This window comes from Pithys albifrons, chromosome 1, assembly GCF_047495875.1.
Source record: "Pithys albifrons albifrons isolate INPA30051 chromosome 1, PitAlb_v1, whole genome shotgun sequence".
Taxonomy (NCBI): domain Eukaryota; kingdom Metazoa; phylum Chordata; class Aves; order Passeriformes; family Thamnophilidae; genus Pithys; species Pithys albifrons.
Window position 1 is genome coordinate 112039252 of NC_092458.1, and position 72089 is coordinate 112111340.

The window sequence follows — 72089 nt, forward strand, 5'->3', positions numbered from 1 at the left end:
CACAACGAATGAGTCAATCAGCCCTATTCCCTCATAGACCACTATTTCTGGGAGCTATTTATAAGTGAGACAAAATTGCTGTGCTTGTATCATCTATTTCTGCTCAAGAGGAAAGTGTATGATAATCCTCTTTCTATTCCCTTTATTAATGCATTCCACAAATATGAATGGCAACAACAAACACAAGAACCGTCTGTAACTGATATTGCAGCAACAGCTAAACTGCAAATTGGTGGATTTGAATAATATTACAAATTTTCTTAGTTGTGATCAAGCACTTAATAATGAAATTTATTAAATGATGCAGCCATCAGAACTTTGAACCAAACAGCCTCTGCCAGAATTCTGTCACCATCATACAAGATACCTGTTACACAGGGACTGTTCCTGAAACCAAAATATCTGTAATTCCCAAGAGTATTTATAATCAGAAACCACTACTGAAAGAAGGGCACATCAAAGATTGCTCTCCCCTGACTTCCCAATCATTTTTCCCAGCCACAGGATCCCCTCCTACTTGGAAGGACTCAGTTCTCCTGGCAGCAGAGTTTCTTTCCTCTCTGCTCCACGGACTAAGATTTCAGCCTATTAGAGTTTGCTGCAGGACACACAAACCACAAAAAAAAAAAAAAAGGGGCAATCACCAAGACTTCCTTCTCAGAGAAACAGCTCTATCTCTGATTCCAAAACAGAGCAAGCCCTAATAAAAGGACTTTTCAGATGAAAGAAGGATCAAGCCCTTGCTTACAGATTCAGAACAACTTTACTGAACTGGGGTATCAGTGGTTTGTGTTCTTCCTCTAGTGCAAGGCCAAGGTCCAGAACTGTCATACACACTTTTTCAGCATTTACAGCCATACCAGGATTATGGTGTAAGTAAACTTAGTCACACTGTTTCTCAAGGAAACAGTTGCTACATGAGTCATTTCACTTGGTCTAGTTAACAAGGTGATGTTAGGTCATAGGTTGGACTCAATGGTCTCTTCCAACCTAGTGGATTCTGTGATTCTGAAAAAGTTGATACAAGTTAAGAAAAATAGAGCCACCATAGAGAGACATATTTTCAGATACAATTTAAAAGTTAATCCAGCCAAGTCCCCTGAACCAGAATCTGATTAGATCCAAAGGCTCAGCTCATGAGAATTGATATTGTATGAGCAGAGGAGAGGCTGCTTATATTGCTTCTCTCAGTGACAGCTGAGTCTCCCAGAAGGCTACTGGAACTTGCATGTGGATCCTGGCTACCTCCTTTACCAAGAGAACATCCCAATTAACTTCTATCGGGATTATCCATACGAATTCTTACTGTGCATTAATGTGCACAAATGTCTTTCCTGGCTTTATAGAATTGAATCCTCATTTACATGTAGCAGAGTGCCTTTCCCCACGCCTCATGGAAATGACATATTTTATCCTAGCTGTATAAAGTGACAATGGTATTACAGGGTTAAAAAAGAAGCTGTTAAGCATGATGTAAAAAACAGAGTTTGAACTAATCTAAAATAAATTAAATGCCTTTTTAAACAGTGAAAACAACCTTTTTTAATACTGATACACACAAAGGCAACAAAGAGAACATAGATTCAACTAAAATCAAATGAGATTCAAAATTGCTTCCAGTGTTGGTGCTGAAAAGAAAGCATGCACAAGGGTCTACTACACTGCTCTCTTGCAAGGCATAAACCAGGCCTGCAATAAACTGCTTGATGCTGCCTTGCTGGTCATAAAACTACACACATGCCAAAAAAAAAGATATGCCATTTTTTATAACACTTTAGGGTCCAATGCAATATAAAATATATCTGACTTTCTGGCACTGTATGCTTTGGGAACAGGTTCTAGTGACTTTCAGTTTTATATACACTTCTGTGGTAGAGGAACTGAACATATTTTCTGTGGGATTGTACCGTAGGTAGCTATAGTTATTCTCAAAGGACAGTGTAAATGACAAGCATTCTGAACCCCAGTGAAAGCATAAATCACTAACAAAAAGACCAAGATAAAAGATCCTTGATTTGACATTTCTAATATTAAGAGGTATATTTCTAGTCCCCTCATACTTAAAAGAAACATTAACTTTCCTAAAAAATATTAAAATTACTGTCTTCACATGGATGCAAGAATACCATCACAACTCCACTCAGTAAATGTTTGCTATTCCTCACAGCTATCAAAAGACTGGATAATAAGTATTTTAAAACATTGCAGAATCATCATAACAACAGCAAAAATAATCTTACCCTCTTAAGGGATGAAGAATATAATGCATTTTATTAAGAACAAAAGAAATATTAAAGTAAGTAATTCCACTTTATCAAAATTTTCCCCCTCCTCCCAAAGTAATCACAAAAATGCTAAAAAATAGTTGCAATACACTTTTCCATTTTCAAAAGACCCTGTCCTTGGTTTTCTTTTTCTGGTTTTTTTCTAAAGCATCTGAGTCATTAATACAAAACTTTCACTGTCCCACTTACCAGAATAACTTACAGCTCTGCTTCCCTACTCCAGATTTCCTTTTTGAAGAATCTTAGTTCAAACGTCAACCTCTTTGTCTGCCATAACTTGTAGATATTCAGCTTTGCAAGGCAGTGCTTCCAGCCTTCTCACTTCCCTAATCAATACAATCACCACCACCTTCACCTCCTTTACTGAGCATGGTCAGCTGAGTGTCATCTCCAGAGCCACATCATTTTTTGCTGTATAAAACCCTGTGAGGTGATAGCCAAACCCTTACTGCTCCCTCCTGTAGAGCAGCTCCACCTAGATCAGCCTTTCTGACTGAGACACAAAGCTGGAGCTTTTACTTGCTATTGTGGTGCAAGATGAGTTTAACCCCAAAAGACCATCTTTTTAGATAATTTCTTTGAACACGTTGCCATTTTCTTTGTCTCGTCTCAGGTAGCTCCTTTGGTTATTCACCACAAACAGTGCAGGTGTACTCAAGGCCCTCCTTAGCCCACTCCAGTCTCCATACCACCTCCCCACATTCACAGACCACACTGACTCCTTCCTTCAGTTCTTATTAACTCTAGATTTTAGCAAACTCTTGTTAATTTTGCCTCTGACAAGCATTTTCTGTCTCCTTACTTACAAAGAGGTTTCTGTCAGATGTTTACCATCTTCTTACCTTGATGCTTAAGCACGGACAGTATGTGAGGCTACACAAGGAAACTTCTGATTTCTTTGCACTGTCCAGTGTGTTGACATCCACATAGTATTTCTTACTATATTAGGACAATGTATTCTCTGGGGGTGGACTGCTATATCTTTCTCCACATTTACAGCATTTCTAACCCAAAAGAGTCATGTTCCTAGATTACAATGTAAACCAAATAACAAACAGCAACAACTTTAAACTCAATTTCCTAGATTTGCAATGCATCATTTTAGAACAACTACTCATAGCTGAAAAAAAATGCACACACATTCTTGAATATGAACCTATCTAACACAGGTCTTGATGTGTTAAATCTTGATGTTCAGTGAACTCCAGCTAAATTAAATATAGCAACTTTACCACTAATGTAGCATTTGTCCTGGGCAACCTACACTATATTTTATCTAAGAGACACATAGGGAGTACAAACAAGAATAACATTGCCAAAAAGGTCTTCTCTTTAGGATCAACAGATCTGGGTTACAGGCAAATTATTTGAAAACAACTTGCTGAAGCAATATTCAATCAAAATGACTACTATCAGCCATAAACATATGGGACCCTCTAACTACCCAGGGTAATAAGTCTTGTATATTATTGCTGGGAATTCCTTCAAAGCCCAAATCATTTTTAGTTTGTAAAGCTCTCTAATTTATTTTCCATGGTTGGGAGGAATCTGCAGCTAAACTAAAAATACAGTTTTACCCCCCATTATCTCTGCACATGAAGAGTCACAGAGCTTTGGGCTAGAATTAACATGAGATAGGCTATTATGACTGTAAGAACATTTAGCAGTCCCTGTTGACTTTGTGGTTTGTAATAATAAATATCCCCCCCCATAATATCTTGCTCTATTTTTTCTAAACTTGATGCCTTGAGGAGGTCTTGAAGCTTGTGATAAAATGCTAACAGTATTTACCTATTTTGTCGCTAGCCTGAGTTTCCTTTTCTCCCTGGGCAAAGTCATTTAAAGATATGATATTTGCAAGCAAAAGCTCTTAAAAGTATAACCCTTGATTTCATAAATGCCCTGCGGAAATATGATGTCCCACTGTACTTGATCACTGAAGCAAAACTAAATCTGCTTGTATAAACTAATGGCACTATTTTATAGAGAAGTGTTTGCTCTTTCAGCAAGGAAAAACCTTGTAATCAGGTGTGAAGGTTATAAAAGATGAAGTCTGCAACCCAAAAGTGTCTGATTATCACCAATCAAGGTAACAATTAAAACCAGATTCCTGTAAGTAAGGGTAGGCATGTAAAGGACTTCACAAAGTACTGAACTTCATGCATATAACAAACAGTGCAAAGTACTTTTATTTTATTAAAATGCTGAAAGTGACTGAAACTAAGGTTTAATCTTGCATACATAAGGATCTCACTTTGTTATGCTGTTTTCATGCAACAGAAAAAACTTACTAGTCTACTCTCAAATATATTAAGGGGGGGAGGGGGCAGGAGGGGTTTGTTTGGGTTTTTTTTTTTATTATTTTTTTCCCCACAGAATTGTTCACAAATGCATTTAGGAGTAAAAACTGGAAATGACAACAACATCCTTTATCTGTTCAAGGTTCCAGTTCACTAAAAGCTCTTCAGCAAGCTACAGTAACTTCTCACATTTAAGACACTACAGTTTTCCTTTAACTCCTTCTTTCTGGTGTTTACTTATTCATAAGTCTGTCAAGGTGAATTCAGTAGATTATCGAGCAAAACATGCACATCACAAATATCCTCTCACATAAAAAGACAACTTCAATCTTCATAAATACCCCCAAGTACTCACAAGAACAAATTAAATCAAACCATGCTTACACACCTAAATATGCATTTGCCTTTCCCTGTGCACCTTGTATGCTGTAAGGCATAGATGACTAGTGGTCTATTGACAATTGATTCTTTTTAGACATAGAAAGCAAGAAACAATTGAGTTATTCAGAAGACCAACAATATACTCTCTGCTTCACCCAGTTCAATTTAAATTGGGAACAGATGGGAAGCAAGACATTCTCTCATATTTCAGATTCATAAAATTAATAAAATTATACTTTTTAAAAATTAAAAATGTTATAAACTATTTTTCAAATAGATAAACCATTGATTGTTCTCTAGCTTGATGACTTGATTCCCTTTACCACCTCATTTATTGTGGCATTATCTTTACTTGACAGCAATTCACTACTGACATTATTTGTAGACCATTTTGTCTTATGAAATCTATTGCATGAATTTTATTTTCTGTGTTTATAAAGATTATTTCATACCTGTGTATTTGCTAACGTGAATCCACCTTTCCCCTATCAATGTGGTATTTTTAAGTTCTCATGAGCTTTACACAAATGTTGCTGAAAAGTTGCCTAATCTGCAATGTTAATATGAGATATGCTGTATAACACACATTCTTACACTTGTACATGTAAGTGATTTCATCTTAAACAAAACATGAAAATGAATTTCAGGATCACAGTACCAGAGGGAACATCCAGCATCTTACTGCCACAGCACTTCCACTGCTGCTCTTCATCTTCTTTATCTTCTTCTCTAGGGCCACCTTCATTAATTCCTATAATTTCTACCTCCTTTTTCTTCTTCACAAATTTACAGATACACCTTTTTTGATGGCCATGGACCCTTCCATGCGCCTTTTTTCTTCACCTTCTTCCCAGCATCTCACATTTTGTGCCTCTGGCATGTGTTGCCATCACATTCCCACCCTGGAGAGTGCTTTCCAATTTCCAAGTGCCATTTCTAATGAATGCAATTAGAAATAATATGATGACACAGGCACAGATTTCAGCAGAGCCATGCATTTAATCACAGCCATAATATTCAGCCTGTGTCACTGCTGATTCAGGTGTTGAGGTGAACTGCAGGCTGAGCTTCTCTGGGGTCTGCTGTTTTCTCCCTGCTTTTTCCTTTCTGTCCCCTCCTAGCTCAGCCTCTCTTCATAAAACTGGGCATAAAGTCATGTAGTCTTTGGAGGACAATCTCACAAATTCTTACATGACTGATTTGATTTCAGTAGAGCTCCTCCAGGATAAAGTCAAGCATTGCAGAATTTGGAAGGTGGCCAATTGCTGAGGCCCCACAGACAATTCTCATAACCTTATTTTACATGTAAAGTGCTGTGCATTTCATATAGCAGTACATTTATACAGTCTTTGATCATTTATTTTTTCAGGTCTCTAATTTTAAGTAATAACATCTTCATTCTTAACTACACGTGGCCTCATTTAATTTTCTTATATCGTCAGAGGAGAAATTAAGACAGGCCTAGAGTACATCAAACAGTAGTGAATTTGGATCATTATCCACAAAGCATCCCAAGACAGTCTGCCAGTTTATAAGGGTCTCTTCGTAGCAGCCACTTCATCTGAACACACCTGAACATGTTTAGATTTAAACAGACCTACTAAACTGGTTTGAACTAACTATATGCTTATATATCCCAGTGAACCAATGCTAGAGCAGCTTATCTATATCTTTAAAAACAAACATTCCCTCCATTCCTCCTTCCTATTTCTAAGTACATCTCCAGAACACTGAACACCAGCTTTGCTCCTGTTACTCTGCTTTTGTTATCTTTCGTTTTTCATACTTTAATTTGAAGGTGCTCCATTTCAAATTAATACAGGATATTGAATAATCCTTCTGAACCAGTTTTTGTGTCCCACTTTTACTCAATATCCAACAAATAGAAAACACAGTCCCTGCTTTTGTTTACTTCTAATATCTGCATATAGTCACTACAAAAGGTTTGGGGTTTTTTTTTTCCATCTGATTGATTTTTAGTTTGTTTATAGGATAAAGGACTAAGGTATTTTTTAGATTTTGATAGATTCTGAAACTGGACAGAAACTGAAAGAAACACTGAACTTTAAACATTACTCATCTAAAAGATAAATTCAAGGGCCTCTCTTGTCCTAGCAGTACTACCAAAAAGATCCAAATCAAGTATACAATAAAATTGCAGCATTGAGGCTCGTAGCACAAAAAAAGTCTTGGCAAGCAATAGCTCAGACATATTTCATTTATTGTAGTCATGAAGCCTATTATAGACATCTTTGTTTACCTCATCACAATTAAACATTCATGAAGAAATATTGTGGAAAAATGCAATTTTGGTCTCATAGCTAATTAGCACAATTTAAGAGTACCTCATAGCTAAGCTGCCCAACCACTCTCAAGGAAAGTAGGGAACTGAATCTAAATTGCAAGTGCTCTCCTCCCCTTCATCTGTGCATTTTCAAAACCAGGATTTCCAGTTTTGTTTACTAACCCATGTCTGACTGATCTGACCTAACAAAGAGTACAGACATACAGGAATATACTTGCAAAGTGTATTTTTTTTTTAATTTGCCTCATAGTGAGTCAGTAAACTTTGATCATACATATGTCATTACACATTGTTTGTATATCAGTCCAGAACAATCAGGGAAAAATAACTAAAGAGACACATGAAAAACAATGAAAACTCGCTATTTACAACAAATATTTTTAGAAAATGAAGGAATACTGTGTTATGGGTTCACCTAGGTGGGCCTAGATTTGGGCCCTGAAGTGTGGACTAGGCCGAAGCTGTCAGCTGACTTGAGCTGGGCTGAGCTAACAGCTGACCTCTTCTAGCCAGTAATTTTGTATTCCATACCACATTATGACATCATCTCCAGGGAAGGAGGAACCAGTGTGGGAGTGGTTAAGTCAGTCGCTTCTCAGCCCTCCTCTGGAGAGGACGCACGATGCTGTCCCAGGGGGGATGGAGAGGACCAGGCCCACCACTGGCTCACAGGGTACCTCAGGAAAGTAAAATGTGTTGTTCTGGGTCTCTCCTTTCTGCTTGGGTTTGTCTCTCTGGGGAATAAGCTTCTTCTTAAGTAATGTGTAGTTAGGACAGTAGAATTTGTGTGTTTGTTAAGAAGTTGACGTGGGGAACTTGTTGTTGTAGACTTGTGTGAGTGTATATTTGTACTCTCTTCTAATTGTCTCTTTCTTTCTGTGAAAAATATATGTAGATTTAGTATAAATGCAGTTTGAAGTGTTTTTTTTTCTTTCCCCTCTCTTTTCCTCCCTTTCCCTGGTGTTAGGAGGGAGGCTTTTCTCTCTGTGCTTGGGGGGGTTGGCAGTTGCTTATCTCAAACCAAGACAGTTAATGGTGCATTGGCCGGGAAACTCGGGAGCGACGGAGGACCTTGGCGGGTGTCCCAGGATCTTGGCAGGCTTCCCGGGAGGATTGTTGTAGAAACATAGACTGATAAGTGCCTTGTTTAAGTACATCCAGAACAGAAAATGTAAACAACTCTCCCTTGCTGTTGAATGCTCGTTTTCACTGTTTCACTGTCTTTGTGAGTTCAAACAGCTCGACTGGTGCCTGCTGTGAATGCAGCCACTGCAGAAAAGAGAGGCCCATGAAAGCTGTTCGTGTGTGGCAAGACACGGCTGTTTGAGTTGAATCCCTGAGGACTCATCATGTGAATGCTGATGTGCCCAGGAGCTGATGAGGAGCATCTCACCTGGACTGGCATGGGGAGGAGTTGTTCCTGGCTCAATGGGCCCATCGTCCCTCAGGCCACCTGCAGGTGGATAAAGTCGAGGGGTGGATTTAACCGTGAACACTGTTCCTAAGGTTATCCACAGTTGTGAAGCGTGTTTGCCATTGTGAGACCCCAGTGAACGAGGAAAAGAGGAGCTGTGAACCCCCTGCAGAGAACCCAACAGATGCGGCGCCCAGAACCAGCGCCCGCAGTGCTGAGCGACCCGCAGGAGCCAGAGCTGTCACTGGCGGGGCTGCCGCCAGGGCTGCGAGCGAGCCAGGGGAGGCTGCGAGCCGTGAGAGGCTGTGAGCCGTGAGAGGCCACGAGCCATGAGAGGCCACGAGCCGTGAGAGGCTGTGAGCCGTGAGAGGCTGCGAGCCGTGAGAGGCCGCGAGCCATGAGAGGCTGCGAGCCGAGCCAGGGCTGCGAGCGAGCCAGGGCTGCGAGCCGCCGGGGCTGCTCCTGCCTCTGCTGCTTGCTTGTGCTGCTGTCGGGGCTGCTTCCGAGGCTGCCAAAGCTGTTAGGACTGCTGCTAAGGGGGATGGGTCACATGGTGAACTGTAGTACTTCTGTGTGACCAAGGAGAAAGACATGAAGAGAAGCCTGTGTAAGCTGTTGATGTGTGGTGGGACACTGCCATTTGAGTTGAATCTTTGAAAACCCATCGTGTGAGTGTTGATGTGCCCAAGAGCCGAGCCAATGAAGAACATCACACCCTGGACTGGCTGGGGGAGGGTTGTTCCTGGCTCAGTGGGCCTATGATGCCTCAGACCACCTGTAGGTGGATGAGGCCAAGGGGTGGATCTGACTGTGAACACTATTTTAACCCCAGTGGGAAACTAGAGACTCCTGAAGAGAGGATGGTAACCCTACTGAAAGACATGAACCATCAGATAAGATAACCTGAGATGACCTGCTTTGTTTCCATCTGAAATATCTACCCCATCCTAATGGACTCTTAGCCACATTATGGAGGGGTGGAAATCAGCCCTGAAAAAAAAGTGTTTAAGCATGAGAACCTAAGATATGAGTGACATAATGTGGTATGGAATAAGGGGTGGAGAATGTTATGGGTTCACCTAGGTGGGCCTAGATTTGGGCCCTGAAGTGTGGACTAGGCCGAAGCTGTCAGCTGACTTGAGCTGGGCTGAGCTAACAGCTGACCTCTTCTAGCCAGTAATTTTGTATTCCATACCACATTATGACATCATCTCCAGGGAAGGAGGAACCAGTGTGGGAGTGGTTAAGTCAGTCGCTTCTCAGCCCTCCTCTGGAGAGGACGCACGATGCTGTCCCAGGGGGGATGGAGAGGACCAGGCCCACCACTGGCTCACAGGGTACCTCAGGAAAGTAAAATGTGTTGTTCTGGGTCTCTCCTTTCTGCTTGGGTTTGTCTCTCTGGGGAATAAGCTTCTTCTTAAGTAATGTGTAGTTAGGACAGTAGAATTTGTGTGTTTGTTAAGAAGTTGACGTGGGGAACTTGTTGTTGTAGACTTGTGTGAGTGTATATTTGTACTCTCTTCTAATTGTCTCTTTCTTTCTGTGAAAAATATATGTAGATTTAGTATAAATGCAGTTTGAAGTGTTTTTTTTTCTTTCCCCTCTCTTTTCCTCCCTTTCCCTGGTGTTAGGAGGGAGGCTTTTCTCTCTGTGCTTGGGGGGGTTGGCAGTTGCTTATCTCAAACCAAGACATACTGACACCAAATACACAATCTGTACCTTCCTATGTCCACATATGTCTTTACGCTGGTATTATAATATTCTAATAGATTGTTTTTCCATGCAAGGTTATAAAATTGTGGTTTATTAGGGTACTGCTACCATAAACTTACAATTGTTCCTTGGGTTGAATTTATATATAGCTATCAAAATGCATTACTATGTTCCACTCACTTCTTTTTTCCTTGCAAATTAACATAGCAACCCCCCCCCCCACATTATAAAGTAGGCAAATGTAGCTCTATATTTTCTACTATAGGTTTTTTTATTATTATTATTTTCTAAGGTCATGATGTGTATGGAGATAATTGCCAATGATGAAACCACAGCTACCTTATTAAAAATTAAGGATTGTAATTAGACATTGAAAGCCAAGAAAATTATTATTATTTCTTCCATACTCTTACATCTCATGCACTGCTGTGGCCGTGACCCTCAGACAAAGGCTTATCTCAGAAAACTGATGCATACTCAGCTCCCCAGACACGGCAGTGGCTCGGGGTGAGGGTGCAGGGCTGGAATGGTCCTGAATAAAAAATCCTGAGCCCTACAGGGAGTGTCCTGGACAGACACTGACCCCGCACATGTTTAATTGAGCTCAAACCCTCCAGTGCCAAAGCTGCAATTCCACAGCATCTCTGCCATCACATACGACCTGAGTTCCAACCCAGAACAAGCCGTGAAGAGTACCCTAAGGTACGCACGAAAAAACAAAACAAAACAAAACAAACAAAAGAAAAAACCAAACCAAAAAAGAAAACAACAAACCACAAACAAAAAACAGCGAAAACTTGCTCTACGAAAGGAAACTGGCGCTTCCAGAACACCAGGCGGCGAACCCTGAGGAGCCCCACACTGCTGAATAGAGCTGATTTTTAGCAATTTTCAGCTTTCATTTTGTAAGAGTCACACGAAGCACGTGGAGAACACCCATCCCATGTAGCGGCCCGGGGATGCGGGGACAGCACCAGCATCCCCCGGGAACGTGGCGGTCCCGGGATGCGGGGGCAGCACCAGCATCCCCCGGGAATGTGGCGGTGCCGGGATGCGGGGGCAGCACCAGCATCCCGCGGGAATGTCGCAGTGCCGGGACGGACCCGCGGGACGGGATGGGGAGAGGGAGAACCCGCGCAGGAGGCGCTGCCGCTGTCCCATCCCGAACAATGACTCTCCAGGGGGGAGAAGCGAAGGAGCCGCGGCAATCCCCGCTCGCAGGGTGTCCCCACCGGGGAGGCGGGGGCAGCGCCCGGCCCGGCCCGGCCCCGGCCCGCCCCTCGGCGCGGGGAGGAGGCGGAGCCGGGCGGGCGTTCGTGGCCGGGCCGCTTCCTGGTCACCGCAGGAGAAGGAGGACGAGGAGGAGGCGGGAGGTGGCTGCGGGGGTCCGGCTGCCACCATGGCCTCGCTCTTCAAGAAGAAGACCGTGGACGGTGAGTGGGCGCCCCGGGGGAGGCCCCGCCGGCCCCCGGCCCTCGCACGGCCCCGGGGCTGGTCCCGGTCCCGGTCCCGGTCCCGGTCTCGGTCTCGGTCTCGGTCTCGGTCTCGTCTCGGGGGCAGCGGGAGCCCCGTGGGGGTCTCGGCCTCGGGTCCCGCGTCCTGGGAACTCGCAGGGAGAGGAGAAGGAGGAAGAAGAGGAGGGGGAGGAGGCCCCGGCCCGCCCTTGGTGACTCACCGGCGGCGCTCGGGGGCAGTCTCCGCGCCGGCCCTGCCGCTGCGGGCAGGGGATTCCCGAGGCGTCGGGAGAGGCCCCGGCGATCCCGGTGTGTGGGTGAAGAGAGGAGAAGGAACTGCATCTCTCGTGGCAGCGAGGGAGCAGAGCAGGCCCGCCAGGAGTTGTTTGGGCCCAGGAGGAAGCGGGACGGGAGCGGTGCGGGCTGCGGGATCCAGATCGGGACCCGCCGCCGCTGGGCCCCTGGCGGCTGGAAACAAGTTGGTCTGGATGTCTTCGTAGCCAACGTATCAGAACGCTGAAGCTCAAGCAGAAGTCACGACATCCAATGTAAAGCCAAAAAAAAGGTCTCTTACCCGGCAGCAGCGCCCTGGGCAATGCTCTGCCAGGTGCGGCTTGGGGCAGAGGCTACCCCAGGGATGGGGAGCCCCGGTCGGGCTGCCTGGCATGTTTGGGTGCCCTGTGCCAAAACTGGTGGTCGGCGTTTGAAAAGGGCTCTCCAAAAATGACGCTGAGAGTCAGCCAATTGTGTGTCACCGAGGGAGGACACGTAGGGGTTCCCACTTGTCTCTTCCCATCTTTGGTGCGACACATGGGAAGGGAGGAACTTCCATGACCAAGGCAGAGATGGCACGAAGCTGCTGTTGACCAAGTGGTAGGAACCAGGTCAAGCCCTTCCTGGATGTCTCCTGTCCAACCTGTTTTAAGGAATGGAGGTGCTTCCTCCTTGCCCTGATGTGTGAAACAGCAGCGTGACACACAGGAGTGGGTGTTGGCAAAGGATTGTCTCAGGAACATCCCATCATCTTCTGTCTGCTCAAGTAAAGTTAGGAATTTGCATCAGTTATCAGAGGGAAACAAGGACCAAGTTCTCATCTTGGCCTTCACTTCTAAAAAGAAATGAAAGGGCCTGTGGCTGCAGATAAGTGATTGTTTTCAATTTGTTCCTATCCATAGTTTTAGCCACTATGTGAGATCAGAAATCAGACATAAGCATCGTGCTCACTCTTATTGTCTCCTCACTTAAGTACATTTCTTGTTTCTTACCATCGTCAAGTTCCTACCCCTCAAGCTTTCTACACTAAGGGATTTTTTTAAATAGTTAGCATAGTTAGAAAAGCCAGTCTGGTATGTAGCTATTAAGCTTTTTCTTTAATTTTTGCAAGTGCAGCTGTGCCAGTAATATACATTTATCTACCTTCAAAATTACTTGCCTGTAGCGTTGTTTTCAGAATGATTTCCACTGCTGCTTTGTCAGTGTGAGGAATAGTGATAACAGTGTTATATTCTATGTCTTCTTTCAGTTCTTCGTTATTATCTATTGAAAAGTCTGCATCTCCCAAAGATGCTTTTTGTGTAGTACTCAAAGCAGTAGGAGCCCTGTAAAAATAGGTGTCTTTTTCACAGCGTTTGTTTGGAAATAGGTATTTATTTGCCCTAGAGCTATTGGTTATAGGACATAGTGTGTATTCTGTCTTTAAAATGCCACTTAAAGTTTGGGGAGTTTTTCTGATTCAAACCTATGAATGTCAAAATAATTTCAGCAATGGATGTTTTACAGTATTTCTGAATGTGGGAATGAAGAACGTGAATACTTCTTTCTGTTTGCAGAAAAATTGCCCCAAGCCTTAAACCATGAAAAAGGTGGCCTGTGCTTCTAGAATTTACCCTTCATGACTTCATTTCTGTTATTAACTCTGCCTGTGTGTATTTGATTTTCACATGCTTCAAACCTTGTAAGTATAATATCAGTGCCCTACCATGATGTTTCTTCTGTGGATTAGAAGAAAGAGCACTAAACAAAGTTTATGTGACAGTCAGCTCCTTTCACACTCTCACCCAAAGTTATCTAGTGTCATGTAGATGCATATACTGAGTAAAGGAATCTCTCTTAAATGCACCCACTTCTTTCCTCTGTAAAGGTCAGAGGATGCTGAGTCAGGTGCAGACCTACCTCTCTGCCTTTGCCCAGGTGAATCACACGTAGGCAGGCTTTGTAAATTCTAACAAAAGTTAATTGCAGCTGGCATGACTGATGCCTGGGTTGTCAATAATTCTTGCTCTAATAAGAGGATGTTACCAGTAAATGATTGTTTAATAGTACAGTGGACAAAACTCCTATGAAGTATGATAGGTTTCACCTGACAGTGTTCAAGTTTCTGCTGGCTGCATCAGTTGTCAGGAGACTTAAATTTGCTATAAAGGCCTGCACTTTCCTATCTTAATATTCTTAAGCATCTTTTAATTGAAAAGATTCAAACACTGTGGCTTTATAGTCTGACTTGAAATTGGGCTGCTCAGTGTGGTACATTTGTGGAGGTAAGTTCTGTCAGATCAGAATAAGGAAGAGAAGAACAGGATGCAGGACTTGTGTCTTGGAGCATCTTCACCTTTTTAGTGGAGCTGAAACTCCTCAACTGCCCTGAGATCTCATACATCAGGTCTCTTCAGCTGCTCTGCCCATTGCAGTTGGGCCTGACTGGTGGAAAAGCAGTGGGATGACAGTGAACATGCTATTGCTCAGTTTGTGTTGAACTTATTTTTACTTATTTTTCTGTAACTGAATTTTTACTGTGGGGTTCTGATTCTTGCTATGGTTATGGTGCACAGAAACATATCAAGTAAAATAGATTCTTCCCCTTCCCCCTCCCCCCTCCTCCCTTCCTTCCACAGTAGATGGCCTATGCTGCTGAAACATCATCATGCTGTATCCATAACATTCTATTTTGACAATATTTCATATATCTGGAATGCTGACAGTTCTTTTCTAGCTGGCAGTTCACTCTGAACAAAGAGAGGCTGTCAAACATCGCTGTATGTCTGCAGGGTGCTTAGCAGATGTTTATGTAGTATTGAAAACTTTTCCCTATAAATATTTTCTTTCCAGATATAATAAAGGAGCAAAATCGAGAGTTAAGAGGTACACAGAGGGCTATAACCAGAGACAGAGCAGCACTTGAAAAACAGGAAAAACAACTGGTAAGTAGAGCAGGGAACTTTTTAAAACAAACACACACACAATGTAACAGAAAACTTGCAAAGTGTTAAAGATACAACTCAATGTATAATAATTGAATGCTGAAAAGAGTTGTCTTCCCCTTTTTGACTTTTCAGTTATTAAAATTTTTTGAGAAAAATTAATTATCTGAAAGTGATTCTCAGTCTCTGACATAGGAGAATTCTGAAACTGTGTTTAGGGAAAATAACTGCATTAGTTTTTCCTGCAACATTCTCTATCCTTCAGAAGGCTTTTTCTAAAAGGCTTGTAAACAAGCTGGTGGCATTGTGGTGGAAAAACTAAGAGAAGAGTCAATGCTATCACATGTTACCCTGACTTTCCAGTGGGAGAGAGTACTTGAAAAACAATAGAATATTGTGAATACCCCATAGGGTTGTTATTTCATTCATACAGAACTTCCCTAAAATTAGCTAATGATAGTAAGACTATTTGCCTAAATTATGATCTATTTAAAACTTACTGTGTGTGAGCTCTCAAGTATCCAGTGAATGAATTCTGCACCTGTGTGGCAGTATAATTGGATAAATGGATGTGACAGATGGTGGGGTTTGATGCATGAAGACGCTCAGACTGTGGGAAAAGCTGTGCAAATCCAGCCAGTTTCAGTAGCTGCTGAGGTGGTGTTTGATGGCAGCAGGCTGGGAAGAGAGTGGGAATAATAAACTAAAAGAGATAAGAGAAATTGTTTCTGGAAACTTTGAACATATAAGATATAGCAGGTTTACTCATAGATTAGGCATTTTTCAGTATGAAATATTCCAAGTCTTGAAATAGCTTGAATTTTCATGAATACTCAGGTTGTAGTTTTGATTACTACAGTAAATTGTTTCAGATGCACAGACAGACTGAGTTGGAAGGGACCCACAAGGACCATCGAGTCCAACTCAAGTCAATGGCCCACACAGGGGATTGAACCCATGACCTTGGCATTATTACGACCAAGTTTTAACCAACTGAGCTGATCTCAGAAATCTTGGATTTCTGAGGAGAAGAGTTAAGAAAAGAGCAGCAAAATATGTCTTTGAAAAAGTTAAAATTTGCTGCTAGAATGAGATTAATGTAAAATAAATACTAATTTTCATTGTCAGATCAGTTGAAGGACCAAGGGCATGACAGTCAATCTTAGGACATTGCATTATGTACTTTCTTAAGAAAGACTTTATTTTGCCTTAACTTTGAGGTTAAGAAAACCCAATTACATTAATTCTAAGTATAAAAATACCTCAAAGTATGCAGACAGTTCTGTTTCAGTTCAGTAATCTGATATGACTACATGAATTTTGATTATTGTTTGTTTTCCAGAAGAACATAACTGACTTGAATAAGCTTGTCCCAAACCTCTAAAAAGCAAATAACGTACCCAAAAATTACCCAAAACTTTTTACTTAAGAATAAAAATCATCTATTTATAGAGTTTGATTTCTGCAGCTGGATTATGTGCAGTGACTTAGCAAAGTTTGAATTTCGCTTTGAAAAATCAAGTTATAAATGCTACGTAGGTCTTTCAACTTAGTGAGAAAATCCCTGTTTTCAAAGGTTTGCTGTTAAAACTAGCGGGTACAAACCAGTGTTTGATAGTGTGAAAACTAATCCCTCTTAACCTTCACAACACTTTAGGTAAAAAAAAAGGAGATAATATTCTGGGCATGTTATAGAAATTCAGTTTTGTGGCCTCTGTGAGCTGCTTTCAGAGAACAGCTTTACTTCTGTTTCAGGCCTCTAATGTTTTTGAGCAGTCTCATGTTTATTTGCCAATCTCTGCCTTCTGGGATTAAAAATAGTATATTTGACACACCCTTTAGAAATTATGAATTTACAGAGAAGATTTTATGCCAGTGTCATCTCTATAGTAAAATTAATGATGATCTTTCCTACTAGCCAGGGTAATGCAGTGGGTCAGTTTACACTTGCCTTTAAATGTGACTGTTTTGCATATCCTGGTGGTTAGTATTTATCTTTTCATATATTCTTATAAATGCAGTTTTCTGCATTACCAGTGCCCATAAAGTGAAGCAACTGCATTCCTGTGGTGGGCATGTTCTCCTGAAGGGTCACAGGAGAAACCTGGTCTTTAAAGGCTGCTTTTACTTAATAGTAAAACTCAACATTTTTGAATGGACGTGTTCAAAAAAACTGAGTTAATATGGCAAGACCTCCTTAAAAAGGCTGTAAAGGAAAAAGTAGTTGCAAAGTTTACATTATCAAGTCACAAATCAGAAGGCATATTTTGAAGAATCCCAGCTGACAACATTATTTGTGCCAGACTCTTTCCTGGTACCTCTGGGCTAAATAGCTTGTTATTTCTCTTTGAACTGACAGATTGGGGTTTGGGGTTTTTTTTGTAAGCCAAAAGTGTCTTTCTTACGTTATAGGCAAATGTTGTTGTAGACAAATTATACCACTTTTATCATGTTTTAATTTAGGTCCATCTGAATTATGAGGGTAAACAGCCTGTAATCATTGCTCATCTGACTTTATTCTTCCCCAGAGAGGTTATAAGATTCTCTGAAGGCTGAAAAAGTGTTGAAAAGAACCTGTGAACTCCCTATTTCTTACCTGAAAGATGTGTTTTGATTCCCTGTGAATGCAAGAAGTAAAAGATGATTAGAGTCATGGCACAGTAGTTGAATGGCCATAAGAGTTTCTTCACTTTTTGGGGCTTTTTTTAAAGTGTTGCTCCTTATCCAGATTTGGAACTGGATGTGCACATATAAGTGGATAGGACATCATGCTGAAGTTGAAGTCTTTTAGGGAACTCTGGGCTACCACACTGTAGTTCAGTTTTGTTGTGTTTTTTTTTTATCTTGTGGTCAAATCATACCAGCATTACATTCATTCTGATAAATAGCCTTGGTAGAAAAGCAAGGAACTATTTATATAACTTTAAATGTCTTAAAAAATTCAAGAGAGAGCTAATTCAGAATTTAATTATTAGTGTTAAGGCTTAATTATAGTCTTTGAGTGAAAATTCTGTAGAATTAATCTCACGCCTTTTTTACAGGAACTGGAAATAAAGAAAATGGCAAAGACTGGTAACAAAGAAGCCTGTAAAGTGCTGGCCAAACAGCTCGTGCAGCTGCGGAAGCAGAAAAATCGGACATACGCTGTCAGCTCTAAGGTCACTTCCATGTCCACTCAAACAAAGGTCATGAACTCTCAGATGAAGATGGCAGGAGCTATGTCAACCACAGCCAAAGTAAGGCATCACAAGACATTCTTTTAGATTAAAATGCAGCATATGGTTGCAAAAATTGTGTTATTTTGTATAAGGTAATTGAAGGGTTAAAATTTCCTGCTTACTGCCCCAAGTGGTCTTGAGGATACAGCAGAGAAATGTAATTTAATGTTGGATTTTTGTTTAGTCAATCCAGCCTCTTAACACCTAACTAAGCATATTTTCATAGGTCAGACATCTGTCAAATGTTTACATGGTAAAAATAAAGTAATGCTTGTGAAAGAACTCTTAGTACATCAAAAAGAAAACCCAAACCATGCTGCCACAGTGTCTTGCCTGTATACATTGTTACAAGCAGGTTTTATTGGGAAAAAGTAGGGCATGCTTCATCTAGAAATCAAGGCAGTGTATCACTATAGCTTTGTGGCTTGGGCAAGAGGAGGGTTATTGCTTTGGATCTTAAGTTCCCAAAGAAATATAATCTTGACTTCTCTGACATTCTCTCCGTGCTCTCTAAGGAAACAGTATTGCATTAAGTTTTCTCACAAATCTCATCTCTTTTATAAAAAGAGTGTGAAAAATCTCAGTTATCTGAGTTAGTTGTGAAGTTTTCCTATTTCCTTGAATTGATAAAGAAGGATTTTGCTTTTGGCAAGGAGGATTGCTCAGCCTGAGGTGTAGGAAACAGAACTGGTGCACATCACTGTAGAACCAAAGCTGTGCTTTTATCCCACCCACTCCAAGTTAAATCCAGCGAAATGCCAGTTAAACAGATCAGTGCCAATACCAGCAGTTCAGTGATACAAACCTGTGGCTCTGTAGCAAACTTACACAGGGGACTTTGACTGATCAGGTTCAGCAGCTTACTCAGTATTTCTACAACTGTGTTCATGTGAACTAGTTGGTCTTTCTTTGTAATTATTACACGGTTGAGTTGTTTTTATCTGATACATCTTGGATTAAATTTTTACAAATTTTTACTAGATTTAGTTATGAAGGTAAGTCAGTATAAAAAAATACACAAAAATATTAAATAAATTACCCAGCATCAAGAAAAATTTTGGTTTTTGAAACATTCTAGGTACTTCTGTGGACTAGTTTGTGTAATGTTGCTGGAGGGGAAAGACTTAAGTTCTTTTACTCTCTTTTAAAGTCAGTATTTTGCCTTATCAATGGGTAAGCTTAAAGAGTTATCTCATCAAACCATCAGTGAAAAATATATGAGATCAGTTGCCTGAACAAGCAAGGCAAATATGAATGCAGAGATTTCAAAATATTTTCAGTATACTTTTCAGATGTATGGGACTAACTTTGGACATAGTACTACATTCAATTCATGTTCAGTTACTTATTTCTTTTAATCATGCATCTGACCCTTATTTTCTGAAGGTATATAAACTGTATCAGTGCAGATACTTTTGTTGTCCATCTGTAACTCTTGCAAAAGAATTCTAAAGAAGCAAGACCCTCCAAGTCCAGAACAACTTTTAAAATTCAAATAATTGTAGTATGAACACAGTCTTTGAAATTCAAGTAACATTAAAAGCATAATACATCATCACTCTGACATGAAGGCAGAAGACAGTCTGGGGAGCCAGTAGTGGCTGTAGTGGCTTGATACCATTTAATTAACCAACTGTTCTCAAAGATGGTTAAATTTTAAATTTCAGTTGCTCATGTCTGTATTTATGTTCTGATATCCTGTGAGAGATACAGTATCTTGCTTCCGAGGAAAGGGGAAAGTGTTACCTACCAGTGCCTGCAAAGGCAACACTGCCTACTTGTAGTAAAATTTTTGGAATCATTACACTGTCACAGCAAGATCTCTCCCCATCACAGAGGTTCATCCTAAGCTAGTATGTACTTCTCAACACTTCAATATTTGCTTTTCAGAGAAGAGTAATTTATCCATTAATGTATAACATAAAGAAACAATATTAGGCCTGTCCTCTAGTGGTGGGTCAAAGAAATGTTCCTTTTGAAATTGGAACCTGCAGCCATTTACTTCTTTAATGTGTGTAGCCTTCAAGTTAGTAAATATTCTCCCATTCTTTTCATTCAGATCAGCTGATTTTTCCTAAAGGCCCGGAGAGGGTCGTGGTGCAAGAAAGATTCAGACATTTAAAACTATATCTATTAGGGTAGTAGATAATGATATTTCTTACTAGGTGCAGACTGTACTATTGATCTGTCATGTATCTGCAGTTCTCCTGGGATGTAAAGAGACAAGGAAAAAGAAATTAGAACTGAAGAGTTTTTATTAGAAAACTCTTATTCCTTCTTAATGAATATATTGGTATTTCATAATGTCTCATTGTATGATTAAGAGCTTTTTCCATATTGATAGACAATGCAAGCAGTTAATAAGAAAATGGATCCACAAAAGACACTACAAACTATGCAGAATTTCCAGAAGGAAAACATGAAGATGGAAATGACTGAAGAAATGAGTAAGTTCTGCACTGTAGGGAACAGCTGGGTGCTCTTGGAAGGGTATAGCCAGTCTGGAATTATTGATGCTTGAAGTTTTATTTCTACAATTAATGAGACTGACAGCAAAATTGAAGAGCAAACATAACAATGTATGTCTGAACAGTGAGACTGAGCTTTAGGATTTTTAGAAGCTCTACGTTTTAAATCCAGGATCTTCCGATCTTCCTGCAAAACACTCATCATACTTGTAGAAAGAACATACTGGAAGGGGAAGAGGCTTTGGAAGCTGGTGGTGATGGGGGCAGATATACAGGAGCTGAACTGTTCTGGTGAAACTAAATATTTTTAAAAATGCAATCATGCTTTACCCTGATACAGTGGTATTATTACTGGCAGTGATACTACTGCTATACAGTGGTTGTACTGTTTTGGGAGAGTAGAAAAATGGTACTAGGTTATGTTAGTTATGTTTTTGCTTAATGTGGATTTTTTTCTTCTTTCTCCTAAGTTAATGATACTCTGGATGATATTTTTGATGCTTCTGATGAAGAGGAAGAAAGCCAAGATATTGTTAATCAAGTGCTTGATGAGATTGGAATTGAAATCTCTGGCAAGGTATGGCCATTTTTACTCAGTTTGTATGGTTTTTAAATAGTTTAATTTAGCAGCCTCATTTTACAGTTTTATTCTAGAAGTCAGCTTATCATAACAGGTATTGTTCTGTCTAAAGAAAGCTTCTGTCTTCTTCTAGATGGCCAAAGCTCCATCAGCTGCCAGAGGTTTACCATCTGCATCAACATCAAAAGCTGCCACCATATCAGATGAAGAGATTGAACGACAGCTCAAAGCTTTGGGAGTTGATTAGCTTGATGGCAATTTAGAGCCTACCTTGTAATTATTCAGCCGTAGACAGATATAAAAAGTGCAAATACTCTTTCAATGCAACTGATTTCTGGGACAAGTCTGAAGCTTCAGAAATGACAACTTGAAGTTGGTACTGCAGGAAGGAGAGAATATTATAAATCAATTTACAGAAGGAAGTACATTTGATATGTTTGTTGCATGGAGTCTTTTTGACTCTGGACCAGCCATGGGTATAGTTCTGATGATAAATTCATTTATACCCAATCCAAATCTGTCCTCTGAATTCAAAGTTTTCTTCTATCTCACTTCCTGGTTTCCCTCTAGAACTGGCTGTTCTGTGGCTGGTCATGCCACCTCCTAGGACAGCAACTGTGTAAGATTTATCATTTTTATAAAACTATTGCTATAGAAACATTCTTAGACTGTCATTTTAGCACAAATGAAACTTCACCTTTGCTCTTAGTTGGAAACTATTTTTGTCATGAGAAATAGCCTTGGAAGTCTAGCAAATTCAAGCAGAAGGAAAAAGCATTTTATATAATTGTTTCAGATTCCTGTAGCGACTTTTGAGTTGATTAAATAATAGCTAGTTATTCTCCTTACCTGAAGGGAAGGATACACTCCTTGTGCAGTTAATTTTTCCAGAAGAGGATTTACATTTGTTAGTGAACTTTATTGCATGAAAGGCACTGATTGAACTCTATTGTACTGTAACAGAGCTGGTTTCAACAGAATTGCTGTGCCTTTATGTATATAAATCTTGTACCTTTGTGATTTTCTTTCAAATGAGTTTTTGAGAGGTGAGTAAACTTGTAATTAAGATTGTTTCACAAAATACTGTGGTGAGACCTCTCTGTACACTCGATGGGACTCAGTGCTGAAGCTGAGAAATGCACTTGCTCAAAAATGCAACCTGTGCATTTGCAAAAAGGACATTTGCCCGAAGCAACATTTGTACATATTTTACAGTATTTCTTTATGGAAGATAACTGTGCATAACTGTATTGTTTGATAAGATGCAATTGATCACATTGATAAGCTAAATCTAAGTTTTAGTTTTGAGAACACTTTTGGATCCTAAATGATAATTACTTGTCTAAAACACTATAATAAAAGTGTTCTGGTTCTCTGAAGGTTTTTCTATGGTCTCTGAGCTGCATCAACATGATTCTAGCTTTAAATGGAATATGCATTGGGCTAATGAAATAAGAACTGTTGATACTTGAAATAGACAAAGCTTGAGCAGCAGTTTCCACTTGTGACTTCTCAGATGGTGTGATATTCCTCAGCCCAAATTCTGCTGGAGATTATTTGCCCCTCCGTTGTGCTGCTTTAGAGGGACTGTTCATTGAACAGAAACAATAATTATCTTTGCTTTAAAAAGAGAAAATACCTCCCAAGAGCAAAACCAGGATAATTGCGGGAGGACAAACTTCATATAGAGACTTCGCTGCTAGAGAAGCTGTATCAGGAAACCTCTATGAACCTGCTGTTGTCACACCATCTGTTGTTTAGGGTGGAAGTCAGCAGAGAAAGAGAATTCATAGGAGAGCCTTCCTCCAGTTTTGGGCATAGAAATGCAGGTGTTCTTTCTCTTTCAAGGAAATAATGGACAAACAATGAATCTGTCAGGTAGTGGGTAGGAATGTGTAAGTTAATATATTTCACACATGCAATACAAGGTGAATTTTTTTTACAAGTTATTTTGTAAAATTCTAATAAAAGGCTGTTTATTCCACAATGACTTTGTCCTCTGTAGGGTTAGTCTTACACATCTATCCCTTAGCAGGCTTTCTTTGTACTCCTGTGAGCTCTGATAATTATTCCTTTAACTTGAGCTACAAAACACCACAAAATTTGTGGCAGTTGCTTTTCTCCCTTCGTCTTAAACTCAGCATTCAGTAAAGGCTTGATAAAGTTCACATTTACTTGTTCTGTAACTGGGTACCCAAGTACTGCTCTTAGGCACTGAAGGAGAAATCACTATGCGAACATAGGGACAAATTGTTGCTTACTGATTGATTTTAGTTTGCAACAGCTAGATGTCTTGAAATGTTGGCTGCTTCCCCCACTTGGCCTTCTGTTCTTCTTTTGCAAGGAAATGTCGCTACATGTCATCTTTCATTTTCTTTTGTTCTATTTCTGCAATTAGCCTTCACTTGTGAGACTTTTTGTAGGACAAAACCCCACTTTATTATGGTAAGGCTTCTTGGATTAACTATTACAGCAGGTTAAAATGCACCTCAGACTAAGACACACAGCTGAAAAGAGGAAAGTGTGACTAAAACAGAACTAGAAACCATTACCTGGAGTGCCAAATGTATAAGAATACTTTATTGGATGGGGAGTTTGGGAAATGCAGTCTTACAGCATTTTTAAGAGGCCTTTTATAATTAAGAAAATAATTTAGAATAAAAGTTTAGATACATCAGATAGTATTTTCAACATGCATTACATGAGATCGCATGAAGGGTATATGAATGCAAGTCACCACCTTTGCTGAGTGCTAATCTTCTCAACTGTATTTATTCTTCAACCTGTTGGGAAGTCCATGTTCTGTTTTTACACATGTAGATAAAGTCTATAACTTGGCCTTCCTCTGCTGTAGGTGAGCTGTGCTAGTGCTGAGAACAGCCTGAAAACAGGAAACAGCACAATTTCTCCCCTTTGAGTTAGTAAACTGAGGTTTTCCTCTAAACTAAGTGGTGCATTCATGCATAAAAATGTCTTTTTTAAAAATCCAGGAGCCTGATTTCCATAGCTGAATATGCCTATGGTCACTGTAATAAGTATCAGAGATAATTTAATGTACACTGGAGAGCAAGCACTTAACTTGTACATGCTGCTTCTAAGTGGTCTTGAACGTTAAGCTCCTTTTGCTTTCTGTGGGCCTATTATCTAGGTGTTTTCTAAATCATCAGGTCTGTTTTATGGAAGAATAAAACGTATCTGGCCAGTACTACTTGCATGTAGTAACTTAATTTTAGTCCTGGGAAAACAGTCAAAAGTACATATATGGTAATGAGCTAATTCCAATAATGATGAGCAGGGCTGATGAGATGGCTGGATAATCTATCCCTGGTGAGTACTAGAGTCATTAATGTAGTTTTCTTAACGCCTGTCTGATAGGTGGAGCTCTGGCACCGGTACTTTTTTCACCAATTATCTCTCTAGGCTAGAGGATGACAAATATGGGATTATTTTCAATTAGTGGGGTGTAAGAGAGCAGGAATGTGCAGTTCAGTAAATGCTTTCTGTGGATACTTATTTCAGAGTGCAAGGGCTGCCTATTTTTTTTAACTAGTTCTAGGTATGTTCACACATGGTTTTAGTCATAAAAAAATATAACACAGAGAAAGCCCAGTGTAATAAAACCCCTGATAATTATTTTTCTCCCTCAAGTCTGAAGGTAAGGTAAATTGTATTCCCATTTTTATAGCTAAGCCCTATCCAAACCAAACTTCAAGGCATATAAAAAATTAGCAAGAATTATCTTTTATAACAAGCATTAAGAAAGTCACTTCTACTTGGCACCCTTTCAAGGCAGTCAAATGTTACAAAGTAAGAACAGTGTTGACACTTCTGTACTGGTAAACTTACTCTACCATAAGTAATGACAGCAATTATGGTTTTAAATATACATTGTAGGATTTAATTTGTTTCCAACATTTTACATTAAAATTGGGTCTTCCACAACACATGACATCTGCAGCTGCCTAGCTTGTAAGAGAAACAAGTAATTTACTGATTTTTCTCTCTTTTTTTTTTTAACAACATAGTATTTACAATATTTATAAAAAGCAAAACAGAAATCCACACCTATTCATGGAAAAGCTTTACCGGCATTCGTGGTGCTCCTTGATAATAGAACTGAAAGTGTTTTGATGTAAACTTGTCTTCACTCTCTTTTCCCTTTGTCTTCTGTTGCAAAACCAAACTCTTACAACTTCTTTCTCAAGATTGAGCCCCTCAGCCATCCTCATAATCTCCTGAGAAGAAGGTTTACTTTGTTCTCCAAAGTGCCTCTCTAGGGCTTCTTTGGCAGCGATACTGGATAAAGGGATAAAATTTCACCTTTAGAAACATTTCAGCACATTTAGACTTTCACCATTAATTCAGGAGAGGAGTCAAGGAACAGCACTGAAAGCAGTGACTTGGTTTTTTTCCTCTTTTTCTGTTTTAGCAATAACCACATTTTCCAAAAGTCTCCCTCAATCTATTTCTCAGAGTCAGCAGTGACCAAAGTTGAGTGGTCCACTAAAGAAAATAATTTAATACTATTATTTTTTCTTATTTTCAGATAGAATTTGTTTCCCATTTCTCTTCCATATTCTCAGAAAACACGGAGCATCTGTGACATGCTTTTGTGCCACTGGGATGCATCCAGAGCTACAGCAGTAGCTGTAATTTCTTTGGACACAAGAGGGCACTTCATGCCCTCTGGAAGTGAGGTGCAGGTAAGGCATCTCTCTTACAGAAATATATTCAGTATTTGTTGGAATGCTGATTATTTCATGTTTTCATCTGTGTTATTCTGTTGGTGTGTCATTTACAGGTCAATTTTACAATATTTGCTAATGTTACCAAAACTACCTAATTAATAGATGGTGTTCTGCATACACAGAGTATAGAAATATCATTATTTTTGACTAACAGCTTCTTAGACTTCAAGCAAAGTATATAATAAAATAATTCCCACAAACTCAAATTAGGTAATTTTTGCTCTGGGTATGACTAATCTAATTTAGTTATTGGAACTTTTGTTTTATTATTAGTTTGCCTTCAAACATCCATTAAGAATGGTTGAGTAAGGCTACAGAATTCAGATAAAGTCCATCTCCCTGATTAGTTTCATGTTTTTAAACTGAAGTCCTGTAGGCTTTCAAAGGAATAATTAATATTTTCTTACTGTGTGGGATTTGATCCTGAAATTCTCAATTATCCATGCCCTTGACAACCTGCCATATTTGATACTTCCACTGCAGTGGGGTTAGATGTAAAAGCAGAAGTGACTGATTCTATCAATAGCTATTAAAAAACACCAGAACTCAATTCTCTGCAAATTTATAAGTTGGTTTTTTTACTGTGTCAAAATTTATATGTTTATTTATTATGCAAAAATAATTCAATTTATTTTGATATAATGTAAAATCTTCCAAAATGAAATCAAGGGTGCTCTGATACCTTACTATATAGATATAATATTTTTTTTTGACAGAACAGGAATAAAATATCTTTTCTTATTTAAGTGTGTTGTTGAAAAAAATAATCTTTTATTGGGAAAAATAATATCTTTGGAATAATTTGGCGTTATGCTGTTATTTTTCACTGGCATGTTTCCAAATACTGAAACTTTTAGAAGCACTAGATGCAGATATTCATTAATAGAAAATAGCACTTCAATTTTGAACAGAAGGAAAAGAAGCATCTTAGCCAAAGTGGTTTCTAACCTGCTAAGCCTTAAATATTTATTACCTTATGGTGGTTCTGCGTTTCCTCTTCCGCTCATTCACTCCAACTTTTTCATTGTATAAAGCTGTATTAAACAAACAAACAAATAAACAAAACCAAACCTGGCAGTTACATTCTACAGGGAATGGGAAACAAGCAGAATCATCTTCAGAAAAACAGTCAATTTCTTGAAGAGATAAAAAAGCATGGCACACAATGCTGCTGAATAAGAGAAGCATCACATATAGGATCTTTTCTTTGTTTGGGATAGTTGGTCATTGTTTTACCTCCAGCTATAAATGGTTATAAGCAAAAACGGTGTGGCACCAGCAAAGCTGTAAACAGCCCTGGCTCTGTGCCTATGCACCTGTGGAGCTACACTTCTTTCCCTTCTTCTGACTTGCCTTCTTCCTCCTGCTCTGCAGGGTACAGTTTGGGAAGATGGAGTCCACTTCTTTACCACTTGGCTATCTCATCAACCTTCAGAAACACAGATTTGGCCCCCAACCCCATTTATTCATCCACCTTGTCCACCCCACCTTCTCTTCTGATGGACAAGTCCCCCCTCTCTTGCAGCATCACAATTTATACAGCTGAAAAGGCTGTTCCATAAGGCAACCATTTCTTTTAAGTCAGCCAACCTGTCCTAAAGTACCCTTTGCCCAGTGAACCCCATGACTCTTCCTGCAACTGGAAATTAAGTGGGCAAAAGGAAGGGCATTTTCTAGCAGCAAAAATGTCACAACTGAAGAATCCATGCCACGCTATTCTTTCAGGGTTTAAAGACCACTGCCACAGCTGAACTCAAATCATTTTCCCCAACGAGGTCAGAAGGAAGACTTTTTCTACTGAAAAGTCCCTGCTGCTAAAAGGATTGTCCTGCAGATCCTAATAATAGCTCTGACCTATGCTACAGGACTGGAGATGGGACTGAAAAAAATTGCTCCCAGCAGTCCAAGTGATGTTTCTTCTATTCTGTACAGTCTATGCATTTCTGTTTGCCCCTCCTTGCTCACCTAAAAAAAAAAGATAACTAAAATACAAGCACACCTTTGCATCTAAAGCTGATAAAACAAAAAAACTTTAGTCAATGGAAGACATGTACTAGTCCTTGAGCATATATATGACATTCAGGTTTAAATGCAAATCAATATTTAGAGGATTTCAATTCCCTACCTCCTACTTGTTCTGCTTCCTCCAGCCACTTGGACAGTATGGATTTCAGTTTGCAGGCATTCTTGAAACTCAGCTGCAAGTTTTCAAACCGGCAAATAGTCGTTTGGCTGAATTCAGAGCCGTGCACAGCAGCCAGTGCTTCTCCAACGTTGGTTTGTGTATAACCTGTAAAAAAAAAAAAACAAAGAGAAAAAAGTAACTTTGAAGCTTTCTTAAAGGCTTAGCCCTTCACTTCTGACTCGTGTGAACCAAGTGTGCCTGCAGTGCCTTCAGGATGGGCTTTTTGCAGAGGTCTCTGTGGCCAGCTGAGCTCACCTCAGAGACATGTTCAGCCTTCTGTTAGTTTCAGTAGAATTTTACACTCCAAGGTTAGAGATTTGAGAACCCTGACACCCAGTTTCTTTTTTTTCTGTAGATGATGCAACAGCAATAAAATAATCCCTAATGGCACCACCAGACTCCTCTTACTTTTTGGAACAACTAAGTTGAAGTGATCAGAGAAATGCTGCAGTTTCCATGCAGACACTGACTGCAGCTCCCTGTTCAGTACTCTGTGTCTCTGCCATGGTCAGGGGGCTGGATCACTATCCTCCCTTTCTGCCTCTATGCCAGATCAGGCAGGATCTCTCTAAATGCTGAATGTCTCACGAGGCAGCTTTTTACCTCCATTATGACTGCACTGACTCCGTGTCTGATAGTCTCAGACCCACAGCCTATATTAATTCTTTCTTTGTGAAGCTCAACCTCAGATTAATTTTCCTGTGCACACTGCGTGTCTCCCATTAGACCACTAATCCCAGGCTCCATGCCATTTGCTTGCAATAAGAGAAGTTTTGTTCCCTCAAAAACTGAGCTTGAAGATGCAGTGATTAACATGTGGCCTAGCAAACAGTTTCTCCTGCTGAGGCTGACATCAAATACATGATATACAGAAAATTGACCAGGTTCCAAATATTTTTAACCCTAATTTATTTCAGTTTAGACTAGCTTTACACTAGCTTTCTAGTGGTTGAGTTAGTGCATAGATACCTCTAAACACCTTATAATTTTTTTAGATTTATAAAATCAAACGGATTTCCTATGATTCCAATGTAATAAGTGATAATGACAAAATTGCAACTCTTCTGAGTACTCAATTCTTCATAAGTGGGCTGGAATCTGCAGTGCTGGGTGTTATTTTTTTCTTTCAGTACAGTTCAAACCAGGGTGAGACAGGCTTTTACATTGCAATGTACCTCTTTTTCCTACAGGTGAGAAAGACAAGGCTCAGTCCACCCTTGTCCTCAGCTAAGATTGGCCAGTGAAAGACAAGCAGCTCACTGGAGACTTTCAAATGCAATCCATCCCTTATAAATCCCAGTAGTTATTAGACAGCAACAAATATATCAGTTACTGCTGTACCTGCGTCTTGGCACAAGAAAATAAATCAGGAAGAGAAGCTTCCTCCTTCTGTGAAAGATTTGCCATGGATGTCACTGAAATGACACTACAACCTCAGATGAAACTCTTCATGGGGAAGGATGGGTATGAGACGTTAGAACATGTGGTGCCATAAGCTGAAAATAATTTGGACCTGTGCAAAATATTGCATTGGCTACTGAATGTAATTTATTGAACAGCAATAATTTTCTCTGCACTTAAGACAAATAATTTAAGGGCAGAAAAATTTAAAGCTTCTTTCTGCATACTAAGTTGCAAAAAACTGAAGTTCATTAATTCCATGCAAATCTTCTAGGAATGGAGACAGTTCAGCAGTGCAAAGCAGGATTAGAGTTATGATCAGGCAACCAAAGAGGTCAGACTATAAAACACTCAGAAATAATTGGACTTTCACTGGAATTTTTCAGCCTTTTGTTCGTGGACATAAAGCACATACCCAGCTTAATTCTCCGCAGCTTGAATTCGTTTGCAAATTTCTCCAGTTCCCTGATTTCAGGGGAGTCCATGTCCACAGGGTCTTCAACAGACTTGGTTTTCCTGCGGAACTCCTGCTTGAAGTCTGTGGTGGTGGGTTCGTCTGTGAGGAGAGACTGGTGCATGGGAGTGAAGCCGTGGCCCAGGGCACAGGAGCTGGCACTCAGGGCGTGCTCCGGAAATTTATACAGGCAAGGGGTCAGACTACCTGAGCAGCATCAAAGAGAAAACTCAGTACAGTTATTCTCTACCACTACACAATAAAAACCTCCTTTCACTGTCTCATAATCTACGCCTGTAATATTCATTATACAGCATATGAAAGTATCCAAGAGTGAGGAACTGCTGAGAGATACAGTCTCTTTCTTGTTCCAACACATAAAAAAAACAATCAACAGCCACTCTCACCGGCCACAGCTATCCTATTACTGAGTAAACAGAAGCTCTTAAATAAGATGGTAAATGGTCTAAACCTAACCAAATAAAATCCAAGGTCTAAGCTGGAATTAAGTGACACATCTAGTTTGATGGATCTAGATCATTTTGAGTCACCTAAAATTGCCAGTCTACATTCTGGTACAAAAAAAGTATTTCCATGTAAATACCATGTGATGCTCATATGGGATACTAACTTAGCTTCAGCATAACATTTCTTTCAGGAAGGTACACAGGTACTAAAGGGAAAATAAAAATAATAAAAAAAGAAAACAAAAAAACCTCCAATACCCAGAACACATTCAGAATGGTCCTTCTGGCTCAAGGACAAAACAGAACTATCTTACATCACCTTTTGTTCACAAAAATGGGACTTAACAAGGAGGTTCAGTTAAGAGTGAAGGCTGACTTAAAGGAGGGGTGGAAGGAATCCCTAGAGAAATATTAACACTCTTGAGTGTATCTGGAGCAGCCAGTAAATTCCAGGTTCTCAGGTCATCCTTCCCAATTTGTAGAAATTTCCCATAGAAATTTGTAGAATAACTCAGAACTTCATTAATCTCCCACTGCTTCCTCCATTTATTAGGGTTAGGGTTATTTTCACCACCCTGAGTGCTCTCATCAGTGCTGGAGGTTCTAACCCCCTAGGATTACTTTATACACTTCACATAGGATAACCACAAAAACAAACAAACACACAACACCCCCCTCCCCCCAGAATTTCTCAAAGGATAAAGAAAATACTTAAAAAGAGGAGCACTTGCTTTGCAAGGTGCTGACACTGTTTACCACATTGGGATGGGGCATGCTGCACGTCTGTAAGATGCGTGTCTGGGAGAGACTTGCCGAAAGCATCTCTGGAGTTGAAGGCTTGATGCCTAAAAGTAAAAAGAAAGGGTAGAAAGGAGGAGAATAAAGATGTATTTATTTTGGAATAAAAGAAAATGAACTTTCAAGCAATACACTTTGTTTATTATTTCCCAGGGATCTAAACAATGCCAGGAATGTTTGCAACAAGCACATAAATACAGGATGTAAAAGGAGCATTTGGACATTTGCACACAATGAAGGAAGTCTACGCTCTGTCCCTATTCAGATATATTATTCTCACCTGACTAACTTTAATATTTCCTTCATTCTTACATGAAATAAAACACTGAGTTTGATTTTGGATTATTTCAAAATCACAGTTATCTCCTGGGAGTTGTGTTAATTTGCTTCAGGTCATTATCTCATTTACTGCTACTTGGACTTACATAGAATAACAATTCCTCTTTCTTACTGAGCCTGGCACATACAAAAATAGGCAGAATGCTAACGTGTATTCATGACTGTAAAACTCCATGATCACTGTCTGATCTGGCTGCTGAATTCAGATATCCTTGCATTATGCCACCATTTTATTGTATACCTTTGGCAAGGGTTTTGTCAGCCCAGGTACTGGTAACACACACATATATTGGGTATGTCATTCCTGGTCCCTCAAAAAGTAATAATCACCAGGAAAAGTAGACATAGATTAGCAAAAGGAGCAGCACTCTCCCAGTCTTATAGAGTGAAATATGATATGGAGCAATTTCATGAGAGATGCAGAGGTTTTGGGAAATTCTGGGTGCTGACCCCTAATTTCCTAACCCGTTTTCTAATGCCTTAATCCAAATCCCATCTTCTTCAAACAGATGGCTCAGATTGGTCCTTCTAAGGGAAAATTGAGTTAAATCAACATGCTAATAGGTCACCCAGTTGAGGGGTGGTCTCTTACCTGCCATCACCCCGTAGGTAGAGGGCTGGTTTCCATAATGACAGGAGGGCACAGAGTAATGAAGACCTGCCAAGGTGTGTCCCAGTGTTGTCATGGCAAAGGGAATACACGGGAATATACGAGTTTGGACGAAAGACAAAACAGATGGGACTGGTAAGAAGACATGCGAGGATTCAAGACACAGCCTAAATTCAGAAGCAGACAGTGCCCTTAGGGGCAGTTTTACTGTGCAATCAGTAAGTGTTTAACTCTGGTCCATAACCATCAGGTAACACTGCTGGAAGTGCATACAGCTGGCCAGGTTACAGAAGGCAAAACTGCCAGGATAAATAGTGAGATACCCTCGGAGCCAAGACTAGAAATTGTCATACTGTGGTCTTGATGCATTGTTTTTAAAATAACCTATGGGTATAACCCAGATTACATACACTGCTTAGCAAGGGAAGCATTGAACTCTCAAGCAGGAGACCAGTTCCTCCTCACACAACTTCCACATGGTGTTTCATTCAATCTTACATAAAAACTAGTTCCATATTCTCTGAAAATTGCCTGCCTTCACTGTCATGCAAACCCCACAGTGAACAAAGGCAGCAAGGAAGGCAATATTTTATGTAAGCCTAACACCTGAGTTTCCAAAGGCAGCAGTTTGGGACATTTGCTTTGAGGCATCCAGAAGCCACAAAAAACACTTCAGAGTGCTTTGGCAAGGGGGTAGAGAAACAGGATGGTAGATTCTGGGCTTCTCTAAAATGTTAGGCCTAAATAAACATTTTCCAGCAACAGCAAACACATCTCTTGTGTTTTCATAGGGTTATTTCAGATCTGTGCTCAGTAATAGCCAGGACCTGAAGAATGAGACCATTTTTTTTCTGAATGGGAAGTAAGAGCTATGGCTATTTCTCATGTACAAGTTGGAATAAAAATGCACATACTGACCCCTCTAATAACTGCTATAAAATGTAGTATGAAAAATTAATGCTCGTGAACATTCAGATATGTAAAACCGCATATTAGAGAACAAATTCCAGTTGTTCAAAACAGCCTAATTAATTAGGGATTAGAATATCTGATTTTTGAAACAGCAATCATAAAAGTAAAATGCCCTGTTTAGATACACTTACACAGATGTAAAATCTACTAAGACAAACATACTTATACTAATATAAATGCACTGAAAATAAAAGATTGTGTTAATGCATCTAGAACAATGGAACTCTTCTGTTAAGATCTGTTTACTGCTTGTTTTTCTTCTATTGCATAATCCACAGACTATTATTTTTATGGATGAAAATATAATTTTCAATTTGTTAATAAAGATTTAAAATTAAATAGCAAGGATGATCCTATTTAAATTAAATAACAACAATTAAAATGTTGAGTATACTGCAAAGCATCGGCTGAATTACATGGCATAGTATTTAAAAATAAGCATATTCACTATTTTGTGATGCAGAATTGCTACACAAGCTTTTTAAAAAATTGACATTTAAAACAAGTTGCCACTCAAAATTCTTGCACTGTTTTATTGTGCAAAATTTCTCCTTGTATGCTTTCACCAGAATAGCATTGTTAATTACAATTTCTGAATCTATGTATGAAATTTGTAAACCTTTAGTCATTATAGTTGTCACCCTCTGTCACTGCTTTCACAGGGTCATTTTTTTCCAGGGTTTGACCCTGTTTTTACAAGGTCATCTGCTAGATGTGATCCTGCAATCAAAATTTCCCTGGACTGCAGGGCATTTGTCCTTGGGAGGCAACTACAAAACAGCAAAACCTAAACCTGCAGCAGGCAAGCAAATGCTTTTGGCTGGCTGTCATCATGTAGTTTTTATTACACGTCAGATGAATCTAGAAAATACAACTGTGATACAGATACATAAATCTGACCTCATACAAAATTTAAATTCTCCTATTCCCTATTACTACTGCTAACCAACAGCCATATTAGGATATTTAGAGCCTTGTGCTTAATGTATAAGATCCTGTTATCTATTACCAATGATCAGTTCTCACTATTTGCATGTTTTTTCTTTTCATTTAAATGTTTTATTACCAATTTATTTCAGGAGAAAGCTAGTTTATTCTTAAGACTCCATATAAAATTCCAACCCTAATGCCATTTGAAGTAAATCAAACTATTTCTTCTTCTTTCCTTGAAACCTTTCCATCAACAATTCCTGTATTCCAGCATCCCACTTCTGCAGTATTAAAGCTGCGACAAAACTCTCTTTTTCTCTCTCTCAAGATAGTTCAGTGATTACATAGGCCTACTATTTCAGTGCATCTAATTGGATTGTATACACAAACATAAAAAATTCAAGGATATTGACAAGCTTCTACTACCAATTTTGAACATCCCACTTAAATCTTAGTCTTCATTCAGTATGCAATACGCCTTGAAAAGCAATGTTTTCCCTTCTTTAAAGCTTCCCCAAGTGATAGTTAGACCTCAGGTCTTCTAAATATATTTCCTATTGAAAGTAATTTAAGGTATTTTAAATTGTGGTTCCATAATAACAAACTTTCAGTTAATTTACATGACACTTCTCATTGAAGACTATATAGTCATAGCAATAGTGACAGTATTTGAACCTGTTCTAAATTAGTGCAGCATATTTGAGCCTAATATTGTAACAAAGAAAACTACATATTAGCTAAAATACAAACACTTGTGATTTTCCTTATTCTCTCCTATGCAAAGTTTTGTGAAAATGCTTCTACTTTAACACTGTCCCGATCACACATAACATTGATACCAAACACTTTAAATATTGCAGATCTTGATGAACACTTATCATCCAAAAGCATCACAAATGAGAGTTACTGAGAGCAAGATTATTTTTAAAAAGTACCTGTAGATACAACATTGGTGGCATGGTTAGAAACATGCAGGCACTCTGCGGCGCTGTGATGCATTATCAGAGGCAGAGAGGGAGAAGAGTCAGAATTCAGGGGCACAAAGGTGTCAGATGAAGTAAATGCTTGGCAACTCATACCCTCCAAGAGGCAAGAGAGCCGCTTGTCCCCTGCTTTCTGACAGAACAGATCCTGCGCAATTAACAGCAGCTCAAACCCTATTCCAGGCTTTTTACCTGCATATGCATATACAGGAGGCTCCAGAGCACAGGGAGGTCGTGTGCAGGTATTTATACCACTAGGAAATCCCTTTATCCATTTTAATGGTTTTTTTCCCAGCAATATTGCCATGCTGCCATAGAGCCTCCTTCCTTCCCACACAAATTCAATACATGTCCAATTAGAGGGGGGTGGGGGAAGAAGAGGGAAACCAGAGACATGATTTGACAGATATTTTTAATTAGGTCTTTTGTAAAGGACAATGACCAGGGAAAAAAAAAGTATCGTAAAAGTCGGTAGCAACAGACAAGCCTAATACTAAGTAAGTTTCCACAGTTAACACCTGCCCCCAAAATCTTATCCAGGCAATTGTCTGGAAGGCAACCTGTCTGAGAGTTCAATCAGAAGTCTACAATAGCCAAGAACCTATAGCAAAATAATCTGAATTAACCTAATTCCCAGCAGTTGCACAGTGATCATTTGTCTTAACCCACGCTAGTATAAATCAGAGATGTGTAATATGGAGCAGCTGTATCCAGGAGGAAATTTTGGAAAAGATAGCTTTACCTAAGCATGATGCTCTAAATGTTTATCTAAAATGAACCCTTGAAAGAGACCACAGTGTCACAAAAATTTCATTTATCATTCTTCTTATTAATTTATACCACTGCAGCATCTACAGTCTTCTCCAGAAGATCCAAAGTAAAACCAAGATCTTTCCTCAAAGAACTTAAATTATTTTCTTTGGCATGAGATTGGAATTACTTTGGAGTATCAAAGAACAGACAGGTTACCCTCAATATTATGAAAATTGCTGCAATACACCATAGTCACGCATTCTGTGTATATGCAATAAAGGTGGAGTGTTCATTGGTTTGAGGTTTTTTGATTTACCTTGTTCTGGTTTGGGTTTTGTGACCAAAGGTGGTTGATCTTATTTTATGTAAAGATGATGACACTTTTTGTGTGTTTGGTATTCTTAACTGGTTCAAATGTCTAAACTAGAATTCTGACAACACAAACTCCAGATACATCCTGCGGGAGCAATTATGCATTTTTTATGTATTATTGCACAAAAGAGTTATTGCATTCAGCCATTCTGCAGAAGCTAGATTTTTATATGTAAATATATTTGGGAGAAGGCTGTGCCTGACATGGGGGAGATATGTCATAAGAATTACTGCATATGGCAAAGTGCACATGTTCTTTAACAGTGGTGAGTTTCTACACTCCTCACTACAATATGTACATGCACTTTCATACAGCAAAATATACAAAAACTTCAAAATATGTATTGTAGTATTATGGAAGATACTGTCATCAAATGAAAAGCCATCACTATTACTTTGTGCTTGGCCCAATGTAATAGTAATATCTGTGAATTAACACTCAAAAATATTTTAATCACTTTCACCTCCAAGGTCCTTGTCTCCCTCAGCAAGGACCAGGATACATCTACCAGGGCTTCAGTCCACGTACCTATTTGGGGTTTTGAAGACATGGGGGAAAAAGAAACACTAAGAATAACTTTACAGCCCTATCCTTGACAATTCTTTTTTCTCAAATCCCAACAGGTAATAAATATATCACTGTAAACCCACATCTAGATGCAAAGAAGTTGTAGCCTGTCCCCAAATACAAGATGGAGCTCATTTCCAATTTCCATTTCTTCCTGAGGTCAGGAGGCTTATGCAGCTCTGCCCAGGTGCTCGGCTTTCCACACCTATACTGTTCATTAGAGAGGTGGTATCAGGCTCATGGAGGTTGCTCACCCACAGAAGCTGGGCCTGAAAGACACTGGGAAAGGACAAGCAGTCCACAGTCATGAGGCATTGAACTTTTCTTCAGAGTACAATAGAAAGCTGTTCTGTGACACCATTCTAGACAACACTTCAAATGAGTTTTTTCATGTCATGGCTATTTAGTGTTGTGTTTTATAGTGCTGAATGACTTGGATTTCTATTTTTGTGTGTTTGTGCTATATCAACTACTTCTCACTAAGGTAATAACTTCATTACTTTTATGCCTTATGACCATATTTCTTCAATTACATTCAATTCAAAATAAAGTTGTTTGGCACAATTTTTGAGGATTCTGAATAGCTAGACTGTTACCCATACCATGTATTTAACAAATTTGGCACACATCAAGTAGAATAATAAAGCTCATTTCTAACAAGAGTAGCACCTCTCTTAAAGCTTTGTTACAACTCTCCATTGATCCTGTGCTAAGTCTGTTACTACATCTGTTCTGCAAAGAATACCTGGGTGGTGAAGTCCTGTTACAGCAGCCACACTCAGCTATTTGGCTGGGCTTCAGATTTCCTCGCCCTAAGTGACCTGATGGCTCCACATACTGTAATTTCATGATCAGTTTTAAGACTCTGCCTCACAGGAGAACACTTCAGCTGAAGGTTTCTGGCAGGAATTTCAGGCCTGTGGCCACTGAGAGAGATCATTCCTTCTCTGCACTTACAAGTGCCCTCAAAGGTTCAGTGGGCTTTTTCTGTCCTGAAACACAGACCTCATTCTCCATATGGATGGTAATACGATGTTGGTAAATGTTGCAATAAACCCACCATGAATCCTACTGAATTCTCAGTTAAACTGGCCTTTTAAGTGGCTATGGCTTCCATAAGGAGGACTGGAGGAAAATGAAGATTATAATGACTGAGCCCTTTTGTACACTGTCCACTATCCACAGTTCATTTAACTCCAATCTTTACTCCATGTTAGTAGACTGATTCTTTTTCCCCTAAATCTTTTCTGATTGAATCCCAAAACAGCGAAGAAAGCCATCAAAAATCCTTTGAATCATAGAATCATAGAATCGATTGGGTTGAAAAGACCTCGGAGATCATCGAGTCCAACCCTTGGTCCAACACTAGTCCATTTACCAGATCATGGCACTCAGTGCCACGTCCAATCTGCGTTTAAAAATCTCTAGGGATGGTGAATCCACCACCTCTCTGGGCAGCCCATTCCAATGCCTGATTACTCTCTCTGCAAAGAATTTTTTTCTGATCTCCAACTTAAATTTCCCCTGGCAGAGCTTAAGCCCGTGCCCCCTTGTCCTATTGCTGAGTGCCTGGGAGAAGAGACCAGCCCCCACCTGGCTAGAACTTCCCTTCAGGTAGTTCTAGACAGTGCTGAGGTCACCTCTGAGCCTCCTCTTCTCCAGGCTAAACAACCCCAGCTCCCTCAGCCTCTCCCCATAGGGCTTGTGCTCCAGTCCCTTCACCAGCCTTGTTGCTCTTCTCTGGCCCTGCTCCAGCTCCTCAAGCTCTTTCCTGAACTGAGGGGCCCAGAACTGAACACAGTACTCAAAGTGTGGCCTCACCAACGCAGAGTCCAGGGCAAGGATCACTTCCCTGGTCCTGCTGGCCATGCTGTTTTTTGATAGAGGACAGGATCCCATTGGCCTTTTTGGCCATCTGGGCACACTGTTGGCTCATGTTGAGCTTCCTGTCAATTAGTACCCCCAGGTCCCTTTCTGCCTGGCTGCTCTCCAGCCACTTTGTGCCCAGCCTGTAGCGCTGCAAGGGGTTGTTGTGGCCAAAGTGCAGGACCCAGCACTTGGCCTTGTTGAACTTCATCCCATTGGAATCAGCCCATCTCTCAAGTCTATCCAGATCCCTCTGCAGAGCCCTCCTGCCTTCCAGCAGGTCGACACTCCCTCCCAACTTGGTGTCATCAGCAAATTTGCTGATGATGGACTCAATCCCCTCATCTAAATCATCAATAAAGATGTTAAACAGGACTGGACCCAACACAGACCCCTGGGGAACACCACTAGTGACCGACCGCCAGCTGGATGCAGCTCCATTCACCAGCACCCTCTGGGCCCGACCCTCCAGCCAGCTCTTAATCCAGGAGAGGGTACACTTGTCCAGGCCATGGGCTACCAGCTTTTCCAGGAGTATATTATGGGAGACAGTGCCAAAGGCCTTGCTGAAGTCCAGATAGACACATCCACAGCCTTCCCCTCATCCACCAGGTGGGTCACCTGGTCATAAAAAGAGATCAGGTTGGTCAGACAGGACCTGCCCCTTTGAGTTTTTCTTTAGAAAGCACTAAGCTATCTTTTTTAATGGCAAAAAGTTCCCTTAACATGGTTTTCTCAGCTTAGAAACAGCATTTCATTGTAGGCTCTCAGGAGTGGCTTCTAGAGCCAGGGAAAACACCATTATTTTGCTCCATGGGATCACAGCATCTCTGTTCCCAAGGGATGATCTCATGCTGATCAATAACATGGATTTTAATCTTTCACCTTTGCCAAGCACTACATAATTGCAAAAAAAATCTGGCACAATGCAGGTCTTCACAATATCATTCATTCATTTCTTTTCCCAAGTCTCCAAATCCTTTTCTAGATAAAGTGAAAAATCCAAGGCTTGTTCAAATAAAGACCTCATAGAGATGGAAGTTTCTACAAGCATAATCACTATGATATTCCTACAGCTGAAATGTATTCCACCAAAACAATCACTCACATACATTTACACACTAGAGAGGAGTCTGTGAATATATATGTGCATAGATATATATACATGTATGTACACATATATATGTGTATTCACACATATATATGTGTAGCCACATATATACAGATACTCATCTATGTATATATCTCTCTCCCAATTTTCATCCTTTCACCTCATTATGTAAATATTTGTCTGACACATTTTATTTTTATTCAGAATACCAAAATTCCCAGTCTTTAAGTCCATAATTTCATGGTTCGTCTTCACTGGGCTGGGTAAAAGCTATAAAACAAATAGAAAAGACAATTACTTTCTGATTTGTTCCTATTTTGCCACTTGTCTTGCAGATATACAATAAAACAATAGGTTGCATATGCTCCAGCTGTATTCCACATTTCCAGAGTCCCAGCTCTACTAGGACTTTCAGTTTTGCCATTCCTCTGTGTAGGATATTTTTTGCTGTTGAGACACTCTGCACTGCTCAGCAATCATGTAAAACTGAGGAGTCTGACCCAACAGTTCTGCATGAAGCACCCAAGCTCTGCCTGCACAATTCTGTGCAACAAGAGAATCTCCAATAGATAGTTAGAGGCCATTTCACCTGCAAACAGGTTCTAAAACATCCTCATTGGAACAGCAAGTGCACAGTTCCTCCTCTCCCCCTTCTCACTACCATAGCACACTCAGGCCTCAGCTCTCAGGCAGAAATACTCCATTCTTGCTGCACAGGCTGCTTTGAAAAGCTGGTCCAGGAAGCCCACAGGAATGGCCAGGGTAGCCCCTTAAATACAGATGCATGGACTGCTCCTCAGTATCACAAGAGCCCTTTATTTTTTAGGGACTTGCCTTCACAGAGTGAGGTCCCAATGTAGGGGTTATCAAAAGGAGCTGGAAACACTGAGTATCACAAAGAGGCAATTCTGAGAGACATTTCAGTATGTCTTAGAGTGTAAGCATCAAACTATTATCACCACACAAAACCAGTGTAACCAGTGCACTAGTAATATAATTGGAGATGATGTGCAATTTTTGCAACATTTTAATATTTTCAGTAGTTTCAAAAATCTGCACATTTACACAATTTTTTCCCTTGCTTTTCCTGTCCAGAAAGATGTTTAAACTGAAATACCTAAATAATTGAAATACCTAAAGGACAGAGGGATATCGCAGATTCATAGTTTATTTCCCACACTGTAAATGAACAAGACATCTCTTAGTACATTACACTCTACACAGAAAAAAAAAACAATCAACAAAACAAAACAAGAAAACACACAACAACTAAAAAATCTTTTTTCTTAGGTAAGACATAAATTGATTAACTGTCAGTGTATGCCACAGATAGTTTCATTCACAACTGACAGAGAGAGTGGATTAAACATTTTCAAGGAAGACACTTTCCCAGGGACCAGCACAATGCAATTTACTTTTAAAAACCTATAGAAAGCTTATCTGGTCTTGCTGCCAAAGTCTGGCTCACTGGAGTCTGAGTAAAAAACATGTGTAATTGCATTAGAGCAAACAATAGCCTTAAGGCCTGACTTAGCCCAAGGGGGATGACTTGATAAAGACCAAAAAGAACGTAAGATTACTTGTTTCTCCAAACCACCTGTCCTTAACTTTAGATCATCTCTGTGGAAAAGAACCCCCTGAACATACAGCACAGACATGATCTGTTGTCTGCAGGGAAAGGTGTGTTCCCACGGTTCTCAAACAACCTGAGCAACTCCTCACACAGGGAGCATCATAAAATATGTTTAAACTTATTTGTAAGATCTATGCTTAAATAACAAATATACAAGTTCTGTTGCTTTGCTACATGCTGCCAGACTGGTGCTGCTCAAAATGATATATTAACAGGGAGAGACCATGACACATAATGGCAGTGGCCCAAGCTTATTCCTGTGTAATTCCAGTGAAAAGCAACATAGGATCTGGCTGCAAACAGTTATGACAGGGGCCAACCAGTGGAGTTATACCAGGCAGGAGTTTAGTCAAGTAGGTGGAAAAACTCACCAAGTTGCAGTTAACTTCTTTGAGGCATTTACAAAACATTACTACAATTGTTAAAGGCCAGATTTAAAACTCACATGTGTTATGATTGACACATTTTCAGTCAATTCAGGAATACAACGACATTTTCAAAAGCAAAAGTCGTTCCCCCCCTCCACCCCCACTCCCACCGCCCTCAAATTTTTTCCTTTGGAAAATGAGAACTTTTCCAAACAGAGAACTTGATTATGAACTCAAATTCACACAAGGCTATTTCTAACCACCTAAATTTTCAGGGATTGCTTTTATTCCTCTCCAAGTGACTTTTTTCCATTTTTCTTACTTCATTTCAAAAAGAGCATCTGTAACCCCAGGAGGTTTTTAATCATACAAGCATAGGCTATTGCTACAGTAGCCAGACTATTAATTCTTTCCTAATTTTCCCTTTTATGTTACAAGGCAAACATTTCTTTTCCAAAGCTTTGGTAAATATTCATGTACACAGAATACAGTGTAAATGATACCAAGAATCTTGCAAATTCAACATTGCCTGACAACTTCAAAGTACTTGACTACATTATGTGGCTGCACCTAAACAGGGTTGCCAATTATGAAATAAACCTCTGCAGTCAGAAGTCATAGTCTTTAAAATTTTCAAATTCAAAAGAGAATCCAACTGAAAAATAACCTTTTCCTTAAGACGAGATTATTCAGCCATTTCATATAGTATATGTTTGCTAAAATTTAGTTAAAAAAATCAGAGTCGTTTTTTAAGGATAAAACACTGAAAAGTGGCATCACCTGCTAAGACACTGATTACATAGTACTTTCTGATAAAGAGAAAAGCTCTCACCAAGGTACTTGGCAAATAAATAACAGTTACATGTTTGGGGGTTTTTGTTGTTGGGGTTTTTGTTTGGTTTTTTTTCCTACTGGATAGTAACATGGAATATTTGGGAAGCTAGCATCTAAAAGTTACTGTAACACAGAAATGAGCTACATTCACCTGCACTTTGAAGGTCCCTTCACACCAACCAAAATGGAGCAAAAAAATACATTCCCTGCTTCTCAGTTTATACTTTCATTAGTAAAACAGTTTTCCCCCAAATGCAGTTAATTAAAAAGTCATGTTTATTTAAAAACTAATTAAAAAAGCAAGAAAAGGAAATAAGGAGAATTGACTGTCTCTAGGCCTGAAATGCTCCTTTACACACAACTTGAAACAACTCAAACATAGAAGGAATTAAAAAATGGGATGTGTATAATCACACCAGGGAAAAAGAGTGCAGCAAATTAATCAGACCTAAGAGAGAGAGTTTCTCAGGGTAAATCTGTTAGCCCAGTTCACTGAGACCATAAAGCTGTCCTAGAAAATGCCTTGGAACCACCCAGATCAGCCAGCTGAATATCTACCTAGTTATACTGAAACTCATCAACATTACACATAACCTAAGATGACATCATCTACCTCTGCAGATCTGCTATGTATTAGTCCATCTAGTATTAAAGTCAACAAAATCTGCCAAATACTAACCAGCAATATAAGCTTTCCCCTATCCAAAGTGCAAAAATCCACTGAACAGAAATTTTTCTTAGAAACTGGTCTTACACAGTCAAGCAATTGAATTAAAAAATTACAATGAACAACCTCCCAAAATGCTTTTCTTGAAAGTATCTCTCACTATTTATGTCTCCAAAATTGAATTTTCTTTTAAATTCTAAAAGAGGCCATTGAATACAAACCTCTCTATGTCTTTTGAAAGGATTTCAGAAATTTCCTTCTAGAGGTCAAAAGTCCTGAAAGGATCAGAGTATATTCAAAGGCTTAAAACATTCTTCCAGAGGCATTTATCACAGCAAGATGTCTTTGGCATTACAGCCTGTGCCAGCCTTGAACAATATACACCTCCTGTGGAAATGGATTTCATAGTCTGGCTTTAGGTTCAGCTCTTGGAGGATCACAGCAAAGTTCTTGCTATAGCAAGACAATCCTCACGAGCACCTTAATGCCAGGTATGTGACCTCATCTCCAAGTCTTTAAGATTAACTTAATTAGAGGGAATCCTAAAGAATTTTGGAAGCCTAGGCACTTACTATAAACTGTCAGCAACTTCACATGATTCAGTGACAGAGGTGAACTTGTGCCTCATGTGCCCAAACCTCTCCTGAGACGTGAGAGAGGGACATAACAAGCAACAGCCAAAATAAATTTCTATGAGACTGATTAATACTTTCACCCATTGTTCAACTGTATGGGAAACTTGGGACAAGGATATGGTAAAACCCACAGGAAATGTACTGAATAATGAGGATTTTTTTTTCTCTCTCTTCTTCTCTCTTTGGTGTAACAATCACCCTGTGATGTGCTCATCTGCTTCCCTCCTCTGCTCCCAGCCTCCTGTCCCTACTCCCCACTCCTCCCTCATTATGTGTCACAGGAAAGAGAAACTAGATTATATGTTCCCAATTATATTTGGATACTTGACCAGCAGAACTGATGAACACTTTTCAGTTCTAGATTTGTTCCAAAACTAAAAGTAAAATCTTCAGGTTCAACAGTTTTTGGCATAAAATAAAGTATTTAAATGGAAAATTTCAGCTCTGAAGGAAGGTCATTCAGAATTTCAATAACTATATCAAACTTCTGTGCTAATGCTCTGGGCATCTTTCACAAGGTTTCATAAATTAAATTAAATACTTTTTTTTGTTGTTTTTGAGCTGAGGTGCCAAATTATAAATGCTGTACAAGGTAGATAGTACGAACAGAATAAACTGTGGGAGAAAAGCTTTCCAGAAAAGCTGCAACTTTCAACATCCACTCTTCTGAAATAAATCCAGATTTGTGATAATTTATAGTATTACAACATTACTTAATAAGGTTTACAGTAGTAAAGGCACAAGATAAAAAGGAAATCTGTGGATTTTTCAAAATTTAATTGAATTTTTCCAAGGTCTGGATTTTCGTTTTTTTTTTTTAAATAACTCCAACATAGTTTATGCAGATCCATTTTGCTCTTTCTTACCAATTTAACTGTAACATCCATAATTCAACCTGAAAATTTACCTATATTGCCGTAGGTTCAGTCTAATGAATATGACAGCAACAACCAAATGAGAAAAAAGAAACCTATGAAACAAACCCAAAACCAGACTCTGAAACACATTGAATACATTAAGGTCACACTGATATCCTCACTGAGTACTGCACTAAGCAGTAAACATTCTCAAAATACTTAGAAAACACTGCTCAGTACAAGTACAGCTGACAAGATGTGGGCTAAATGGGACTTTCTAATTTACTAAAATGATTAGTGATGAGAACTCAATTATTTTTGTATTCATGGATGTAAGTGATAAAGTAATGCCGCTTTCTTTCATTATTGGTGTAAAATAAAGGTCATCAGCTGGCTACAAAGATCAAAACCCAAAAGACACAATTACATGAGCTCCCAGAAAATCCTAGTCATCTATATTCATATCTGAACTTTGCCTGCACACAGTGCATTGATGAATATTACTGTATTAGACAGATAAACATCAGCAGCTCAACATGGTCAGCAGTTTTGTGTTTCATTACCAAACAAAACATCTTGCCAGCAAAGTGATTTCATTAACATATTCAAACCACTGACTGGCTCAGTCTGAAGGTCATTTAAAATTCTTTGAAATACAAGATAAAAATTTAATTCTTAAATCTCACATAACATTTAAAATGCATTATTCTTCAGGAAAGTATCTCATAACTCTCACTGCAAATTTAATCCATACAAATCAATTAATCATTACCAAGCAGTGTTAAAACTGAAAAGTGCACCTTCTTAGGAAAAGAATTATTATCATGGTATAGCACCACTTTGCCCTTTAATGTCTACTTTCATCTAAAGATCTCATTGTTGTCCCCAAAGGTATTGCTTCTGTTTCACAGGTGAAGAAATGATGTGTTAAGCAGCTTGCCCAAGAAAATACAAGAGCAGTGGCCAACACAGGGATAGCAGCCAGATCTATCAATGACATTATGGTCAATGCTTCACTTATAAACCGAAACAGCTTTTAAATATATTCCTGTGCCATGGGGGAAAAGTCTGAAATGTCTCACTAGGTTGACATAAGAACTCACAAATTCCACTTGCACCTTCCAGGGTGCATCCAAGGGCAAAGTACCGTACTTGCCCAGTTCCCAAATGCAGAACCCACTGTTCAAGATCTGAGCTCTCAATGAAAGTTGATAGATGAAGGATCATTCTCTCATTTCAAATGTAAGTGAAAAGGGGAGGTTAGGGAGATGAGGCTTTCTGACTTCTTGTAAGGGTGAGAAGTACACTAATCTCGTTCATATAGACATCTCTCTTAAAATATCACTAGGTAAAAGTTGGAAAGTGGGAACCTTCCCAGAGCAAAGCGCAACTAAAACAATAATGATGGAGCAACTGTCATTAACAATTTGCATGGATCTGTAAGAATTACTTATGGTTTGAAAGAAAATGGATATTTTCATTTCTTCCCAAGGCAAATATTTTGATGCTTCTCTTTCACAACATCCCTGCTCTGCTAACTCTCTTTAAAGTGCCCAGACACACAGAAAGCATATTGAGAGGCAGTCACAACAGGGCTTTTAAATCACAGCACTGAATTTTAGTCTGACAGCATATACATGCAACATATGGCTAAAAGCTTCCTACTATACCAGCAAGTATGCTGTCCTGAAGGAGTAAATATTTAAATAAAACACTGCCATTTTCCAGGTGTTAAAACAAAAAAGTACAACTCAATCATGTACATGAGAGGCAGAAAGCAGAAGAGGGGGAGCTTTTCTGCTTCCTTATAGAGGCTCACTCCAGGCTAATGAAGTCCCAAGTTTAACTCAACAGCATTTAAACCTTTGAAATCTCCCTTTCTTCCCTCACAAGGAAGCCCTACAGGGAGAGCAGCAGGAGGCTGTGGATAAGGAATGTAATTCTTATCATGGCTCAGCTATGGATGGAGCTCCTCTGCTTTGTACTGTCTTTGAAGCTGCCATGCAGTGCGCGGTGGCCTTGCTCCTGCTACACCACCATCAGGAAGAAGCAGAGTTGGGCCAGTTTCCACTTCTCCCAAGGGCTGTTGGCCAGCCCATGAGGCCAGCAGGCAGCCAGGGAGCCTCAGCATGAGACACAGCTACCTAGGAACTCTTATATTTCCCATGCAAGATGCAGCACTCAGATAACCTACTAGGAATTCCCTTTTGGAGGGTTGGGGTTTTTTCCCCTTCTAACATTCTCCAGATTCTTAAGCCTCAGTGCCTGAAAGATCTCTCAAGGAAACCTAAAGGATCCTTCCAGTCAACATCCTCTTCCTTTACCTTCCATGGCCATCTCGGGACTGCAAGGCATTTCAGCAGCTGGGCTTTTAAGGAAGCCTCCACTGGGACACTCAAAAAACATGCATTAATTTAGGGGATTCCCATCGTATGGAGCACAATACACAAAACCTAGGGACTTTAAACATGATTTTTCTGTGTGCACTCCTTCTCTCAGTGAAATCCCACCATTTGCCATTGCAGCCTACCCTGCACAGCAAGAATGGAGAAGGGAAGTAACCGACCACCATTTTCTACAACTTTTACAGCATTTACCACAATCATGCAGTGGATGAGGGGAAATAAGGAAGACGCTGCAAGGAAGACATAAGCCATTCCTTGCAGTAACTTGAGACTTAGCAAGAATAACTTTCTTCATAAGTGACAGGCTTCTTTTACAAAAATAGTATTTATCTATGTGTGATGCTGAATTACAAGTCAGAAATACAGAGGATTCTGTGCAGATTACACACTCCAAAAGGATTATACACAAAGAAATACTAAACTTTCCTAATTGAGATACCTGGACAAAGGCTGTACAGATACAGGAGTAAAAGGAACTCCTTATCCACATAGCATAGCCTAGGAAGAGCACTAAGAGAACTCTCCTCCCCATTCATCTTCTTTCCTTCAGATCAGTACAAATGAGTATTTTCAGAAGCAAAGGGAAAGCAAGCACAGGGAGGTGATTTGTAAACAGCATCTTTGAGTTTGGTACAGTCTCAAGGTCTACACTGATAATTGTGCCATTATCCCCACCACTGCACTATGAAATATATTCACAGTTGTGGACTTCAACAGGCCAAGGGAACAATAGAAAATAACAAATAAAAAATAATTTTAAAAAATAGGAAAAAAGTGCCACCTTTACTAACCTTTCTCTAACATTATCTGCCATCAACCAAAAGAAAAACCTCAAGCCAAGCATCTGTATGAAACATGTTACCCTGTGAAATGTAATCCAGTTGAGTGCATCTTCCCTATGTCCTTTGGCTGATCAACAGACATGGATTTTTTTTCCCTTTTCTGTTATCTTATTACATCTTCTTGTTGTTTCCACGTGTTTTCAGACCCTGCTTCCCCTCTTGCCTGAGTTGGAAGAGGCTATAATTTTCTAAACTCCCTCCAACTACCCAGTTGACTCATGATGCAAAATCACTTGCATTGGAGGACACCATATTTTTCTTGTTGTCCAGTAAAACTAAAAATTACAAGTTGAACAAAAATATACAATATGTTAAAAAAATAGTTGGCCTGTCTGAAGGAAAGCCAATCTCTTTTTTCAGAGATTAGGTGCAATCTAATCTTTTAATACTTAACTAGCAGTTAATTTGGGAGGTGTATTACTGTTTCCTCGAGGAAAACAAGAAAGTAACAAAAACCCCAGAACAACCCTTGTCACAAAACTGTAGTAAGCAAGAAAACCACCACCATTTTCTCTGCTAGTTAGCATTTACTAGAAGCAGATCATAATAATACCATCATATTCCCATTACTTATATTTGACACTAGTTTTATAAACAATACTGATTTTTTTTCCAGAACTTTCCTTTGCATTGTTTCAGACTGATTAAATATCTACTTTTCCCACAGAACAGAGGCTTCCTTAGATCTGAGTGGACATCAGCTTTCAAATTTCAGCCCTGCTGGAGCTATTTAAAATACCCGGTGAGCTACCTGACTGCTCCTTTTCAGAGAGCATGCAGGTGTCTGCCTCCCTCCTTGCACTCTGCACCCCAAAGGAACATGCAATCAGATCACTCATCTCTATTCCAGCACTCTGAGAACATGAGGACTTTTTTAAAAGCCTGGGGGAAAAAAACCCACATATTTGACTTTAACATCCCCATGCTGTTGTGATTCACAGCTATTGTTATTTTTTCTGCTGCATAGTTTTCATACAGATCATAAGCTGAGCACTCTGAATGACAAATTAAGTGCTTGTAACAGAATTCTACCTTTGCTCTCAGTGACTGTTCTATATTAGCCTGAAACAAATTACCTTTCAGTTCTCAAAAGCTTTAACAGTGAAAGAAAAGTAAGAAATATGGAATTAATGAAAATAAAAACATATGTTGCTAGCAATGCCTATGATAACCTGTCATCTCCACAAAAAAAACACGGTACCTGAGCAGAAGATTTCCACAAAGCCATCTCTTAATCTTTTTCTTAATCCAACACTCAGACTCATCTTCATGTTTGCCAAACATAACCACTTGTTCTTTTTTTCCTCAAGCTGTTGAAAGCATGTCCATATCATCTATGAAATAGTCTTCTAAATGAATAGCATGATGTATTCCCAATAGCAAGCAATTTTTCAAGAGGCAACAAACTTTATATAGAGAATAAATAAATTTATAAAATGAATACTTCATATCTAAAGAGAGAACTAATTGATATTACTAAGTGCCTCCACCTGTCAGAGGATTTTATTAATAGCTTAGCTTTAAATAATCATTCTTAGGTAAAGATTGCTTTTTTAATTTTCACCATTTGCTCAATGGTTCAGAATTATATAAACCAGTAAATTACCACACTGGGTCACGTTTGTTTTGAAAACCATCTTTGTAATACTAGAGTGTCCTAAAAGAGAGGGGCAAGACACCATTTTAATGCATCTGGATTTAAACACATAAATAATCCAGAAAGAGTTTCCATGTTCTTACATTAAATTACGTGTTTAAAATAAGGCTACTAATCTAATAGTAGCTTTGGCAGCATGCTTTGCTCTCACTGCAGGCTGCCAGCTCTCATAACTTCTGCAAGATCAGAATTTTTCTATGATCAAGATTCATCTTTTAAGCATAGGAAATGGCAAAAGTCTGTAACATGTGCTTGCTTATATACAATTGCATACACATACTATACAGCTTTGCTTTGCACAGAGAGATAGAGTTGATTGTGTGCTTGTTACACATAAAGCTGAAATACAGAAGTTCGATAGCTGTACATACTCTTCCAAAATTAAGATAGCTTTTATTTCAATGAAAATGCACGCTGAAGAAATAATGTCATAGTTTTCCTGAATACTAACAATTCTGAGTAAAGCTGAGGAAACAAAAATATTAGCAAAAATGGCATAGTGGAAGTTATAAAATGAAAATTCTTTGACATGTTATAATCATATCCTTAAGTACAGAACATGAAAATCATGCCCCAATACCAGGGCATGTTAAGGCAGTATGATAACTGGTACAGATTATAACTATCCATTTGTACTTCACTGTCATGCAAGATTTTTTACTCCTCTTTCACTGATGCAAATTAAATCTGGATTACTATTTGAAATAATTTCCTCCTGAGTTGTCAAAGCCTGACAGCTACAGATAGCAACACACACAACTAAGGCAAGGCAGCCTTAACAACAGGCAACTCAAGCTATAACTCAACACATTTTTTGTCAGGGAAGGGAATAGACTTCTATTTTAATGCCTTGAAAGAAACAAAACTGAAAGCCAAGGAATCACTTGCCCCATCTCCAGTCCCCAGACACCTCATAAGGGATGATGGGAAGAGAAGTAGAAAAACATCCTTTCGTGAACTGGAGGAAGAAAGAAAAAGCAACAAATCAAACAAAAACAAACAAAAAAACCCACCCCCAAAACCCCCAAAAGAGGCAGAGGGAACCCTGTTGTTCCCTGTCTCTACAGCCGTGTAGAAAGGAGGGAAAGCAGGTCCCCTTGCAGAACTGCCCCATGAGGCCATGGGCACAGATCCAGTTGAAAACTAATTGTGTGCCTCTTAGTGGCAAATGACAAGCATGTACAATGGCATGGAGCAGGACCAGAGAGCACAGACTCTGTGGCCTCCAATAAAACCACCCTGCTACAGCGAGTGTCCTTCAAGCATCTGACCTGCAGGTCCTCACACGAGGTGTTTGAAATGTCTCCCTTTCCCTGCAGTTGCCACAAGATGTCTCAGACCTTGCCTATACCCAGCTCCTGCTTCACAAGTTATCAAATCTCTGCTCAAGCAGCAAATGGCACACAATCTACAGAGTTTTAAATTAGTAATTGCCAGGAGATAGCTGGTAGTTATTGTACTGTGCAAAAGTACCTGTTATTCAGAAGACAATGAGATTAATTCCTGAAATAAGCTGGCAGCCCTAAGCCAGGACTTACAAGTAATCACTTAGATAACACTATGATGCTCCAGGCTCCCTCTCCCATTCTCATTCCCTTCCCTGGGGCTAGCAAAGGGCTACCAAACTCCACTCACACCTCCCTTGGGCTCTCAGCTGCCTGTATTGACTCACAGCAGGCAGCACAGGGATGTAGCACACGCACTACACCTTTCAGAGCCAAGAGCTCCTCATCCATCTGGCATGTTTGCTATGCACCTCTGAATTTGAACAGCAGAGATGCAAGCCTCTAATGCCACGTGGTGCATAAGTTCTTCAAGGTAGCAGAGGTCATGTAAGGCAAAGGGAGCCAGTGGAGCAGAGATAGTGACTACAATATTAATATGACAATTTGCAACACAATTTGCATGTTTGAGACAAAAGTAACATGTTCTGTTAAGTGGTCATACTTAATTCCCAGAGGAAATCCAGAGCACCTACCTCTTCCTGTCATCTTAATCATGCTCTGGAGAATGTTACATTGTAGAATTGAAAAATGAACAAGAAAGGCATCCTCCTTAGACAAAATAAAGGCTGTGTATTAGATGATTTCTTTGCATGCTGACTTCAACTCTAGCCACACACACACACACAAAAAAGTGTTCTTTTCATCCTGACCAGCTTTTGAAATGCATTTCAGGTCGAGCTCTCCAAAGCTGCTACAGGCAATTTGAAAGTCTGGAGTTTTAATGCGATTGCTGAATTTGGATCTTTTGGGTCCCTTTGAAAAAATAATTGTTAAAGCAGTTAAAAAGCTTGTAATAAATAAAAACTGAGCCTTGACATTTTACATAATTTAAGCATTGTTCTTTGAATATTTGGCAATTTGCATAATCTGTAAAAAAAAAAAGGCAGCAAACCCACAAAAACTAAATTTGAGAAAAATAATAGCTACAGATACAATCAAAAAAATTTCCAAGGCATAAAAAAAATAATCAGAAGAAGTACCCATGTAGTTTTGCAGCTCATTTGGGCTTTGCTTTCCTTTCCGAAAGGCAGAAAAGCAAGTTATGCCTCGTTCTTGCCAGCAGGGAGCAGCCTCCAACAGCCAGCAGAGCACTGCCCTGATTCCTCAGCGGGAAGGGGTGCTGCGCTTGCATTTTATGCGTGTGCACAACCTGTGCACATCTGTTCGCACATCAGAAGTTCTCTCTCCGTGGTGCATATTCTTCTCGGTTTGACTAAAAAAAACCGGGCAGCTGAGCACAGAGCTCGCCGCGGGGGGAAGGTGAGGTGTGAGCTCTGCCCGTCAGAGCTGACCACTCCCAGAGCTGTGGCTGTTCTTTCAGGTCTCGCCGTCCGGAATGCCAGACACGGATCTGCACCTCAGCATACGCGGTTTCAGCTGTGCCCGGGACTGTTCGATGCTTCCTGGTCCGCAGCCTTCAGGGCAGAGTGAGGGTGAAAAGGCTCTGGGGTTGCCCAGAGTAGCTGTGGGTGCCCCATCCCTGACAGAGTTCAAGGCCAGGCTGGATGAGGTTCTGAGCAACTTGGTCTAGTGCAAAGTGTCCCTGCCCATGGCTAAGGTCATTCCATGATTCTGTGACAGGTCAGGGTCATGCCAATGACCACTGAGGCAGCGTTATCACCTTCACATCCATTTAATTCTTAAAATTTTCCTAAGACTTAAAAGAATAGATTTGTTCAAACAAATAAACCATCCAACAACAACCACCACGATAGGCAAACAAACCAAACAAAAATCCACCCCAAACCCTGCAATGCAAGAAAGTAACAGACTGTAAGGACGATACAAAGCCAGAGGAGCACGGATGTCATTGGAAAGACTGACTGCTATCACAGCTTGCTTGGTTTTAATCCTCTAGGTAGTACTGAGTGGATACCTCATGGTATAAGAAAGTACATAAAACAGCCCAGTTTTTAAAATCAAAGTCAAGAACGGTGTGGGGAGGAAGAATATGTTTGTTGCCAAAGTGACATTCATTTTCCATTTGTTTCCAAAGCCTATTTATTTCACTTAGCTTTAGAAATCTACAGTGAAGATACCAGCAGCTGAGCTTGTCACCTCAGACTCTTTTCATAATCAATAGTAAGAAATAAGTACTTCAGGGCCCAATTAACTAATCCACTTTAGACTACTTTGTTTCCCCACAGATGAGGTGAATTGGAACAAAAAGTGCCTATTTCTCTCCATTGACTATAAAACAGATTCAGGACAACCAGGTCACACATAATAGGCCTATATACACATTTTCTCAGTGAGATGTTCCCTCCCCTGCAGCTCTGAAGAGCCACTAACACTTCTCTGCACAATTAACATCATCAGTTCAGAAACAACCTGGCCACATGCCTATAAAACATTTCTCCATCTCCCCAGAAAAACAAGCATCTTCAGATAAGCTTTTTAAGAGGTCTGTTGTTGAAAAGAGAAGCATATGAAAGCACCATCTGTATTTTTAAAATAAGAAAATATGAACCTAGCTTTAATTTTTGGGATGTGAATACAGTGTTTCAGGAAGCTACTCAAAGGTATACCAGTGTAGTGTTGGCCAGTTGTCTCAGGTTACAACATACCTTACTTGTGGAGATTTCTCTCCTTTCCCCAAATGACCTGACTTGCGTTGAGAGCTTTTCCATGAAATCTCAATAATGCATTAAGAGGTTATTTATATGAATTTACAATGCATATCTCAATAGGCACTGATCCTTTCTTTACCAGCTTCCCTTGTGGTTACTGCATGTACAATTATTCAACACTGTAACTTGCAGGGGAACATGTAATACAACATGATTTTATCTGTAAAATGGAAGCACCATCTCAGCCAAGGGAAAACAAGGGCGAGGTGCCAAGGGAACCAACGTACAGAGTTCAGTGACAGACCGTAGAAGAATTAGGATAGTTCATGCGCAGAGGTCAGATGCTCCAAGGAATATAACTTTTCTCCGACATACTTAAGCTGCTTCCATCACCCTTCCCCTCTGCCCCATGCTTTTACTGCTCTCATACACTGATTTAAATATGAATGATCCCTGGCAAAAAGAAAAACTTCATGCTTTCATTGCAATAAAAATCCAGTTTAATTATGTGACCACCTGTTGAGAGAATAAGTCAACTGGTGAGAACTGCTATCTGTATAAGCCAAGAACAATAAATCAAGCTATCTTAGTAAAGCTGAGAGAATTAGCCTCTAAGTATTTGATTTAATCCTTTGATAGAAGTGACTCATGTACATATCTATAGTAAAATTATGAAAGAACAACAGTTTAAACTCAATTCTCTTGTGGGATAACTAAACATTAGATCATGTTCTGAATACAAAGGGTTCAATACTCGATAGTTTTAAACATCATCAGTGATCTCAAAGCTTTATTTGTTTGGTATCTTGCAGCACTAAATCATAATTACTCTTAGATGAGCATACTGGTCACTGAGAGGAAAAGTTCTCCATTCATGACGTTTAGCTTAGTACATTCATTTCCATCTCATTGAGCATAAACCGATAAACCTGTAGGAATAGCTTAATCCATCTCAGTTGATCACACCACAGTTACAACTCTTTGTCCATCCAGGTTTCAATACAGTATTTATTCTAACCACAGAAGCACCTAGAAACGCCATTTAAAGATGATCTAAGCACTCTGCAAACCTTTGGTCCGAGTCAGTCCCATCTCTAATGTGGCCAGGGACATTCATACCTGATGGTGACATGAAAATGATTAAATTATTAGTTCTTCTTTGATATCTTACCAGCCAGAACTATAAACAGAACTTACACCCAGAGAAAATTAAAAAAAAAAAAGAGAGAAAAAATAAACCTGTGACCACCTTTATTATACTATACTATATTTCTCAGACATTACTGCATTCATATTAATATAATCTGTCTTCCCACCACCGATGATTTATCTGATATTCAATTATTGATTTTGATATTTGTCCTCCTGCAAAAACATCAAAAAAGAGAAACCGCTAGACTTGAAGCAGCTGTTCCTAGTGACCCAGTCAGTTTAATGTTCAGTAAGCCAGAATCTAGTCTAAATATTTTCAGTTTATTCCATCTTGGCTAGATGATGACACTTCCCAATTCGCATCCAGATTATAAAATGCGGTAGCAGCAAGGATTGACTCTATATAATTAGAAGAAATGACATGGTACATGGCTGTATATGACAACTTTCTAAGCTTCTGCTCCCCGGACTACTCATCCAAGCTATCTTTATGATTTTAAAGGGCATCACTAACTGAAGGAGTTGATTTCTTTTCAAGGAAGTCCAGTCAGTTTTCTTTCTTACTCCTCTTAAAATGAACGGTGATTTCTAGTTATGGAGCAGGAAAGCACTGCACAATGCTGGGCACAGAGAAGAATTATAACTACAGTTCAGATGTTGGGAAATCTACAGCTTCCGAGGGTTTTAACAAGAAAGACCTTCTGTCCCTATTTTTACTGTTCTGATCCTCAGGTTTCCCCTTCTGAGGATTTCCTTAGACTTGAAAGCTTCTGATCCTTGGCTATTTTCTCCAATTCTTTCCCTTTGGTACCTGTTTTGCTTTTGTTTTCATTAGCACTGTGATCTGCTCCCAACTACTCAGTGAGAAACCATCACCCCATTTGCACATTGAAAATAGACCTTCATCAGAAATTACTCCCATGGAAATTCACTGATGTGCCTGTAGTTCAAAAAATAGTACCATAAAGGTGCATATTGTAGAAGCAATGACAGAGAATCTCAAACCCTAAAGAAGCTTTGTGAATCTTGGTGATTTAGCCAAGATTCACAGCTCATGAAGAAAATAATGAGAATTCCAGAGGGCTACACCGGTATCTAGAATGCCTTAAAGAAAGAGAATTAGACAATAAATACTCTTCAAAAACAATCAAGTCCATGAATCAGGAATCAATTTTAAAACAATGCTTACTACTAATAGATCAAGTGCTGCATAAATCATAGGTATATGGCCTCAAGGACATACAGAAATGTGTGTACACCTCCCAGTAGGCACCTCAGCCTATGCAGCAAATCCTCTAGTTGTGCAGGAAATGAGCTGGCTATTACCCACTAGCCAAGAAAACAGGATTTGTGGCACACTAGCAGAACTTATCAGTCAAATCTCTCCATTTCTCTCCAGTTTTGAGCATCAGGCCAAAATTTCATCCTACTGCTCTGCATGGTTAAACAGAGAGAGGGCTCCAGCTCAGTGCACTAAATTGTTTTTCAGCCTCTAGTTCATGAACTGCTGGTGGCTCATAAAACAACAGAAGGTGATCTGTGGAATGCCTGCTAATCAGCCCCTGCTCCAAATGCACATTCTCACACACAGAAGGAAAGAATAAAGCAAAAATGGGAACAAATAAAGACAAGAGAATATTCCAAATTCTGCTTAATGTTTTCTTAGTTAAAAGCAAACATTGTAGCAATGTTGCAAACACAGGTGTTTTCAAGAATGTAAGTTTAGGAGATTAAAAAATTTTTAAAAATAAAACCAAACAAACTACAAATCCAAGCATAAAATACAGGACATAATGTTTCCCTTAAAGGTTATCTTATAGACCCTTGGACTTCAGGTCTGTCAAGTCTCTGGAAAATTGCTTTCTCTAGGAAAACAGTAAAGGAAACATTCCAGAAATAGCCTTCTCTTGAATTTTGTGTTACCCTGCACTCACGTTTCCCTGTATGTGATACGTGGAAATAAGGCCTTTGCTCCTGAAAAATTGCCATTGAAACCCATAAATGTTGTTCTTGATGAATTCAAAATCTGGACTTTGGAAAACTAATTCTTGTACAAAGCAAAAAGTATTACTTAGGCACTGATTGAAACTAACAGATTGTTTTTCTCCCTCAGCTCAATCCCTAAAAGACCAAGTTGTTCCAAGTAATTTCCTGGCAGGCAAATATCCAGATCACAAACAAAACTCCATCACAATTAATACTGCCATTCTCACCAGTAATCTCTGCAGAGATGCAGAAGAGTAAAGAAAGTTTGCAAGCTGTCCCAAATACAGACAGATATTCTCCCAAAGTATGGAAGTGGCGTATTTGAGGGGAAAAGAAATATTTACTATCTATGCTTGTGTGTTCCACACTCCTCTAGGTGTTCAGGTTCCTAAGCACCACTCATTGCCTTTAGTAGGGCGGGGGGCACCTGAATTAGCAACTAATGTTTTTTAGAACTTTTCTTGCACTCTGTGGATGGGATTTTAGCCATGTGTTTGACCTTCAGTTAGTCCATCTCTGAAACGAGACATTTATGCTTGACAAGCTCTAAGATCCTTGGATGAAAAACCATTTGAAAACAAAGTGTTATTTTTTTTAATGAAAGAATAAAAGTTTCATTTCTTCATTGATTTCTGGTAGGACACTTACCTATTCCTATAATTTATATTTAATTACTGCTAATAAACAAATAATGTATGGCAAACACAGGGAAAAAACACCTGATGTAACTAATGGATGGGACCTCTCAGTGCTATTGAATTGTGCAGGAACAGGAAAAACTCAAAGTGGATTAATTCTGAAAGTGTTTTTAGGAAACATTGTAGGAAACCCCTCCTCTTCTTCCTCAATACACAGAACTCAAAACGCAAGTCAATAGGAGCATCTCTTTTTTACACTCCAGAAATTGAAACCTGTCACTGGAAAAGGTGAGGGTACTTTAACTGTCAAAATTACAGAAGAGGAGGTATTGAAAATGGAGTTCAAGCTACATCCTGAACTACACAGATCATATAAAACATAAATTTCATGTTATAGATTCAAAAACATCAGAAAGATTGGAATGGTACTTTCAAAAAATGCTGTACTTATTGAAGAAGTGTTTTCATCACAGAACACTGCAAGGCTGGACTTTGAAATGCTGCAAATCCTCTGGGTCTGTACGAAGAAGATGAAGCTACAAGCCCAACAGCAGGACCCCTCTAAGAAGAGACCTTCAAAGTGTTTCTCTGTGGCAGGATAGACCACCCTGATAAGACCTAAAATCCAATCAGAGAACGCATACTATGCAAGCCATCATGAAAGCTATCATGCAAGTTCAAAGCCAGGGTGCTGTCTTGATGTTAAATTATGTCAAAATCATCCTGATTCACCAGACTTTGAATACACGTCCTGCTTTTTTCAGCAGGATTTGACAGATAAACTAGTCTGCTGGCCTGTAGATCTGTGACTCCCAGTCAATCACTTTATACTGTAAGAGTCCAGTCCCCTTTCATACAGTCAGGTTTTCCTAACATAACCCTTCCCAGGATATATGAGGGGAGATTCCTCCCTTGGCTAGGAATGCCTTCCAAGGACACTCCTCGAGGCTGAGAGAAAAAGATCTCCCCACAAACCTTGGTCGGTGTGAGTTGCACCAAAACTTTACTTAATAATTATTTCCTTTTTCCTAGCTTTAATATAATTGCTTTAATATAGTGCACTATCTACTCATACCATACTACAAGTAGTTTTAGCTTTTGTATTGTGTAGTATGCATTTCTTATTAACATCTTTGTCTGATCATTTTTAATAATAAATCATTAATTTTATATAAATATTCTCTTTTTGCCAATCTTTCAAACTTGCAAGGCAAAAGTGGTTCAATCACACCTGTGTTATTCCTTAAATTTCAACTGTTGACATAATCTGAGGCTGAGATTGGATTCAGCTGCACCCAAGCTCCTCTTTGGGAAGGGATTTAGAAAGCAACGAAGTCCCTTCTCAATCTCATGACTCAACAGCAGGGATTCTTTAATAGATTTCATCTAAGCCTTCCACTGCCACCCGTGACACTCTCCATGCACCTCTCCAGAGCTCAGCTCCTGTTCCCCTTTCCTAGACCTCTGCCCATCACCACAGAGAGAAGGCAGCACGTGGAAGAGATTAATACAAGCCACACTCAGCATTGTGTTGGGAAGTTGCTGTAGTCTCACAGCACTGGAATTCAACAGAAATATTTCTTTACAATCTTCCTTCATGGCAAAGCAGCTGACTTTGACACAGCAGTCTGTCTCTGAAAAATCCATCTCCTTCTGCTCAGAGGATCACTGTTACTTTCATTGTATTTACCTTGACTTCTTTGTTCATTATTTTCATGAAAGCACTATTCTAGCACTTCACTTGTCCTTAAGCTCCTTTCAAGGGAGCAGAGCAAATTTCCCATTCTACAAGCCTACGGATCTACCACTCTGTCCACATTTTCTGTTTTCTACAGATAAAATGCTGTTTCCTGTACCTCAGAGCCTGGAAAGCAATGGGGAAACAAAGCAAAGCAGTAAACAGATTTACTACCTTCACTGTTATGCAAATTAATTTATTAAATAGTCAACTTCCATACTGCAATGATTTTCTTTTGAATGAAAAGCTTTCAAATATATATATGTACATATCAGACAAGTTGCATAGAAAATTTTAGGGGAATAATTTTTCTGTTTTGTTTGTTTTTTCTTTTTTCCCCCTACATTGACCTCTTACACTATTTTCTTTATTTTCAAAAATTCATAAATTCAAAAGTATATAAAAAAAATTAAGGGGTGACTGTTCTGGGTTTTGCCTTTATCTTGTGAAAAATGACTATATCAAGGTAAAAGACACTGTAATACTGAGCATGCTTGCAGATTTCTAGGTGCTGGACTCTGAGTATGCTGACTGCTAAGTTTGTTTAGCACTACATGAGTTGCCTTCTTTTTCCAAGCCATGCCCTAGCAGGAAATTCTCTATAAACAGAGATAATCCTGCAGAGAAGCTTGTAACAGTTGATGCTGGAAAATAACTGCAAAATAACTTGTCATTCTCTTTAAATAAAGAAAAAATATACTACACAGCCTTAGAATGAATCCTGATTTAATGTCAGGAACTGAAATTATGACCAGCTTCTGTGACTGGCATCTGCCTGCAATTTTCTTCTGTGTGGGATGGCATAAAAATAATATACATTTTCATTCTCTGAGAGGAATAATGCAGGTTTAGTCTTCCACTGCTCTCTTAGTGAGCAGATTAGCCTTGTCTCCCTATCCTTTGAGGGGTTCTGGCCCACAGGTAACTAAATCCCATTTTGGCAGGGCAGCCTCACCCTTGGCTCACTGTCCTTATTCCCAGCTGCAAGGGAGACAAGAGCTAATCCCAGGGCTTCCCTTCACAAGGGTGATGCCAGCAGCCTAGGATGGTTCTTTGGTTATTTTAAATTAACATTTCCAGAAGAGACCACACATCAAAGCCACAATGGATGGGACTCTGATGACCCAAGCCATTCTGTGATTCTATGACCTACACTGTTTTGGTCATGTTGGTATGATGGAGAGTGGTGGCAGCAGTTTCAAGGACTGGATTTTCATTTAATTCTCCAGTTGCTGGACATTCTAAGTGAATAAATATGAGTTATTTATGTGTAATATTTTGTTTTTACAATGTTAGCTTGTGGTGAAGACATCTTTGAATTTGGATCACCTTTTTTCCTAGAACTGTCCATGGCTGAGTAAAAGTGACACTCTCCAAGAACAGGTGCAATTTCTCAACACGAAAGCTGTTTCCAATGTCTAAGTGTGCCTGCAACTCAAGAGGAAAAGTACCCTCTGTCAAACATAGCCTTTGATTTACAAGTGCAGGCTCCTTCTCTCTAATGGATCACAATTCATACATTAGGATTTCTCCCCCAAAAATAAAAGTCACTCAAAATCCACCACCACCCCAAAAAAATGAACATTTTTATACTTTATAACAATACTGTACTTTATGTTGAAGTCGATTATACTGAATCATGAAGTAATACAGAATTCAAAATTACATGAAGTACAACAAATCAAGCTGTCTATTCTATGAAGAAGAGCTCTTTACTGGAAACATCAGATATCTTGCCAAGAGGCTTAGTTGCTTTTTTCTTCCTCATTGTTAGCCAGCCTTTCAAGAGACTTATTTGTCAAGGCTTTCTTCAGACAATGGTTTCATCCTGAAGGCACCTACTGGCCTCTAATTCCTATTGTACTAATTATTTGGTATCCTGCACATGCATAAGGAGCTTAATTCCAAGCATAAACAGTATGAGCAATAATAAAAAACTATATATCCTCCTAGTAAGGAGAAGTCCCTACATTGCTGATGGACATTGTCTTATGATGGCAATTCACTGCCAGCAAGAAAAGCTATGTAGATGTTCAAATAAAAAAAAAACCACCACCACAGACCAAAACACAACACCCACATCAAATCATATCTGTTTGTCCTGTAGCACTCGACAGTATGAGATGACTACATGCTTTGTCAAAAAGTACTTACCCTTTTGTACTGAAGAGTACTGCCTTTCAAATATGCCTCTCCATGCCATGCAAAAGATAAAAAAAAAAAAGAAAAAGAAAAAATTGAATAACCCTCAAATTTCAACTGCTTCAATCAAGGTCTACTTAACCACTTTCCTTTCTAGTCCAAAAAAACTGTGTATCCTCTCTTTTGCAAATGTACTTGTCAAAGCCTCTGCTTCTCATTTTTATGCAATAGAGAACATATCGAAAAAGGGGACCATTATGCCCTACTGAAATCTGGAGTCCAAACTGCAGCAAATATAATGAAGTGATTGGATTGCATTAGTCAATATATGATGAGTGATACCTACTTTCCAGGCTGTCAATATTCATGTGCTTGGAGAGGAACAACTTTGTCCAGATTGTGGCTATTACTTTTTGAAAACATCTATGCTATTTTACTTGCCTCCTGGAATCAAACACATGGTTGTTTTCTCTTCCCAATGAGCTCTTGATGTCTTGATGAGCTGTGTCTGTGTTCTGTTCCTCACATAGCACACGTGTAAGTGACAAACACTCAGGATGGAAGCAGATTCTCCTTTACCTTCCCTAACTTGCCTTGGTCTCAGGACCTGCACTGAAGCAGGTTTGCTTGAAATGGCAGCACATGTTCTCCTTAACCCACACACTTCCCCTTCATAGCCCTCTCAAGATGCTTCCTGTGAAACTGGACAGAGCATTTCACTTGGGAGCTGTTTGTGACTGTGAAGCTGCAACAGTGATGGGACAGAACAGGTTTATATATCAGAACTCATAAGACAACCAGGCAATAATCACTGGAAACAGTCAGCAAACACTACTAGAAAGTGCTGGTTTTAAATTCCTGACAGGACAAATGGCTGTAAAAAAAAGTCTGATAGGTCAAGTATTATTGATATCATTGTCTCTTTCCATGGTTCTTAAGACACCTACCTACTCTATGGACAAAATGGAAACTGTCAGCAGCTGATTACAACTTTGTGACTGTAGCAAGCAGAAGAACATAATGTTCATTAGCCAACTGATATTTCACCAAACAAATGTTAGGTGTCATGACCAAGGCCAGAATGGGAAGACATCTACAGATTCCCATTTAACTGGTAAAATAAGCTCGTCCTTAAATAACCAGATTGTTTCTTTAGAGCAGACAGGTTAAACTCAAAGAGCTTTTGTCATGGAAATGAGAAATTAAGTGACTGAAAACTTCAAAATCATTTATTCTTAGATAGCAGTGGTTTTGGAGAATAACAAACCAAACGTTGCTTTTATGCCTGGTAAGGCTTTCCTTAACTGCATACCTAGAATGTAGGTCTGTAAAATGAGGCACAAATAACAGCTTCTATCTCTTCTGGTCATTACTGTCAATACCATCAGCAGCAGGCAGGGATAACCTCATAACCCTTCTCTTCATCACATTAGCAAGGTCATCCATGTTATTGCTTCCTGCCCTGCTTCTGTGCTGCAATTGCTTTCAGCTATTCATTAAGCTAAAGGTGGGAATATCAGATGCAATCCTAAATAAAGATGCTAATATCTTCCTCCACAAAGTATTAACAGACTGCTTTAAATTACCCAAATTCTTAGCAATTATTAGCCAGTTAATCCATACTTTGCTGAGTATGTAAATGATGGATAATGCATATCTCTTAAGTGGATCTTCTTCCCACACTTCTTCAAATCATTTCTAGAAACACACTGATTTTGCAATGTGAGTTTTCTTTTACTTCTGAGCAGTAAATATAACGTAGCACAACACAGAAACTTATGCAATTGCTTGTCACTGGTGCAGAACTATTATGTACCATTATTTATCCATTCTGTGTGAAACCAGATGAACACCAAATATATTTTTATTGGATTTTTTTTTTTTTTAGCATAGCACCAAAAGTCAGAATTTTATCCTGTTGGGAGAGGAGGTTTGCCTGAATAGTATGATTCTATGGATCATATGGAATTCCATGTCCTCATACTATGGTTCCCACACAGCATAGGAGATTGGATCAGACCTCCCTATCTACCATTAAGCAGGGATTTTTTTTCTAAGCCAAACTGTCTCTCTTGGAATGTAAGCTCAGATTCTGTATAAAAATGCATATTCAATTAATAGTTGATTGGTGTGGGTCATTTCATGGCATGAGAAGTCAAAGTTCTTACAGAATTTCTGCTTTAAATTGTCAAAAAAATCTCCCTCTTCTCTTAATGTACTTTGATCTACAAAATTATAGCTTACCTAAAACAGCAGCACATAGTCAAAAGGACGCAAATAATTTCTTAGAATATTTCCTGGTTTGCTTCTGTTCATTTACTAGGGAAACATAAAACTTACTAAATTCGTGTTTCTGTAAAGATTTCCATTCCCTGTTTTGTAACAGAAAAAATAAAGCTTACATTTGGTCTCCTTGATAAGTTGTACAACAGTCTGGTTATTGCTATTTTGATTTAATTACTCCTATTTACGCTGCAAACCAGCAACAGTGAAAATTATGAATTACAAAATTGATTATAAAATTCAGAATTGGTATTTGTAGAGGCTATATTCTTTTTTTGGTTTTTTGGCTCAAATTCAAGCTTACCAGCTAACCATTTATTTGTGTATTCAGACTAGGAAAAAAAACACCACAAAAAAATCCCAACCAACCGCTTCTCTGCCTTGAATTCTGAAGTGTTTACAAACAAACTCAGATTCTAGCAATAAATAATTCATGTGCATTGTATTGCTCTCACTATACAGGCAGTAGCTGAAACAGGCAGCACTCAAAGACTTTTCTCAGACTGATAGTATTTTCGAAGCCTGGGTATTCTCTAGAATAAAGGGCAGTATCTACTGAAAGTTTATATTACAATATCATAGAAAGCCCTGCATATTAACCTTGGAGCTCTGGATTTCACATGAGATACACACCACTGTAGACACAATTCAAAGTACTGAAAACAAAACCAAAATGTCTATGTTTCCAGAACAACTCTAATTGAAAAAGGCACTCTTGAAATAGTGCCTTGAAAAAGGTACTCTTGGTCTTGCTAACACAATTTCTGCTAAATTAATTATTCTGAAGGCATCCAATTTTTTTTCACCTTCTCTATCAAACATTCTTCTTTAATACACGACTACTAGTGAGTTCATTACATGCAAATAACAATTAACAATCTCTTCAAAGCTCTGCTGCTGAAATATGCTTCCACCATCACCACTGAAACAAAACTCTAAGCTCTGTACTAATATTTAGTCAAGATCTTAAGTGAGTTTATCAGTTAAAGATCCACCAAATTAGGATTACTTTGAATCAACTAATTTTTAATGTCAAGTCACACATTTTAGCAGAAAAAGATTAAAAAAAAATAAAAGAGTGACATTACTTAAGTATGAAAAAGTGAAAAAGTTAAACTGCTGCTCTGTCAGGCTGCTCTCTGCTCCTTGGCATGTGATTTAGTTCTGTTAGAGGCAATGACAGAGCAAAGGAACCAACAGGCATCAGGAGCCAGGCCTTACACAGTGACCTGCTCAGCTGCACCACCAACAGTCGCATGACTGGTCAAGACCCTTATTCTGTTTATTCTTAGGCAAAACAGGCAGTTTATACTTTCCAGACCATTCCACTTCCATTAGGGGGAGGCAAAAATCAGCCCAATCTCAGTAACAGTCAGACTGTTATGGTCACAAAGTCAGACACATAGGTCACTCAGTGCTAGAATGCAAGAGAACACCATGCAAGGTTAGCTCTGGATTTACTGTACCACATTCCACTGAACACCCTGGTTTTCCACAAGGCCTCTCCTCTAGGCAGGGAACAGGATATGAATTAGTAGTGCACGAAGCACAATGAAAATTTCGGTATTCTCACATTTCTTCCCTTGCAGCATTCACTGCAAAGTCTTCAGAGTGAGAAAATGTTTCCTAGTGTTATATCCTTTGGTTCTTCAGTGTTTTGGGTTCTATTGCATCAGGGTTCCTGTCTCAGTCAGTCTGAGGTTAATAGCGGGCTCTTTATACATAGATTACAAGACTGTTTTTAAATTGTTTGACTAAGGATGTTTTTTGCTTCAAATACCATGGCAAACATCTCAAGCAGGCTGAATGACATCTAAACATCACTCTCTCATACACACATGGTAAAAATTATTCTTACTGATTTATAGTATAGATTATAACAGCTCTGTCGACTTCTCAGTTTCTTTTTTTTTACTTCACAGAGACCTTAATACATACATTTGGAGTAAGATGCTAATTTGGGTGTGTTGCATACTTCTCTGCACTTAAATACTATTCTATTTTAATAAGAATGTTCTAAGGAATTTTTCTCAAGACATAAATAGTCTACATAGAAAAAAATGTGAGATTTTGCTGACTATCTTCTCTCTTGTAAGTGCCAAATACAACATATCATGTACTGGGATGAGGGAAAATAATTATGCTGTGCAGCTTGGAAGGCTGCTACATGCTCTAACTAAGGATTTTCTAGGCTCATAAGAAAAGTTGCTGAGCCTTGTACTCACATATACATTTGTGAGACGTGCTGTACTCCTTTGCCTTTTACTCCTGTAGAGCTGAGACACTGCCCTTCTACCTCCCTGTGAAATATGCTCATAAGCAAGGACAGAGTTGTCTGCAATGAAAAGCCTCTTTCCTTTGTAACTTGGCCTTTATGACACTCCAAAAAGTCAGAAAATAGAAAGGACTACAAACATGCAATGTGTCTGGGGGACTACTGGAGAAAATGAGGAACAGTCAGCAGAAGAAAGGAACACAGAATAGCTAATACTGTGCTGCATCCCTAAAAGATTAAGACATTATAGCCCATTTCAGTGGGTCACACAGGAGAGGCTCCATTCACCTCTACACATACACAGAGGACTCTACACGTGCAACCCTAGTTTTGTGAGAAAAAAAAAAACAACAAATAAAAGACTCTCTTCTCTCTGTTCCTTTCAACATCTTCAAAACCAAATCTTTGAGTCCAGTACTTTTTTTCAGATACTAGAAATGTGACTATGTCACCCTGCATAGCCTGCATATAGTGCATGTCAATGTTGTCTTGATAAGTTTGTCCTCTCTATCACATGTAAAGAGACATATAGAAATCCTATGGCTGGAAATGGTCAAGCTGAGCTATATTTACAAGTCTGCAACCCAATTTTCAAAAGATGCATAAAGGCCAAAAAGCACATATAGACAGTGCAAAGAATCATTATCTGTTTTTAAGAAATGATTGTAACAAGAAGTCAACCTCTCCCACTGATGCCAGTACACAGAAAAATAACATTATCTGTGATGTATGAATAAAGTGAAAGCCCATGAAAGTTGTCCCTCTTTAAGTCTATGGTCCTCCTACATAAAATCAACAGCACTGCACTAATGATTTGTTTTGAATATACAGATAAAAATATACAAATAAAACCTGCCTCCCTTAGTCACACAGAACCTATTTAAAGATTATTAACATCTTGAGTTAAAAAAATTCTCTCTGAAGGATCCCCAAAAGACCAAAAGCTTATAAATATTATGTTACCTTTTGTCACAGATGAAGAGATTGCACATTATAGAATTGCATGTTTTTTCAGGAGAAGAGGGTCATTATTATGTAATTTTGATTTTCACTATTTTGAAAAAAATCACTGGCAGAGTCCTGATGCTCTTTCATGGTCCAAATCCTGATCATCTCCATTCATACCACAAGTCTCAGTAAGTTAGACTGCTTACAAATCTGAGCAAGAAGGAACTTTCTTGGACATAAAATGATATTAAAAAAACAGTAATTCCAAAGAGAATTGGTCTTTAGATGGCCAATTTATCACCCTCATAAGTTAAAAGACAAATAGAACAATATCACTGAATCCCCAGGCTCATATACTACCACAGGAAACAAACATTGATCTCAATGGCACTTCATCTCCAAATATCTAAGAACCAGCCACAAAGGAGATATGTTTGGAAAAGACAGGTAGGTTAGAGATTCCATACAAGGCATGAGTGGGAGGACAGACTCTGCTTTTCCACATTCTGAGAAGGGGGCCATGATGACTTTGCAATCCATCCTGAAGATTTCCTCCCATTCCCATCCTGAGGTACCACAATTCCAGACCTGCTGTAACCACTGTGCTAGCACAGAGACGTGCTTGAGAAAGACTCCTGGAGAGTTCAAGAATTTGTGTTTACACTCAAAGAGCTGCTGCCTCTTGAGGGAAGGCAATCACATACTTTCTTACCTGGCAGTCTTCAGCATAACTTTGGAGTTAGGCAAGAAAAACTGGCATGCACTGGCTGGAGCTAACTAAGCTCAGTTTCCACATATCAAAGGCTACAGATGAGGAAGCTCCAGCATCAAGTATTGTCAAGGCTGCCACCTCAGAAGCTCCTTAAATCTGACCCTCTACAGCAAGTCACTTACGGTTCAGTTGTTCACTGCTACTTTGAGCTAATCATGGGATTTTCTGTCCTTGGCAGCCAGAAAAAGTCTTTTTCAGAGCTGGCCTATTAACAAATGCTTCTGTATTCACTCCATGCTGTCTTTCTCCTGTTCTCTGACAGAATCACCCAGAGATATCTTTGTGTTCCACTCTTACACCATATGTGCCTATAATTCTTCTATCCTGTTATGACATGACAGTTATTTATGCCTAATGCATAAGTTTAAGTTGTTCCTTTTAATCACAAATCCAAGGACACACGTGGCTGTCACTTTCCTGCCAAATTATCAGGATTTTTCCTCATAAAGGAAAGAAAATTGTGCTCAACCAAGAGTTGGTGAGATTGTTAAAAAAAACTTTAACAAAGCCCACAACAAAACCCCACATCTAATAATGCCACATAAAAGCTAAAGCTGCTAACAGCCAGTGGAGCCACTCTCTAAAATATTAAAAAGGAATTAATGATAAGTCTATGTAGCTTTCTGACAAAGTTAGCCTTAAACATGACTAGAAGTGTTTCTTCACACAAGTCCAAACTACTCGCAGCCGACTGTTCCCAGCTTGCTTGCCCTCACACCTACAATTCTGCTTCACATTTTCTTACTGATAGACACTCCAACCAAAATTATTCATCAACAAAAGTAAGTTTCACTTAGCAACTGTTTCCAGGCAAGATTTGACATCCAAACCCACTGCAGAGGCATTTCTTTGACTTAAACAAAGGAACACCAAACCTATTAAGACACTTAATACAAAATCATTTCAAAATACAGGAATCTTTCTCTAACAACTGCCACTCTCTTAGAAAAAATGCTTACTAGTAAGACAAGCAAGAAAGTAAATTTGCATTATGATAGGCAAGAGAGCCTACATTTACTGGACAGCATTTACCAGACAATCTGGGAAAAAATACAGCTGTATGAGGAAGCTGCATCTCAGACAGGAAGATTCCAGCTAAGCCTTGAAAGAGTTGATGTTAAAAAGGTCCCTGAGGATCTTAAACTACTTGAGTGTTTCCCAGCATCCTCATACAAAAAAAGGGCAAATGTTCAAAATGCCAGTTTTGAAGGATGAGAGGGGAAACAAACCCCAAGAACACTGATGGAAACAACTAGAGTGAGAAATGATGAATTCAAGACCAAAGGTCTTCACATAATACTATGAGAGAGGTGTGGGGGAAGAAGGCACCCTGCCAGTCAGCTTTTGCAGGTTTTTTGTCTTCTGTTCAAACCAACCTAAACATCCTGAGAACAATACTACAGAATAGATGACGAAAGATGGAGATATGATAATTGCAAGCAAACATAATCAGGTGAAGCTGACAATACCAAGCAAAGATTTTGTAGTTATTTGTAAAAACAGTTGAGACAATTGAAAAATATCACTGCAATGACTGTAGCAGAGCTTATGCAAGCATAAGAACCTCCTTCCACGACCGCTTATGATTAGAGTAGCATTGAAAGCCAAACTATCAGGTATGATGAGGACCATTAATACTGTTTTATCCAGGGCCAGACATCCAGGACCCTATTTGTTTATACCAGTAACTTTGCAAAGACAAAAAGTGTTTAGGATTACACATAGATCTAGGTAACACTGTTAACATCACCCATTATCAACTACCAAAGATTTGATCAAAAGTGCATAAGTCTAAAGGGCAGGCAGACCATTAAGGATTTACCATAGAAATACAAGCCACAGTTAACACCCATCTTACTCACAAGCACTTCTGCTCCTGCCTCTTCCACACCCATTTCCCAGCTACCCCTCTTTCCAGTCCTACCATCACACTCATCCCTTGTATTCCTCCAAAAAAATGATTTTGATTCAGGAAGAAGAATTCTGTTTCACAACAAACTCTCATGTCAGGCTGAATTAGAGGAAGAAAAGTATGAAGAATCTGAGTGCTACAGATTCTCAAATACATACACCTAGGGACTGAAGAAAATACATTACCTAAAATAGGATTTTACTGCCTGAAAAAAAATGAGGAAAAGGACCTGAGTCTACTAACTGATCCAACAGGCTCCGAGTCTCCCAAGTGAAGGAGCTCTGAAGGAATGTTCTTACAGCCTGAGTGATCCTGCATAACTTGTACTAGTTGACTTTGCTTTGAGCAAAGAGTTGAGTCAGGTGGTCCCCAGAGATGCGTCTCTACTGCAATAATTCTCTGACTAGTTGAAGTGGCTAAGCTCAAAACCAGCAAATGCAACTGATGCCTATGGGGTTTTTTGATTTTTGTTTTTTCATTTTTATAGATTTTAGAAGTACTTGTAACTGTAGTAAAATGTAGATTTACTGTGCTAATATTTCTAGCAGCTTAAGTTCGTTATTTATGTATCCTAACCTCTGCCATATCAGTAGCTTAAATTCTTTTAGTGTTTAGACATCTTTTCAAGGTAGAAGGCTAAAGAATATCAGAAGGCTGGCAGAACAAGACATAAACATAAACCTTGAATCTAAGAACACTGGAAAACCTCCAAGAGCCCTTTGTGTGCTGAAGAACAGAGTGTCCCACTGACCCCAGACCCAAATCATAAGGAGATGTGACCAGAAGCAAGATGGCACTGGACCAAGAGATGTGTGAACTGGGGATTGGGTGGGCAATATTACAAAAACCATGGAAATCAGTGTTCACGGGGAGCATGTCATCATGTATTCCTAAAAGCCCTAAGTCTAGACATTAAAGAATCTATCTTTTTATCTTATCCCACACTAGCTTGGCTTGGAGTCTGTTTTATGGAGTCTCTCACAGAATCACAACAGAATAAAAACAGCATCGTCCATGGCAGAGGAATAGGACAAAAACCAGGGGCATAGATTTGGTGAGATCAGACTTAGATCAGAAATTAAAACCTGTTGCCCACTGATCTGAATAATGAGACTCTCAAACAATCTTATGGGCAGGAAGTAGGGAGCAAAACAGTATATGTATAAAAGTGCATATGTGTGTGTGTGTGTGCATATGTATGTGTTAAGATAGAGCTTAATATATAGAGAGTCAGAGACACAGATACATATTCAGGTTAATTCATAAGCAAGTCTTTAGACTAGGAAAATGCACAATATCAAGGAGTAGACAGTGTTGAACAAGGAAACACAATTTTACTTGTATGTCTTGTGCATTTTGGCAAATATCACACAATAAACATTGAGCACTTGATTCTGTTCTAAAGGCAGATCAGAGTGGGACTGGGCCTTGCCACCCTCATGGCAGGGCAACAATAAACATCTCATGGTCTAAGCTGCCAACCACCTGCCTCAGAGAGCACATAGGCTGAGAAGTCACACAGCTTTACACGTAGGCTAAAAACCATTATGAGAATGGAACCCTTACAGCCAAACTGAAAGAATTAGCAAAATAGCACCAAAACCCCTGACTGCATTCCTGAGAAAGGCAAACTGACTCATAACTTGTCTTTTCTGAAGTTTTTGCTTTACTGGTGCTGAATGTGTACAAAACATTAAACCATTTCTACCAAACAACAGATTTTTAGAAACTAAGGTCTAGAACAGAAGCCACCACGCAAAAGTTTGGAACACACAACTATCAGTTTGATGTTTCCATTTAATCTCTGGTTAAGCACTATATCAGCATGTTGTATGTATTGCCACAGTTGGTCATCAGACACGCTGCTTACAGAAGAGAAAGGAGCTCAGGACTGCAGAGAGACTGCGCTGGAGTGAATTCACGTATTTCCCCACTGACAATTAAACCATCACTCTCCTGCTGCTGGAGTTGATGTTATTTCTTTAGCACATACAAATACCACATCTATCATACTGATAGCACATTGAAGTAAAATCATGACCACTTCTGGCCTCTCAGTGTTTTCAAACTTGGAGGCCTTGTTTGAAGTCAGACTCTGTAGCTGAGTTATTAAAAAATGACAGAAATACCCCAATTGTCAAGTTATTACCTTAATTTTTAAATTTTTTAACTATTCTTTATTTCACACTTCCAGTAGATGACCGCAAAAATTTCTCTTTATAAACAGATAATTATTTAGCTCAGTTGAATACACGGGGAAAGTATTGAAGGTGTTTGGTTGCAGAAATGGCAGTTTTTTAGGATCTCTAATACATGAAGGTGGCTACTACAGCATGAGCTAAAAGAGACTTCTGTGGAAATTGTGACAGAGGACTACAACCTGCATAGAAGAGGCAGA

The 72089-nt window shown here is 39.2% G+C and overlaps 2 protein-coding genes across 2 annotated transcripts; one reads left to right on the forward strand and one right to left on the reverse strand.

Annotated features, from left to right (window-relative positions):
- Nucleotides 1-11670: 11670 nt before the first annotated feature.
- CHMP2B (charged multivesicular body protein 2B) lies at nucleotides 11671-23302 on the forward strand. The gene is made up of 6 exons (XM_071563606.1): nucleotides 11671-11831; nucleotides 14958-15049; nucleotides 18091-18285; nucleotides 20612-20714; nucleotides 21206-21312; nucleotides 21449-23302. Exons 1-6 carry the CDS (start codon nucleotides 11798-11800, stop codon nucleotides 21560-21562), a joined length of 645 nt encoding a protein of 214 aa, XP_071419707.1. The 5' UTR covers nucleotides 11671-11797; the 3' UTR covers nucleotides 21563-23302.
- An 838-nt stretch (nucleotides 23303-24140) lies between these two features.
- Nucleotides 24141-35296, reverse strand: POU1F1 (POU class 1 homeobox 1). Its single transcript, XM_071563595.1, has 8 exons — nucleotides 35155-35296; nucleotides 32300-32449; nucleotides 31298-31415; nucleotides 30065-30306; nucleotides 28189-28353; nucleotides 27037-27097; nucleotides 25381-25611; nucleotides 24141-24196 (listed from the first exon to the last, which is right to left on the reverse strand). Exons 1-7 carry the CDS (start codon nucleotides 35294-35296, stop codon nucleotides 25398-25400), a joined length of 1092 nt encoding a protein of 363 aa, XP_071419696.1. The 3' UTR covers nucleotides 24141-24196; nucleotides 25381-25397.
- Nucleotides 35297-72089: the final 36793 nt, after the last annotated feature.

Excerpts from the sequence above, each read along its gene's own strand:
- POU1F1 (XM_071563595.1), bottom strand. The coding sequence starts at position 35,296 with ATGAGTTGCCAAGCATTTACTTCATCTGACACCTTTGTGCCCCTGAAT. Across the intron at positions 31,416-32,299 it reads TACCTACGGGGTGATGGCAG|GCATCAAGCCTTCAACTCCA; the intron begins GTAAGAGACCAC and ends TTTTACTTTTAG. Across the intron at positions 30,307-31,297 it reads GTCAGCACCTTGCAAAGCAA|TCTGACCCCTTGCCTGTATA; the intron begins GTGCTCCTCTTT and ends CTGCTCAGGTAG.
- CHMP2B (XM_071563606.1), top strand. The coding sequence starts at position 11,798 with ATGGCCTCGCTCTTCAAGAAGAAGACCGTGGACG. Across the intron at positions 20,715-21,205 it reads GGAAATGACTGAAGAAATGA|TTAATGATACTCTGGATGAT; the intron begins GTAAGTTCTGCA and ends CTTTCTCCTAAG. Across the intron at positions 21,313-21,448 it reads GAATTGAAATCTCTGGCAAG|ATGGCCAAAGCTCCATCAGC; the intron begins GTATGGCCATTT and ends GTCTTCTTCTAG.